This window comes from Ictidomys tridecemlineatus, chromosome 3 (genome assembly GCF_052094955.1).
Source record: "Ictidomys tridecemlineatus isolate mIctTri1 chromosome 3, mIctTri1.hap1, whole genome shotgun sequence".
Taxonomy (NCBI): Eukaryota; Metazoa; Chordata; class Mammalia; order Rodentia; family Sciuridae; genus Ictidomys; species Ictidomys tridecemlineatus.
The window spans coordinates 174,399,739-174,471,827 of record NC_135479.1 but is presented as its reverse complement, the minus strand read 5'-3'; the positions used below and the strand labels follow the sequence as shown (position 1 = coordinate 174,471,827).

General features: G+C 44.0%; 1 long non-coding RNA gene across 2 annotated transcripts; it reads left to right on the top strand.

The window, feature by feature from the left end:
• Window positions 1-29,913: 29,913 nt before the first annotated feature.
• LOC144376446 (uncharacterized) lies at window positions 29,914-54,271 on the top strand. 2 transcript variants are annotated; one of them, XR_013436942.1, is made up of 5 exons: window positions 29,914-30,032; window positions 35,481-35,557; window positions 38,841-39,024; window positions 40,058-42,706; window positions 52,253-54,271. It is a non-coding gene; the product is annotated as an uncharacterized LOC144376446 (long non-coding RNA). The 2 variants fall into 2 exon arrangements; XR_013436943.1 differs by lacking the exon at window positions 35,481-35,557.
• Window positions 54,272-72,089: the final 17,818 nt, after the last annotated feature.

Here is a 72,089-nt window from a genome sequence, read left to right as displayed (position 1 = left end):
GTCCTGACCAAGCTCCTACCAAGGAAGCTGAAATTCACACATTCTCTGGCTACATAACCAAGCTACATCTGTAAATACATTGTTGTAGGGACAAACACCTAAGATAAGGCACCAAAGATAGCAGGAAAAAGTTTTATTTGGCTGCAGCCAGGTTCAGAGGGTACAGCCTTTGCTGTAATTAATAAATCCCCTGAACCCCGAGTTTAGAGAGTTTCAGAGTTTTATACCCAGCATGTAAGGGGAGGGGCTCAGAAGTTCACAGTCTGCAGAAGTTCACATAAAAGCAGCTTTTTCTTTCACTGTTCTGGGCAAGTTAACCCTTCAAGGACAACACCTGAGAAGGGGAGAGCTTCTTCTCCCCTTTCTTTCTTCGTCTTGCCAGTTGTTACCATGAATCCCATTTGTAACTTGTTTTAAAAATGTAGACATCTCTGTGAAGCCCAGCTCAAGGCCAGAGGCCTTGTTTGCACATTTCTTCAAAGTACTATACTGGATACGTTTGTGGAAAAACTAGTAAGGAGGTATTTAGCACCTGGAGTGCAGGTATCTTCTCGGCAAGTGGCCAAGTAAACAGGGTGACATTAAAATAGGAAGTTTATCTAAAATGGACTCTTTTTCAGGGACTCTTTTACTGACAATCCTAATAAGAAGTTAAAGGTTTAGGAGAGTAATGTAATGTAATGTAATGGTGAAGAGGGCTTTTCTGTGGAGAAAGGGGGTGTCAATTCAATATAACTCCTGTCTTTTATTCTATAAATTGTAACCAGTTTCTTTAGGGCCTGGAGAGAAACAATCCAAGTTTGATCAACAGGCATAAAATTTGTATTTCCTTGCTTCCTTATTTCTTATGCATTGGGACAGCTGAGTCTTGCCTGCAGGGTTGCTGGCCAGGCGGGTTATCTAGCTGACTGTCAGTAACAGCACCAACACCTAAAATTAAAGCAGAATCTGGCTGGGCCCTGTTGTCTATAATCCTAGTTACTCTAGAGGCTGAGACAGTGGGATCAGGAACTTCAAGACTATTCTGGGCAACTTGGCAAGACCCTGGGTTGATATAAGAAAAGATGGGCTGGGTAGGTATAGCTCAGTGATGGAACATTTGCCTAGCATTCACAAGGCCCAGGTGGAATCCACAGTACTACTGAACAAAAACAAATAGAGAAAACAGAATCTGGCTCACTTAGGGCATCAGTTTGAATTGAATTCTTTTCTGTCTTGGAGAAGGGAAGGCAATTATCATAATTTGTAAGTGCAAATGCACTCCCTTTCCCAAAAGTCTTCAGCTGGTATGTCACCAGCCACCCCCATGCTTGGGTAGAACTCAGGGCATCGCCCATGCTAGGCAGGCACTCTACCACTGAATTACAACCCCAGCCCTAGTTTTCACCAGCATCATGGTCCACTGAACTGTCCTTGAGTCTTGGGGTCTCAGCAGCTCCTCATTGTTGAACTCCTTGTGAGTCTCCTGTTTGTTCTGTACCATCAAGATGCACCAGGCCCCATGTCCATAATCTGCCACAACTATTTATCCTCCTGACCTCTAGGACTATGAACATGTACATTACTCTCCTAAACTTTTCAACTTCTTATTTAATGGGTTTGACTTTCCCCCTGAGTACATGGATTTCTGAAGACATTGCAGGCAGTTCTGAAAGGGTGAATAAACAAGAAACTAATCTGAAATCTAACTAAGGAAACCCTGGAAAGGAAGTTTCCAGAGCTATTTCTACCTCTACCCTGCTGACTTTGGCATCCCCCCTCCCCTCCAAAAAAGTGCCTTTATATTCTCCAAAGAATTGACCTAAGAGAGGAGATGGCTCTGGATTACTAAGAATCTTTTCTACGTAGTTTTGGGATATCCTGAATGTACCCTCTTCCTCTTCCCCAACACAGATGCAGCTTGAGTAGAGGGCAGGGATTATCATGCTTAAGCAATCTCCGGAGTTTTGACTTCCAAAGAGCTTTGAGCTTTTTGGTTTGTAGACATGGGTTAGTGGAGCTCTTCCAGACCTTCTGGAAGGTACCTTAATGTAATGATTTCTTCAGGCAGTTTTAACTTTAACAGATGGAAAAGTGACTCCGTTTGGAGGTGCAATAACCAACTTATTTCAGGGAGTGGTGGAAAGGGGTAAGTAATTATTAGTGTGGAGAGGATCATTTTGACATGAAGGCAGATACTAGTCTGCCTCCTCCCTGCCAGATTCCCTGCCTTCCCTCCCCAGCCTTGTCCTCTGTCATGAACACCCTGCCCCAGCCCTGGCCTTTGGCTCTCCATTCCAAGACCTGGCTCCTCGCTTGAGACTCTGGTGGCCTTTTATGCTGTGTGCATCCCTGGGTTTGGACTGCAGGCCCCTTGGTGGGGCTACTTCCATGCTCCCCTTGACTTCACTGTACCACAGTACCCTAGTGCTGCCCACCTTCCTGATCCTGCCCTTCCCTGCTCTCCCCTGGCATGGGCACTCCTCTAAATCCCAGGCCTGGGGTCCTTGCTGTAGTTCTTGCCCCCACACCACCAATCCCTGCCGCAGTCTGGCTGGGCACAAATCACGAGCCACTGAAGCAAGAACAAACTTTATTTTTTAACTGCAGGAAAAAACCTCACACACGCTCCTGGGGAATCCTCCCGAAAAGCCACGGGGCTCCTGCAGGAACCCCCAGCCAGAAATAGCTCCCCGGAAAATCCCTCCTCCTGCACTTCGCCAACCAATTGGAACGCCAGGGGAATCCCCATGAGAACTCAAAATAGCGCAAGAAGTAGTAGCGGCAGAGGCGGATAATGCCTCGCCTGTCAATCAGTACTGTTGGCAAAATGCCCAGGAGCCCTACAGACTCGGCTGTGGCTCTCAGCAAATCCCCGTCCTCCAGCCTTTCTCTGTCTCTCTGTGCCATCCTTCAGCCTTCCTATAGTCCCTTTCCCTTCTGGGCCCCTTTCATGACCCATTTCCCAGGATGCTCACCCTGGACAGGGTACTGAACCTGGCCTCTTGGCCTTGCAGGCTCCCTTTGGGAAAATGTAGCCCTGCCCCTTGCCTGGGCCCTTTTACCTCCCTCAGCCTGGGCCCTGCTTCTGAACTCTGACACCAGACAGTGGACCTGGACCTTGAGCCTCCCTCCCCGTGTGCCACCCATCCCCAGCCCTGTGCATTTTCATGCACACCTGCCCTGACCCTGGCACTTGGCTCTTCATTCCTGGGCCTGGCTCCATGAGTGAAGCCCTATCTGCCTTTCTCAAGAACCTATCCCTGTCCCTTGATTTCAGACCCCTTTTTCCAGCCCCCTCCTGTGCCTACACTCTGTTCCCCTTGTGCTGTGGTATCCTGGCACTACCTGGAAGCTCCCCTCCCTCTGCTTCTCCATAGTTAGGGCTAATCCAATGGGTCCTGGATTACCACCACCCCCCCAAACGCCAGGCATCCGATCACAGTGCCCTCATTTTGTCCTTCTTTGGTCAGGGTCCTTCTCTGAGGATCTACTCACCTGGGGCAGAGACGTGGAATTGGCTGACCTCTGAGCCCTGAATGCTCCCTATGGGAAACACAGCCCTGCTCCTCATCTGGGCCCCCTTCATTGCCTGACCCTTGACTCCTAGCAGTGGACTTGGGACTTGTGCCAACCTTGCCCCTGAGCATTCCCTTCTATTTTCTCCTCTGACTTCTTGCCTTGCATGCTGCCCCTGCCCCAACCCAGTCCTCCCTAATCATGACCCTGCATGCTGCAGTCCTGGACCTGCTGCTAACCTGAGACCCTGACCTCATTTTTAGTGTGAGGTGGCATGGTGTTGCTTCCAGTTGGGTCTGACCTGGGGACCCCTTGCTTGTCCTTCCTAGTGTGTTCCCCTGTGTGCCCCTTGGGCCACCTGCTATCTCTGTGTCCTGGTGCAGCCCCTTCCTCCCGTTTTCCTTGCACTTTTTCCTGGAGCACATGGGTCTTCTTCTCCTTGGTTTCCTAATCCTTGTTCTGTTGGATGGATTCCTTGCTTGTGCTCCTTGCTTGCGTCCCGGCACTTGTCCTTCTCTGCACCCACTGAGACACCCCGCTGTGCCCTCCCATTGCCCTTTCCCTGGCTCCTGGCCTTTGCCAGACCCTTTTTCAAGGTCCCTGGCCCTAGATTCTCATCTGGGCCAGAGTGCCTTATGGGAAACAGAGCCCTGCCTCTCGCTTGGGCCCCTTGCTCTCCCAGGGCCCATGGTCCTGCACCCAGAACCCTGATACCTGGCAGGAGCCCTGGGCCTGGAGCCTGCCTCCTCCCTGCCAGATCCCCTGCCTTCCCTCCCCAGCCTTATCCACTTTCCTTAGCCCCATGCCCCAGCCCTGACCCTTGGCTCTCCATTCCCAGACTTGGCTCCTAGCTTGAGACTCTGGTGGCCCTCTTTGCTGTGCGTGTCCCTCGGTTTTGACTGCAGACTCCTTCCTGGTGCTGCTTCCCTGTTCCCCTTGGCTTCCCTGTACCACCGTACCCTAGTGCCACCCTGCCTTCCCAGCCCCGCCCTTCCCTGTTCTCCCCTGGCATGGGCTCTCTCCTAGGTCCAGGCCTGGGCTCCTTACTGGGGTCCTGTCCCCACCCAAAAAAAAAACCCATCCTCCAGCCCTTCATTCTGTGCCCTCCTTCTGCCCTCCTGTTATCTCTGTCCCTGCTGGGTCCCTTTTCCAGATCCCTTCCGCAGGATGCTCACTTGGGCCAGGAGACTGCACCTGGTCTCTTGGCCCTGCTGGCTCCCTTATAAAAAATGTAGCCCTTCCCCTTGCCTGGGCCCTTTGGCTTCCCTCAGCCCGGGACCCTGCTCCAGAACCCTGACACCAGGCAGTAGACCTGGGCCTTGAGCCTCCTTCCCCCTGAACCACCTACTCCCCTTTCTCCCCTCCCTCCCCTCTCCAGTCCTATGATTTTTTATGCACCCTTGCCCTGGCCCTGACAATTGGCTCTCCATTTCTGGGTCTGGCTCCTTGCCCTTCTCAAGGACCCAATCCCTGTCCCTTGATTTCAGACCCCTTTTTCTAGCCCCCTCCTATGCCTTCCCTCTGTTCCTCTTATGCTGTGGTATCTTGACACTGCCGGGACCCTTTCCTCCCCCTACTTCTCCCTAGCCAGAGCTCCTCAAATAGGTCCTGGTATCCCTTCACAGGGCCCTCCTTTGGTCCTAGTCTCTCTCTGGGGATCTAATCACCTGTGGCAGAGGAATGAAATTGGCTAGCCTCTGGGCCCTGAATTCTCCCTATGGGAGACACAGCCCTGCCTTTTGCCTGGGCCCCCTTTGTCACTCGAAGCTTAACACCTGGCAGTGGACTTTGGGGTCCTGCGCCAACCTTGCCCTGAGCATTCCCTCCCATTTTCTCCCCTGACCTCTCGCTTTGCATGCTGCCCCTACCCTAACCCAGCCCTCTCTAACTCTGACCTCACATGATATAGTCCTGGGCCTGGCCACTCACCTAAGCCCCTGACCAAATTCCTACTGACCCATGAGGTAAGGTGGCATAGCTCCTGGTCGAGTCTAACCTGGGGACAACTTGCTTGGCCTTCCTAGCATGCTCCCATTTGTGCACCTTGGGCAGCCCTCTGTCTCCTGGTATTGGTGCAGCCCCTTCTTCCCCTTCCCCTTGTGCATTCCCCTAGCACTTGGGTCTCCTTCTCCTTGGTTCCCTCAACCTTGGTCTGTCGGATGGGTCCCTTGCCTGGGCTCCTGGCTTGGGGCCTGGCTCTTGCCTTTCTCTGCACCCACTGTGACACCCAATGTGCCCTTTTCCTTGCCCCTGTCCCTTGCCAGACCTCCTTGGCTGGGTGCCTGGCCCATGATTCTCATCTGGGCAAGAGCCCCTTAAGGGAAACAGAGCCTTGCCCCTTGCCTGGACCCCTAGCTCTCCTTGGGCCCACGTTCCTACACTTAGAACCCTGACACCTGGCAGTGGCCCTGGGCCAGGAGCCTGCCTCCCCTCTGCCAGATCCCCTGCCTTCCCTCTCAAGACTTGTGCACTGTCCTGAGCCCCCTGCCCTATCCCTTGCCCATGGTTCTCCATTCCTGGACCTGGCTCCTCACTTGAGACTCTGGTGGCCCTTTTTGCTGTGTGTGTCCCTGGGTTTGGACTGCAGGCTCCAAACTGTTTGGACTTCCCCCTTGCTGAGGCAGCTTCTCTGCTCCCCTTGGTTTACCTGTACTACAGTAGTCTAGAGCTGGCCTGCCTTCCTAACCCTGCTATTCCCTGCTTTCCCCTGGTATGGGCCCTCCCCTAGGTCCCAGGCCTGGTCTCCTTGCTGGGGTCCTGACCCCCACCCCACCAACCCCATCTTTTGGCCCTTCATGCTGTGCCCTCCTTCAGCTCTCCTGTCATCCCTGTCCCTTCTGGGCCCCTTTTCCAGATCCCTTTCCCAGGATTCTCACCTAGGCCAGGGGACTGGACCTGGCCTCTTGGTGCTACAGGTTTCATTTGGGAAAATGTAACCTTGCCCCTTGCCTGGGCTCTTTGGCCTCCTTCAGCCAGGGCCTTGCTCCAGAACCCTGACACCAGGCAGTGAACCTGGGCCTTGAGCCACCCTCCCCCTGCACTACTGGCTTTCCTTTCTCCCCTCCCTCCCCTCTCCAGCCCTGTGCGTTTTCATGCACCCTTGCCCTGACCCTAAAACTTGGCTTACCATCCCTGGGCCTGGCTCCTTGCTTGAGGCCCTGTCCGCCCTTCTCAAGGACCTTAACTCTGTCCCTTGATTTCAGACCCCTTTTTCCGGCCTCTCCCAGGCCTCCCCTCTGTTCCCCTTGTGCTGTGGGATCCTGGCACTGCCTGGATCCTCCCTTCCCCTTACTTCTCCCTAGCTGGGGCTCCTCCAATGGGGTCCTCATCAGGCTCTCAGGCCTGTGTGCATCAGTGTCAACTGACTAAATGTCTGTTCGTTTGCTCCATCATTTATATTAAATTTGGGGGCTTCTGACCACCCTTTCAATCTCTATCAGCTGCCATCAGATTTCTCAGTGACATCATTTGCTCTGGGGTTAAAGCATCTGGTCTGGTTGTCCTCACCCTGATTTTCTTGCTTCTTGCTCTCATCATGGTGAGGGAAACATGGGAGAGATTTCACTCTGAGCTTGTCAGGGTATAGAGAAGTGACTAGTTTGTGCCTGAAGGCCATACTACAGGGCTCTGTAGGTTGGCATGCCTGGTGAGACTGCAGGTTTCAAACTGGAGTTTTAAAATGGAGTTGTTTAGGCTAAGGCCTAAGGCCTTCCTTACACCCACCACTGGACAGAGCCCACCAGGGCAGGATTCTGTAACTGCCTGGAAATGTCTGACCTACAGCTGATGTCTTGGATTCCCTAGTTGTCATCTCAGAAAGGCCCAAGACAAGAGATTTTATTTGGTCTTCTTTCCTAGTTAATGTAACTGGAGATCATTTAAAGAAAACTTATGGATGCTGGTTCTCTCCAGAGTTCAAGAAGGTCACATTCAGTTTTGAAGAAACACCAGCAAGTGGCCACTCAACTACACACTCTGTTAGCACCCTACCCTCATATTTTCAGAGATGCCCTTGGGTTCAGCCCACAGCTCTGACCTGGATAATTGTCTCCTTCTTGCCCCAGACCCACCTATACAGTTCCCCACCCTGAGTCACCCCCTCAAAATCAATAGACAAGCAGTGAATAAAAGAATGGGTTTAATCATCATGAAAAATTGAGTTTAGAAACTATGAGAATTCTCAGTCCAACTAAAAGAAGAGTTCCTTATAAAATTAATTACAAAAAGATTTTTTTTTCTTATTGAAGAGCCTTTAATTCATTCAGGAGAGAAAGAACAAAATAAGAATGATCAGCACAGCCAAAACTTCAAGACTCCTAGGCATGCAGGGCACAGTCCCAGTGCATGAGTCCACAGGGACAGTATGAGGGTCCCCACTGGAGTCCTTCAGTTTCCTTCCAGGGCATTGACTGATGGGCATTGTACTGCAAGGCATCCTTCAGGCTGGGGTTCCTTTCTATTCTGGGTACCTCTGGAATGTAGGGCTTGGTTTTCAGCAGCTTCGAGGGATGAGCTGGTCTCCAAGAGGCAGCCTGAATGTGTGTCTGTCCAGGAGCCCAGGCACTGGCACTTCCTGGGAGGTTCAGGGCCCATTGAGCCACACTGATGGTAGGGCTTGCCTCTTCTTGAGGTGATTGGAGCTCTTGAGCAGATTCAGCCATTGGCTCCTGGATGCTCAGGTCTAGACCTTGTTTTTGGCCCCTCTCAACTCTCTGCTCCTGTGTAACAACATATTCTGTTAATACACTACTCTCAGATCCCCTGCTCTGTGTAAGCCCAGTGAGGCAGTTGGCTTACAAGAAAATTCACATTTCCTCAGCTCTGGAGGCACTGGCAGGAGTGGTGGCTCAGAGCAGGAAAGTTATCCATTGCCCAGGCCCACTCCTCTTCTGGGTTCAGGCCTGGTGGCATGTTGGTCTCTGGACATGCCCTCCTGGGAGTCAGGGATCCTGAGATTGACAGACAGACTGCCATAGCTTCAGCTTCCCTACCAGGCCAAGGTGTGTACCTGGTCTAGGAAAAGGAGCAAATGATTCAGTCTGGTATGGACAGAACCTTTTTATAGTGGTCTGTCTTATACCTGACCTCAGAAGCCATATCCAATCATATGTGAGGAACATTCATTTGTATCACAAATTGAATGAAGAACCTGATAGGATTAAGGTGCAAATGGACTAATCCTGAAGGCATTGTTGAAATTCCTTGGTTTTGATTGAGTTAGATAATGAAAAGGTGGATGGGTGTGAGTGGCAAGATAGGCTGGCAGTTTCAAATCATTGTAAAAATTCTTTCCCTATTCCAGATAAACATAGACAAATTAGCTGGACATAGTGATGCACCCCTGTAATTCTAGTGTCCTGGGACCTGAGGGAGGAGGATCTTGAGTTCAAAGTCAGCCTCAGTAAGGATGAAATGCTAAGCAACTCAGTGAGACCATCTCTAATAAAATACCAATAATAATAATAATAATAATAATAATACAGCTGAGGATGTGGATCCATTCTCAAGTGCCCCTGAGTTTAATTCCTGGTATCCAAAACACAAACAAACCAACCACATAAAGTAATGACTGTGTCCAATTCTGCATCCCATTTTATTTTTTTCCGGTCATGCTGGTGATTGAATCTTAGGCTTTACCACTGAGCTTCTTCTTAGCCCTTTTTATTTTCTGTTTTGAGACAAGATCTGGCCATGTTGCCTAGTATGGCCTCAAACATGTGTTTTTCTTCCCTCAGTCTTTTCATTCACTGGGATTACCTGAATGGGTCACTGAACCCAGCTAATTCTCCCCATATGTGCAGGGATTGCCTGGTTTTAGAGACCAGATCAGTGGTGCTGGATCATAGTTTTAAGACCATAAGCTAATTCATCCTAGAACTGGATGGAGTAGCTAAGTTTTAAAACATTCATGGCTAAGTAGGGAAATGAGTAAGAGTAGCAGGTTGTGTTGAGAAAAGGAGAGTCCTATGGCTATTTTGAATTGTAATTTTTCTTTTCTTTTTTTTATTGTAGATGGACACAATTTCTTTATTTTATTTCTTTATTTTTATGTAGTGGTGAGTATCAAACCTAGTGCCTCACACATGCTAGTGAGTGCTCTACCACTGAGACCCAACCCCAGCCCCTAGAATTGTAAATTTTCTAATCTATGCCTAGATTTTCTGCATTAAAGTGTATCTAAATTTTCTATGATTTTCCTGTCTAAAGGGCAAATCAATGGAGTTAATATCACATTATCCATAGTTTTTTTTTTTTTCCAGAATCCTAACCTTTTCTAAGGTAAATAGGAGTATTTTATCCTAAGTTGTTCCCCTTTATCTACTTTCCTTTTTTTATGGCAATTCATTGCATTTCTATTTTATTTAAATGTGTATTTACCTAGCTCTGCTATAGCACAGGTGTAATCTGAGTGACTCTGGAACCTGCAGCAGGAGGTTTTAAAGTTCAAGGCCAGTCTCAGTAAATTAGAGACATCTTTCTTTTTCTTTTTCTTTTTGTTGTTGTTGTTTGTTTGTTTGTTTTTCTTTTTTGTGCATGTGTTTGTGTTCATGGGTGTGTGCATTTTCTTCTGGTTTAGGAAACAATTCTTTTTCAGTAAGAATCATCTTAATGGGGCAGGGGGAGTTCAAGTATGGGTTAATCTGGCCATGAGCTCGGTAGTTGTGGCAGTACATCTAGGTTCTTTACTCATTGGATACATTAAATGTCCAAAAAACTCATATCTAAATCCTCAAGTTCAGCATTACTCTTCCATATTTAAGGATGTCTGCCAAAATTGAGCACTTTTTTGGTCTATGGACCCTATGTTAGCCCTACTCTTTGGTCTAGACACACCAATCAACACCACCATTTTAACAGTGGAATGACACACATTTTTTGTTAGTTTCTTTTGGGTTTTTTGGTTACTAATGACTAAACCCAGGGGTAATTAATTAATTCTTAGTTAATCCCCTAGCCTTTTTAAATTTTATGTTTTAAGACAGGATCTCACTAAATTGCATAATCCCTCACAAAGTTGCTTAGGGTGGCCTTGAACTCTGGAATCTCCTTTCTCAGTCTCTAGAGCTGCTGGGATTACAGGCATGAACCACTATGCCAACCCACATTGGTGGGTTTCAGACACTTGGTGGCCCTTTGGATATGCATACCCTTGATGGCTTGGCAGTTTCTTTGTGTTTTAAAAGTGAACACAAAGATTTGAACCTCATTATTTGTAAGATTTTGTGGAGTTTTGTGTGTCAAGTCAATAGTGAACCATTTTCACAGATCACCATGGACAAGTTATAGGAAGAGGAGTGATTCATTCTATAGGTGATTATATTTTCACTTGATGTACAAAGTTTTAGGAGACATATCTAATTTTATTAAGAATGAATTTTTAACATTTGTTGTTTGTTTGTTTGTTGATTTATTTATTTATTTTTTTTTTTTATTTGTGGTAGCATTGGGAAGTGAACTCAGGGCTTCATGCATGCCAGGCAAGAACTCTACCACTAATCTGCAATCAAAGCTCTTCTTTACAAGTTACTAAGATCTTTTTATGTACATTTCATCTGCAGCTTTTATCTCTGACATAGTAGCCTCTGATGTGCCTCAGCACACCCTACCTCTCCATTGTCCTGCAGTGGACATTTGTATTGCTGCTGTCCCCTATCACCACACATAATTGTCCCTATGCACCTGTGGGAGAATTTATCTAGGGCAGGTGCCCATAAACATAACTGTTTCCTCAAAAGAGTATTACCTGAACTTTCCTGAGCATTGCCAGATTGTTTTTTAGGGTGAATGCAGCATTTACTTTCCAACAAGTGTTGTGCAGTACTGCATCCACACATGCAGCACTCCTCCATCTCTGTTCTCTCTTCTTTCTGTCTAATGTTAAGCAAGAAAATCAAATATCTCTTGCCTATTAGTAGGTAAAGAAAGAGACATGAGTAAGAGAAAAATCTTACATTTGTCTGAAAGGTATAATCCCTCAAATTAAACACTCAGTACTTGTAGGACTCAATGATCATGGCCCAGGTTTAAAGATCAACATGTTTCTGGGAAGCCTCTCTCCAGGACTACATGAATGTGACCAAGAGAATCTGTCAGGGCAAGTGACTTCATGGCTGCTTTGTAGCAGGGCACTCTCCTGAGGCTGAATTTGAGTTCTTCTTTGTCATGGGCATAGAGTTCCAGGGAGGCAGGTAGGAGGAACTAGGCATGTTTCTTAGTATCTGGGCTGTAGGCAACTGATGGAGTCAAGGGAAGGCCAAATATAGCAGCCCCTATGGCTTACGGAGCAGTTTCCTGTAGAAATGTAGGGGAGTAGCCATGGCCTAGAATCTTCTGAGCTCAGTGTCAAAAGCAACTGGGATCTCAGTGTCATCTCTGCAGAATCCATAGCCTGCTTCACACAGGAATAAATGGTCCATAATTTTGGCCTCTAGATCAGGAGAAACAGTGTTAGGGCTGAGAAAAGTGGCAAAGGATTGAGTGGCTGCTAAACATTCAGATGCTTATATATGGCTCTCTTGCACAGTCTTAATGTAGAGTTCATTTTTTGGGTAGTGATGGTACTCTTAGAGGCAAATTGCTTCAGAAGGCTGGGTCTGATGAACTTCAGTGGAAAAGCAATCGTCTTCACTTAACTATGCTGTATATCTAAGAAGAATAAATCAAAAAAGCAAAACAAAAAGAAAAGCAATCATCTTGAATGCCATTATAATAAATCAAAATGGTATCAGTTATTAATTAGATTAAGGTTAAAATATTTTACAAAGGGTTACTTATTATGAAATGCCAATTTCTCTGTTTCCTTTACATATGTGATATCCTATGTCACATAGCATTTCTTTAGGGCATGTACCTTCTTCTTCTACAAATGCTTAATTCACTATTCCAAATCAAAGCACAGGCTATGCTATAGTTGAGAATGAAATTTAGGACCTCTTGGGGAAGACTGTTTGAGAGAAGGTCCATCTTCAATTCTTCAGTCTTCATTGGAATTCTCAGCTTCCTGTTTTGTTTCTGTACAGATAAATTTCTACATTAAAAGGATTAAGGAGAAGAGAGAGGTGATGGGAGGGAAGGAAAGGGAGGGAGGGCAAGCTATAGACTTAAATACCAAATAACTAAATACGGGGTTCAGTTTCAAATTCTTATCTCAACTTATAATAGATTCAAGTGACATTTAAATTTTCTAAGTCACAGTAGTGGTGATTGATTAACCTGTGAATGAGAACAAAATTGTTGATTTCAAAAAATAGATTTTAGATATTAAGAAATCATATATGTTATTCAGGCACAGTTTTCTCATACACCTGTAATCCTAGCTACTAGAGAAGCTGAGGCAGAAAGAGTGAAAATTTGAGGCCTGGCTGAGTAACTGTCTCAGAATGATAAAAAAGGCTGGGGATGTATCTCTGTTCTAAAGTGATCCAGCTTCAATGCTCAGTACTGAAGAAGGTAAAAGGAAATGAAAATAAAGTGACAGTTCCTGAAACATAATACAACTAATAACTCTTTTAAAGTTATATTTATTCTTACATGATTGGTACTATTATGCTAAAAACATAACACCAATCAAGGACAAATGCATAAATAAGGCCATTTAAACATCTCCCTAATGTAAGGGGATTTTTCACATTTTTGTACCAGATCCACTTTATATTTATTTTCTTTTTGAGACAGGGTCTTACTAAATTTCTCAGGTTGTCCTAGAACTTCTACCACAATCTCGTGAGTAGATGGGATTACATGCATGACTCACTATTGCCTGGCTATCAGATTCACTTTAAAATTGTCAGAAGTACATATATTTAGCATCTTACAGGACCACAGTCTACTGTGTTTAATGATCCTTTTACTTTCAACGTCATAAGCTCTGCATTAGTACTAACTTAAGCATATATAGAGTGCTTACCTTTTGCCACACGTTGTGAAAATAGCTATAAGTATGGCATGTTCCCTCTCAAATGTGGAATTTAAAATAAAATACTTTAACATAGAATAGGGATTATTAGGGACTGGGAAGGGGTGAAGAGAAGATGGAAGAAGAGTGGATGGATGTGATAACATGAATCCCTTCCCAATATGTACAGTTTAATATGTGCCAATAAATAAATCAATTTTAAAAGCACTACATATGCAAAAATGAATAAAATTCATTTTTTTCTCTCCTGTAGGAGCAGGCACAGAATTCTGCAACTCTAAAGCTCCATCTGGAAAGAGAACAGGGTTGGGGGGAAATTCCAAAACTTGGAAAGCCTTGAAGAGACCAGAACCCAATCTAGTTTACTAGGGCTGCTGAGCAGAATTCTTAAAGGCACAGAAATGACTTCCACATAGATAGAATTGGAGATTCTGTCTAAGCACCTGTCTGGTCTTGGCAGCCCCATGCTGCTGCAGATGAGGTCCTTGTCCCAGTAGATTAGTAGATGCAAAAGAACAGAAAGAAAGAAGAACCTATTGGAGGCCATATGTGTCCCCTAGGGGCATTCCCACAGCCTTTTCCTGCTTTCTTGGTCTCTGAAACTCATTTCTGTTTCTGATCCACTGTCCTATGCTGTCATCCCCGCACAGGAGCCCTGCAGATTCACACCTTCCTCAGTTGGGTTGGAAAGGCACAGGGTGGAGTGGTGCCCCGATCTTGAGCCTGGAATATGCCTTGTTACAGGAACACTTTCCTTTCTGTGCCTTTCCTTTTCTAGACATTTAAGAAGTTTTGCAAATTAAATCAACCTTATTTGGTTTATGATAACAAAATGATATTTGTCTTCATTGGTTTTATGAATTGTGAGAGAATATTTCTCAATGAAATTTTATCCCTGCTTCAAATAAACAAAAAAATAAGTAGTCATTTCATGAATTTATTCAGTTAGTTGTTAAGTAGGAGAGCAAAACAGTGAATGGGAAAACATAAGCCCCTTTTTTGTCCATTTGCCTTTTGGTTAAGCCCTGACTTTTGCCTTCTCATTCTCAACTTATCTGTTACCAGCACTAGCTTCTGCCTTGGGCCCTGGCTTCAATCCTATCCCTATCTTTCAGAATACCTTAAGTGAGTTCATGCCACACCTGTCATTGCAAGTACATAATTTGTTAAGGAATATTGAGATTTCCCCATTTATGTTGTTTTTTTTTAATTTATTTATTTTTTTAGTTATCGGCAGACACAACATCTTTGTATGTGGTGCTGAGGATCGAACCCGGGTTGCACGCATGCCAGGTGAGCACGCTACCACTTGAGCCACATCCCCAGCCCCTTATGTTGTTTTATTTAGAGTGAAAAAACTAGAGGGCCATTATGAAAGGTAGAGGGTGGAACATGACAAAAGAGCCCCTCTCAAGAATGAAGAAATTTATTTCCATGCTGAGGATACAAGGTGGCTGCATCCCTGTTCTACATATGCCATGTCCTGTCACCTGCCATTTGCCACAGTGGAGCTCTGGACTGTTCTGATGCTGAATTCCCTTAACTGTCCACACCCCACCAAATAGAGAACAAGGACTTTGGGTTATTTCCCCCTTTCAGCAGAAAGTAGCTTGGAGATGTCATTGCCCACTTTCCATAGAAATGGAAGCAAGAAATTGACAGTGGGGAAATGTAACAGGGGTTCATTTAAAACTTTGACTATATCCCTTGGGGTTTTGAAATTTACACGTTTTTTTTTTCTTTTCCCAACCTTCTTCTCCCTGATCTTCTCCCTAATCTTTTCCCTAACCTTCTCCTTCCTAATCCCATTTTCTCTGAATCACCTCTGTAAAAGCCCCCTGTTCCTGCTGATGGGCAGGATCACAGCCTTTAGGAAAGGAGTCCCCTGTGTTTCTCCTTTGCTAGCAAGGCAATAAACCTTCTTTTCCTTTTAATCACAAAAAAGGAGGGGAATTAATTTTGATTCTCAATTGAATGCATTTGGATAAATGGACTCTACTCTTTTTCTCCCATTAGATGTGAAAAGACAAAGACTCTTGATGTCTCATTGTTGCTAATTAGTATTCTATTTTTATGAAAAGTTGTTTTAGAAAGTAGAGAAAAATATCTAAATATCTGAATATCAGTATTTGCTGAGAACATGATTCTATATCTAGAAGATCCAAAAAATTCTAACAACTTCTAGACAACTTCTAGAACTAATAAATGAATTCAGCAAAGTAGCAGGATATAAAATCAACACCCATAAATAAATCCATTCTTGGGGCTGGGGTTGTGGCTCAGTGGTAAAGCACTTGCCTTGCATGTGTGAGGCCCTGGGTTTGATCCTCAGTACCACATAAAAATAAATAAATAAAACAAAGGTATTGTGTCCAACTACAACTAAAAAAAAATAAAAAATATTAAATCCATTCTTATACATCAGCATTGAGTTCACTGAAGGAGAAACTAAAAAAAAAAAAAACTATGCCATTCACAGGAGCCTCAAAAAATAAAATAAAATACCTGGGAATCAATCTAACAAAAGAGGTTGAAGACCTCTACAATGAAAACTACAGAACATTAAAGAAAGAAATTAAAGAAAATCTCAGGAGATGGAAAGATCTCCCATGCTCCTGCATAGGCAGAATTAATATTGTCAAAATGGTCATAATACCAAAAAGTGTTATACAGCTTTAATGCAATTCCTATTAAAATCCCAATGACATTCTTCATAGAAATAGAAAAAGCAATCATAAAATTTATTTGGAAAAATAAGAGACACAGAATAGATAAAGCAATCCTTAGCAAGAAAAGTGAAGCAGGATACATCACAATACCAGACCTTAAACTATACTACAGAGCTATAATACTTAAAATGCCATGGAATTGACACCAAAATAAACTTGTAGATCAGTGGTACAGAATAGAAGACACAGAGACAAACCCACAAAAATACAGTTATTGCATACTAGACAAGGGTGCCAAAAACATTCACTGGAAAAAATGTAGCCTATTCAACAAATAGTGCTGGTAAAACTGGAAATTCATATGCAGCAAATTGAAATTAAACTTCTATCTCTCACCCTGCACAAAATCAACTCAAAGTGGATCAAAGACTTAGGCACTAGAATAGAGACCCTGCACCTAATAGAAGAAAAAAATAGATCCAAATCTTCACCACTTTAGCCTAGGATCTGACTTCCTTAATAAGACTCCTAAGTTCAAGAAGTAAAATCAAGAATCAATAAGTGGGATGGATTCAAATTAAAAACTTCTTCTCAGCAAAGAAACAATTAATAATGTGAGGAAAGAGCCTACAGATTGGGAAAAAATCTTTACCACATGCACCTCTGATAAAGCATTAACCTCTAGGATATATAAAGAACTCAAAAAACTTAACACCCCCCCCCCAAAAAAAAACCAGCAACAACAAATAACCCAATCAATAAATGGGCTAAGGAACTGAACAGACACTTCACAGGAGAAATATAATGGATCATCAAATTTATAAAAAAAATGTTCATCATTTCTAGCAATTAGAGAAATGCAAATCAAAACTACTCTAAGATTTCATCTCACTCCTGTCAGAATGGCAATCATTAACAATACAGGCAACAATAAATGTTGGTGGGGATGTGGGGAAAAAGATACACTTATACTTGCTGGTAGGATGGCAAATTGGTGCAACCACTATGGAAAGCAGTATAGAGATTCCTCAGAAAATTGGAAATGGAACCACCATTTGACCCAGCTCTCCCACTCCTTGGTTTATACCCAAAGGACTTAAAATCAGCATACTATAGTGATACAGCTACATCAATGTTTATAGCAGCTCAATTCACAATAGCTAGACTATGGAGCCAACATAGGTGTCCCTCAATAGGTGAATGGGTAAAGAAAATGTGGTATATATACTCAATAGACTATTACTCAGCTTTAAAGAAGAGTGAAATTATGGCATTTGCCAGTAATTGGTTGGAGTTGGAGAATATCATGCTAAATGAAATAAGCCAATCCCACAAAACAAAGATGAAATTTTTTCTCTAATATGTGGATGCTAGTTCAAAATAAGGTGGAGGGCACTAGGAAAGAATAGCATTACCTTAGATTAAGTAGAGGGAAGTGATGGGAGAAAAGGAGAGGGGATGTGGAGATAGAAAAGATAGTAGAATGAAACAGACATTATTCCTGTATGTGTATATAGGACTATATGACCAATATGATTCTGCAACATATACATTCAGAAAAATGAGAAATTATTTGTACCGTATGTATGATATATCAAAGTGCATAAATGCATTCTACTGTCATGTATAACTAATTAAAACAAAAAAATTTTAAATGCAATGGGAGTTATACTTAAAGGGTAAGAGTGCTGATATTAATTAGAGAAAATAGAGTAAGGGAATTATGGCAACAGATAGATTCATTGATTCTACTAAGTGTTAAGTGTTTTTAAAAAGCCATGGTTTAGGAGCTGAGGTTGTAGCTCAGTGGTAGAGCACTCATCTAGCATGTGCAAGGCCCTGGGTTTGATCCTGAGCACCACATAAAAATAAATAAATAAGTAAATAAATAAATACATAAAGATATTCTGTCCAGTTACAACTAAAAAAATAAAAATAAATAAAAACCCTGGCTTAACTTCTCTTTTAGATAATTAATACAGGCAACTATGATGGATGTTGTCTCATTAGGGAAATAATCATGCAGCACCTTTCCCAAAACTATCCCATGTTCAGACAGTTATGTTCACAGTAGGTTGTATGGAAACATAAGAATGTTTACACCAGTTTCATAGAACAATGATGTAACAATACATTAATGTAATATATTATATTTAATTTTTATTAAATTTAGGTTTTAAAACATATACCATTAAAATAACATAAGAATATTATACATTAAAATATAAATTTTATATTATTTATTATATATAAATATACAACAATATTGTTATAAGAAAATAAAGTCTTTATAATTTAACAATATCAAAATATGTTAACATAAAGTGCTATAAAATAATTTTATATTATATTATTATAAATGTGATAATAAGAATAATTAATACAGAATGATTTTTCCCTATCTTGAAAGGGACTGGCAGTCAATTTCTCCCTATTTTTAAAGACAGGGAAAGGAATGGGTTCTTAGTTCAATGAACTTCAGTCTATCATGAAGGAACAAAGACTAAGTTTGAAAAGAAAAAAAAGAACTTTAGGGAAGTCTAGGGGAAAAAAAAAAAGCAAAGTTGTTCCCTAAGACCAACAGGATACATGAAGATGAAGGAAAGAGAAAGAGGAATGTGTGAGTGGGCTGGGGGTATGGAAAAGTTTCTTAAGACTTTAGAGCTCCGTGGTGTGTATCTGTAATTTCAGCTACTCTGGAGACTAAAACAGAAGGATCACAAATTTAAGATCAGCCTTGGAAAATTAGCAAGATCTTATCTCATAAATTTTAAAAATTAATAATAATAAAAAGGGTTGGGTATATATCTCCATGGTGGAATGTCCATGGGTTCAACTACCTGTACCACCAAGAAGATAAAGAAAGAGAGGGTTAAGGAGAAGAAAAGGAGAAGTTGTAAGCCATGGTTCAAACCAGTAATCAATCCCAGTTATTCTGGAGGCTGAGAAAGGAGGGTGGCAAGTTGGAAAGCAGGCTCAGCAATTTAGTGAGTGAAGGGAAAGCAAGGAATGAGAAACAAGTAAGCGAGAAATGAAAGACGGAGACCAGGCAGAGATACACCTGACAGTTTGTTTGTCAGAGCTGAAAAATAAAGGCCATCTCTCTATAGGAGAGAGAGGCAAAACAGGCTTGGGTTCTGAAACTTTTACAGGGCAGACTCAGGAATCAGAGCCAGGGGGTCCTAATGTGGGCAGTTAAGGGTGGGGTTGGTATGAGGGAGTGGTGAACCTTTTCAGAAATGCCTTTGGGCAGGAAGAAAACTTTTTCCTTAAAATGGAGGCTGTCACATAAGATGGACATCCAGATGGTAAGCAAGGACCTTATAATAAGAGCCTAAGCAACTTAGCAAAACCCTGTCTCAAAATTAAATATAAAAAGGACTGGTGATGTAGCGATGTAGCTAAGGGGTAAAGCATTCCTGGCTTCAATACTCAGCACAACCACTATAAAGAGAGTGGGAGAACATCGCCCAGGATTATCTGGGTAGATGGATGTGGCCAATGGTGCTATTAATAATTACTCGGGGATGGATTGTCTTTAAATGCAAGCATATATTCAATCACACCAATCATCAAATATAAACAATTAATGCAAAAGTGTTGAGTGTGCTGGAGCACCCCAAATGGCATTCAATGAAAACTAATTAAAAATTATAAGCTAATGACACAATCCTAAGGGCAACCTTGAGCTCCAAATCAACTCCACTGCCAGGTTACTTCTCTCAGACAAAGAGTAGAGATGTCCTTGTCTGGTGGTTCTCTCCAGCCAACAACTGAATGTCAGGAAATGGTGGAGTTGATCTGGGGATGGGCAACCTGTTGGCATGTCTCTCTGATGTCCTCAGAACAACCTCCTTGATGTGGCAGGACAAGTGATTTAAATAAAGTTCCAAGTTGGTGGTGGACGTTGGTAATTGATTTCACCCATTGAAAGTCAAAGTCCACTGATTATGTCCATCGACATAATGTATATTTGCAACAGAATACGTTCTTTGTGCAAGTCCATGAAGCTGTGCTCTTTATCAATTGTAATCAGTCATTGTTAAGTGTGCCTATTGCTAATGCTCCTTACAGCTTCTTATCAATTGCAACCAGACATGACAAAGCATGCCTATGGCTACTGCTCCTTATGGTCAGCAACCTAATTAGTCCCAGCATGTCCCAACAATTCCATGGCAGATGCTTCTTAAAATGGAGAAAACACCTCTATCAGGATTATTGGTCTTGCACTCAGGAGCTTCTTGGAAACTGAGCCACCACCTGCAGTTGTATTGCTTTCATTCAAGAAAAAGTCTCCAATACCTGCACCAGGGGACAGTGATAACTGCCTTCCCTTGGGGTCCATGAGGATATCATTCCTCCATCATCTACCCTACTAGGGCTAGGAGGACTTGCAGCCAACACCATCTCCCACTTCAATACCTGCTGTGATAGGCAAAGGTGCAACTTATGCAGTCAAGGGGGAGAAATAAAGAATGTCCACGGGCTTCTGCCCTTTCAATGCTTTATTTACTCAAATCACTCAATATAATTTTACTCTATAGGTTCTTTTATTTATTTATTTTATTCATTTTAGTTGTTGAAGGACCTTCATTTTTTATTTATATCTGGTGCTGAGAATTGAACCCAGTGCCTCACATATTCAAGGTAAGTGTTCTACCACTGAGCCACAACCCCAGCCCCATCACTCTATAGGTTCTAAATCAAGAAAATGTCAATCCTTAATACTAGGCACTGCAATAGACATAATCAATCCACAGCAAACAATTCTAGATTAACCCTAAACACTGTAAACACTCTTAATCATGACAGGCTCATGACACACATTCCCTCTACATGCTAAGCTCAAGTGTTAGACCTAAAGCCTCAAGCCTTAGGCTCTAAGTTAAACAGATGCACACTCACTCAGGCTGAAGTGATCAGGTCAGGGACTAATGTAGGCTTCTCCTGTGGTGGTGCTGATGGCCAGTTTAGGAGAGGGTCATAGGAAGAAGTTGCATTTCTCACCAGGGTCAAGATATGGCTGGAGAGTTTGAAAATGGTGAGGAAGAAGCAGAGGATCAGGCAAATTGCACATTGGGATGTCAATCCTGGTCCTCATCAGGCTCTCTAGCATGAGGGAATCAGTGTCGGCTGGCTAAATGTCTGTTCATTTGCTCCATCATTTATACTAAATTTGGGGGCTTCTGACCACCCTTTTAATCCTTCTCAGCTACTACCAGATTTCTCAGTGATATCATTTGCCCTGAAATTAAATCATCTGATGGTTAAAGCATCAGGTGGTCCCAAACCTGATATTCTTGCCTCTCCCCATTTTGGGGCAAGGGCAACATGACACAGACCTCACTCTGAGTTTGTCAGGTTGGGGAGAAGTGAAGTGTTTATGTCAGGACTATGCCTGATTATCATATTAGAGGGATCCATAGTTGTGCCTGGTGGGGCTGCAGGTTTCAAAGTAGAGTTTTAAAATGGGGTTGCTAAGGCTAAGGCCTAAGGCCATCCTTAGAATACCCAGTGCACACAATACTACAGACACCATGAATCCCAAGTGGGGAAAATGACTGATGGGTCTGGACTGGGTCCCAGTGGAGCAGGAGTAAGGGCATATCCAACACCTCTAATTGGGAGAGAGTTGGTAAATTAACTTGACTTGGTTAAGCACCTAAGGTAAAGCACCTTGACTCTGTAGGAGATTTCTTGCATCCTGCAATATTTATTAAAACATCTCTTACAACAATTACAAATATTTTCAGGGCTGGTGTTGTGGTTCAGTGATAGAACGCTCACCTGGCATGTATGAGGCCCTGGGGCTGATCCTCAGCACCACATAAAGATAAATAAAGGCATTAAATGAAATAAATCAATAAAATATTTACAAATATAAGAGAGGAAATGAAAATTATTTAAAGCTGAGCTAGGGGTGTAGTTCATTGGTAGAGCACTTGCCTTGTTGTAGGGACAAACAAGACAAGGCACCTAAGATAGCAGGAAACAGTTTTATTTGGCTGCATCCAGGTTCAGAAAGCACAGCTTTTGCTATAATCAATTAATCCCCCTGAACCTCGAGTTCAGGTAGTTTCAGAGTTTTATACCCAGCATTTAAGGGAAGGGACTCAGAAGTCACAGTCTTCAAAAATTTACATAAAAGCAGCCTTTTCTTTCCCTGTTTGGGAAAGTTAACCCTTCAAGGACAACACCTGAGAAGGAGAAAGCTTCTTCTCCCCTTTCTTTCCTCCCCCTGCCAGTTGTTATCATGGAGTCCAGTTGGTAACTTATCTTAAAAATGTAGACATCTCTGTGAATCCCCAGCTCAAAGCCAGATCTTGTTTTCACATTTCTACAAACTACTATGCTGGATATGTTTGTGAAAAACTAGTAAGGGGGTGCCCAGCGCCTGGAGTGATGGTATCTTCTTGGCCAGTGGCCAACTAAAACAGAGCAATATGAAAATAGGAAGTTTATCTACATTGAACTCTTCTGCAGAGACTCTTTTGCTGACAGTCCTAAAATCAGCCATGGTGAAGATTTCTGGAGAGGCTGAATTAAGACTTTTCAATGGAGAAAGGGGTTGCCACTTCAGTTACTTTGTGCATTCTCTATGCTAGGCACTATTCTAATTCACCAAGAATTTGCATGCTAGACACTATTTTAAACTGGTACAGATATTAATTCATTTGATCCTCATAACTGGCCATTTGGATAGGCATTATTATTATCATGATCATCATCATCATCACCTCTCATAGATAAGGAAATTAAAGTCCAGAGATTAAGTAACTTCCTTGAGACAACACAGTCAGTAAGAGTAAGAGCCAGGAATTCAAATTCAAACAATCCACTTCCACCAACTCTTCTTTCCTCACACCCTTCCTGACACTGGGGATTGAATGAAGGAACACAGTACCATTGAGCTACACCCCCAGAGTTTTTAAACTTTGAAACAGAGACTCTCTAAATTGCCCAGTCTGGTCTCAAACTCAGCCTCCATAGTAGTTGGGACCATAGGAAAGCACCAACCTCTATGCCTGGCCACAGAGCATGCTCTTAACTAAATCAGGCTTCATCATCATCCTTGTCATCATCGTCGTCATCATCATCATCATCATCATCATCATCATCACCACCATCATCTTGAACCATAAACAGAGGGTGATAAACAGGCATTAATATGTACATATTAATTGATTATTAAAGTTTTGTTTACACAACAAATGTTTTCATAAAATGTGTACATCACTCATGTAAACTAAATTATATTTTAAGTAAAAATTTTGACTTGCAAATGAAAAAGTACATATGGAATCATTCTAGAAAGGTTAAAAAGATTTTTAGGTCAAAAACTATAAGAGGGGATAGGGTTATAGCTCAGTAGTAGAGCACTTGCCTAGCATGTGTGAGGAACTGGGTTCAATCCTCAGCACCACATTAAAAAAATAAATAAATAAAATAAAGATATTGTGTCCATCTACAACTAAAAACATTTTTTAAAAACTGTAAGAAAAATTAGGTCTCATTCTTTATCTTGTTTGTTTGTTCGAACTGAGGATTTAACCCAGGCATCTTTACCACTGAACTACATTTATTCTAAGACAGCAACATTAGGTTGCTTAAGGCTTTGCTAAGTTGCTGAGGCTGATCTCGATTTTGTAATCCTCCTGTCTCAGCTTCGCAAGTCACTGGGATTACAGGTATGCCACACTGGGCCCACCTACTTTCTCTTCATATACATTTGCTATAAAAATCGTTCAATTAATAATTCCTACTTGTGCCAGGCCCAGTGGCACATGCCTGCAATCCCAGTGACTTGAGAGGTTGAGACAGGAGGACACAAGTTTAACACCATCCCCCAGCAATTTAGCCAGAACCTGAACAACTTATCAAGACACTTTCTCAAAATTTAAAAATAAAAAAAGGGGGGGCTGAACAGGTTGGGGCTATAGCTCAGCAGTAGAGAGTTTGCCTCATACATGCAAGGCATTGGGTTCCATCCTCAGCACCACATAAAAATAAATAAAGATATTGTGTCCATCTACAACTAAAACATAAAAATTTTTAAAAAGGGGGGGCCTGGGAATGTGGTTCTGTGGTTAAGTGTCCCTGGGTTTAATCCTCAATACCAACTAATAAAAAAAAAAGAGTAAAAGAATTTCTACTTGCTCTCATGTAAATAGAATGACCAAGTACAAAGGACTTTATAAGCCATTCTGAAATAACAAAAAATATAGAAATATAAGCCATAATTATCTGTCATTTATACCTCAACAGAAGCAGAACAGTTTTCATTTGTATCCATTATAAATGGACACATAGATTCATACACATCCTTGGAAAAATATCTTAAAGCCTGGGGGTGGGGTTGTGGCTGAGTTGTAGAGTGCTTGTCTCACATGTGTGAAGCACTGGGTTCAATTCTCAGCACTGCATATAAATAAGTGAATAAAATAAAGGTCCATCAACACTAAAAAATATTTTTTAAAAATCTTTTTTTTTGAGAGACAGAGAGAGAGAGAGAGAGAATTTTAATATTTATTTTTTAGTTTTCGGTGGACACAATATCTTTCTTTGACATCTTTCTTTGTATGTGGTGCTGAGCATCGAACCCGGGCTGCACAGCATGCCAAGCGAGCGCGCTACCACTTGAGCCACATCCCCAGCCCCTAAAAAAATCTTAAATCCTATATAATAATATTCAGTCCGTGTTGATTGCCACTGGGGAAATGTGATTACTACTCTGACAGGGACTTAAGTTTTCTTGAATCTCTTTTTTTTAAAAAAAACTGAGATAAAATAATATTATAAAGAAATAGCATCAGACATAATTTGACCAGAGGGACAATAAAGAATTCAATTTCTGGGGCAGGGGTTGTGGCTCAGTGGTAGATGCTCACCTAGCATGTTTGAGGTGCTATGTTCGATCCTCAGCACCACATGCAAATAAACAAATAAAATAAAGGTATTGTGTCCAACTATGATTTATTTATTTATTTAAGAATTAAATTTGTGTGCATTATAGTGGTACCCACCTGTAATTTCAAAATAAAAAAGGACTGAAATGTATCTCAGTGATAGACTGCTTGGCCAGCAAGTGGGAGACACTGATTTTGATCCCCAGTATAACAAATTAAATTAAAAAATAGAGTTTATACCTTCAGAAGTTTCAGGCACAAATTTAGTAACTTATTTACATTATTGGACATCTAAGAAATCAAAATATTGTCCAAAGATTCTCATGTTCCACATTTTGTACCTGATAGTTTTTTTTTTAATTTTTATTTTTAGATGGACAAAATATCTTTATTTATTTATTTAATTTTATGTTGTGCTGAGGATTGAACCCAATGCCTCACAAGTGCTAGACAGCACTCTACTACTGAGCCACAAAATTAGTCCTGTACCTGGTACTCTTCAAGTGATAATGGAATTAAAGGCCTGTGCTCATCTGTGATGAGCAGCTTCCCACTCTGACTCCTAACCAGAGCTCCTGCCCTGGAGGAGCTCAGGCTGTGGTAAGAGGGGTTTGGGATATAATGTGACACAACTAGATAGCCAGGGTATTGTGTCCAACCCCCACTCAAAGCCATTTATCTAAAAAGTATGGCTCCATGTTAATATGAAAGGATATTAATATGAAATTAATTAATAATCCACATTTAATTTTATTGTGTAAATGGAAAGATTACTGGAATATTATTGTTATTTTAAATACTTATTTTATGTGTTTTTGTATATCACAACTTTATATGTTATGATATACAAAATGCAATAGTTCAAGCTACAAAATACAATATAATCCAATAATCTCTCTCTCCCTCTCTCTCTCTCTCTCTCAATCTTAAGAAATGGAAAAAATACTGGGAGAAAGTGGTATCCTTTGATTTGGTTCCTGTACCCCCTCTCACCTCAGGTTACCAGGCAATAAGATCCTGATAAGTGTCTCTTAGTTCTTGGAAATCCATGTCAGTGCTGTCTAGAATAGGCAGGGCTTTTTTTTTAATAAAAATTTATCTGACCCAGAATAAAGAAGACATTATTGAGGACTATTGTGATAGGTCAAAGCATTTAGACTTTTGCAGTATGGAAGAATTTTTTGTTTTTGTTTTTGACATTGAGCACAAGTGTAGTCAAGGAACAGGCTGGTGGTAATGGTGGATAGAAAATGAGTACAACACATCAAGAGTAGGGGGGATTCTTACTAGAATTACTGAGCAGGATACTTGCTGAAGGCAGGCTAGGGTGATGAGACATCAAGGGTGGGGAGAGTGAAGAATTTGATTAAATATTAAGAGTGATAAAAATCCAGGGTAGGGAGATTCTGTCTAAACTAGGCTATGGAAATTGAGGCTTAGTTGAGAAAAGTGCACATAGGAACATGGTTAAAGTTTATCAGAATGAGTCTATGTTAAATTCAAATGCATAGACAGCACTGAAAGAGATCCCCTTTGAAATTACCAGCAAGTTCTGACCAAGCTCCTGTCAAGAAAGCTGAAATTCACACATTCTCCGGCTACATAGCCAAGCTACATCTGTACATATATACCTCTTGTCTTTTATTTCTATAAATTGTGATCAATTTCTTTAGGGCCTGGAGAGAAACAATCCAAGTTTGATCAACAGGCATAAAATTTGTATTTCCTTGCTTCCTTATTTCTTATGCATTGGGACAACTGAGTTTTGCCTGCAGGGTTGCTGGCCAGGCGGGTTATCTGGCTGACTGTCAGTAACAGCATCAACACCTAAAATTAAAGCAGAATCTGGCTGGGCCCTATTGTCTATAATCCTAGTTACTCTAGAGGCTGAGACAGTGGGATCAGGAACTTCAAGGCCATCCTGGGCAACTTGGCAAGACCCTGGCTTGATATACGAAAAGATGGGCTGGGTAGGTGTAGCTCAGTGATAGAATACTTGCCTAGCATTCAAAAGACCCAGGTGGAATCCACAGAGCTTTGAGCTTTTTGGTTTGTAGACATGGGTTAGTGGAGCTCTTCCAGACTTTCTGGAGGGTACCTTAATGTAATGATTTCTTCAGGCAATTTTAACTTTAACAGATGGAAAAGTGACTCCCTTTGGTGGTGCAATAACCAACTCATTTCAGGGAGTGGTGGAAAGGGGTAAGTAATTATTAGTGTGGAGAGAATCATTTTGACATGAAGGCAGATACTAGTCTGCCTTCATTCATCTTCAGTGTTTAGAATTATTGTAATTCCAGCCACTCCAGAGACTGAGGCAGGAGGATTGCAAGCTCAAGGATGCAAACTATCCTTAGGCCTCAGGGTCTGAGCTGTCTCTCTAGTTAGAAAACCTCTGGGTGTTCTGGCTGCTCTGGGAACATCTCCTTGCTCCCTGGATTGTGACCTATGCTTCACCTCCTGTATGACTGGGTGGCGCCTTTGGAGATTTACTTTTTTTGCATAGTATACTATGCTAAACATTCTCTTTAGGTCCTCCAGGTCTTGTTGCTAAATTTAAATGCAGCCTGCTCTTTCTTTCCTTTGTCTTCTTTGTCTTGTGAAGGAGAATCAGAATTTATTGGTTGACCACTCAACCCCTCCCTACCTCTCCTGACTCTGATTGGTCTGTGGTTCTCAGAACTATCTTGCTCTGCCCACTGTCTGTGTAAGATATCTGCTTCTATTGCCCCTTGCTGTTTCTGGATTTTTCTGTGGATGACCCTCAACTGACCTTAGGACTGCAGCTTTAATCTCCTTCTTGTTTGCCCCTTATAGTTTTTATTTGCTTTTTGGTATTGGGGTTCAAATATGCCTCATAATCCTAGGAAAGCACTCTACCACTGAGCTATGCCCCTAGCACTTTAGTAGATCTTCTTAAGAAGATTTGCGCCTCTGTATCATTTAGAAAATGAAATAATTTTATTTTACTAAATTGTGAAAATAAAGGGTTTATTTTAAAATTCAAGTGATGTAGAAATATTTCATAAGGAAGTAGTCATGGAAATCATAATACAATGTGACTTCAGTATTAATATTTTCATAACTAATTTGAGAATATCACCCTATTTGTGTTTTACATGCACATATAATACGTAAATTTACCTGAATGAACTCATATTTTGTTCCCTGGTATTTAAAATTTTTTATTCTTATTTATTTATTTAATAGCACCAGGAACTGAACCCACGGCACTTAATCCTTGAGCCATATCACCAGCCCATTTTTTATTTTTTTATTAGAGACAGTGTTTTGCCAAGTTGCTAAGGGCCTTATAATTTGCTGAGACTGGCATTGAATTCTCAATCCTCCTGCCTCAGCTCCCCTAGTGGTTGACTTCCAAACATGAGCCTCTACTCTTGACCTGTGAGTGACCTTCTAAGAAGGGTTTTAAAGTCCAGTGTGGGGAGTGATGCTGAATGTAGCACAAACTCCTGGCTTTTCATTTCTTTGTGAACACAAGGGTGGTGGTACCTGCATCATGCACTTCTTCAGTAGAGTGGAGGGATTATAATTTAAAATTTTTAGCATCAGATTGAGTTTTTCGTGGGTGCAAAGAGATGAAAACTATTCTTACACTTCAGGGTCTGAGCTTTAGGTCTTATTAGAAAACCTGTTCTGGCTGTTCTGGGAACATCCTCTCTCCCCCTAGATTGTGACCTGTCCTTCAACTCCTGTATGACTGGGTGGCGCCTTTGGAAATCTACATTATTTGCATAGTATTCTATGCTAAGCATTCTCCTTAGGTCCTGGATATTTTGCCTTCAGAGGCTATGGCAGGAGGATTGAAAGCTCAAGGATGCAAACTATTCTTGCCTCAGGGACTGAGCTTCTGTCTAATTAGAAGACTTGTGGGTGTTCTGCCTGTTTTGGGAACATCTCCTCTCCCCCTGAATTGTGACCTGTGCTTCACCTCCTGTATGACTGGGTGGCACCTTTGGATGCCACCTGCTCTTTCTTGCAGAAGGGTCTTGCAAAGTTGCTTAGGGCCTCACTATGTTGCTGAGGCTAGCTTTGAATTTGCACTCCTCCAGCCTCAGCCTCCAGAGCCGATGGGATTACATGCGTGCACCATCGCACCTGGCTCTTTCCCTGCTACTGTATGTGACAGTTTATCTTAAGGTTTTGTCATGTCAGTAAATGGAAACACAAATAACTTAAAAACATTTGTGGAACATTTTCTTTCTTTCTTTTATTTATTTATTTTTTTGTTTTGATGACCACAGTACCTTTATTTTATTTATTCATTTCTATGTGGTGCTGAGGATGGAACCCCGTGCCCGATGCGTGCGACATGAGTGTTCTTCCACCAAGCCACAATCCCAGGCCTGGAGCATTTTTTTAATATTTATATTTTTAGGTGTAGATGGACACAACACAATGCCTTTATTTTTATGTGGTGCTGAGGATTGAACCCAGGTCCCGCCTGTGCTATGCGAGCGCTCTACCGCTGAGCTACAATCCCAGCTCCCCTGGAGCATTTTTGATATTTGCAAAAGTTGAGAGATTGTGCTTTTTCCACTTTTGCCCCTCTTCAATAGTTCTTCATGCATGGCCAGAAAAACCATTGCATTAAATGTTCTATTTTGTATCTCTCAAAGCTAAGTTTTCATAAATACTGAAGACTATCAACGGTAATTCATTATTATTGTCACACTGGTGGTGTTTGGATTTTCTTAGTTTTCTCAAAACATGAAAAGTTTGTTTGCCTCATGGTCTAAATAACTTCTCAAAGGTTGAGTGATATTTTGTTTGGATGCACTCTAATTTATTCCGCCCTATTGAGGGAGTGGTGATGCCAGAAATGTACCATTAGCAGTGCTGAAACTTATCTCTTAAGGGGAGGAGCCTTTAACCATGAGGGTGAAGTCCCCACCCCAGGATATGGATGCGCCCATACAAAGGAGTCCCAGATTGATTCTCCCTTTTGTAAGGAGCCTACAGGAAGGTGTCTAAGCAATTTGGAAGCAGTCTTCAATCTCCAACTTCTACCCCAGCAAAACGGTAAGAAATAAATGGTTGTTTGTAAGTCAGAGGTGCATTGGGGTTTTGTTTTAGAAGCCTGAATGAGCCAATGCACAGATATTTTCTTATAGTGATCTGCCGGTTTTTTGTTTAAACTATTTTTGCTAATGGGGATTGAGCCTAGGACTACTTTATCACTGAGCTACATCTCCAGCCCATTTTTTTAAAAAAATATATTTTTAGTAGTCAATGATCCTTATTTTGTTTGTTTATATGAGGTGTTGAGAATTGAACTTCTTGTCTCACACATGGTAGGCAAGAGCTCTACCACTGAGCCACAACTCCAGCCCCCTCAGCCCATTTTTATTATTTATTTTACTTTTTATTCTGAATCAACAGGGTCTCACTACCTTGCTTGAGATTGTCCTAAAATAGGTATCCCGAAGTTTCATGCTCCTGAGTACCTGGGATCATAGTCATGAGTCACTTTGCCTACTTTATTTGTCCTTATTTAAGAGAGTTTTTGGAATATATTTGTTGAATTGGCCCTAAGTCTTCAAAATGAGTTTGTGGAAGTGAAATCACTGGGTCAGTACCCAAGGTCCAGAAACAGGGTTGTCAGTCCTTACATCTCTGCCGGTTCAGTAGGTAGACTTCCTTTGCATTTTGTTCAGCCCCTGAGTGATAGAACATTCTGTCTTTCTATTTTATATTTCTTGGGGGGCCCCAGGGGTTGAACCCCAGGGAGATTAACCACTGAACCACTTTCCCAGCCAGTTTTTTATATTTTATTTAAAGACAGGATCTAGCTAAGTTGCTGAGGGCCTTGCTAAATGGCTGAGACTGGCTTTGAATTTGCACTCCTGTCTCAACCTCCTAAGCTCTACTGAGAATACCAGAGTATGTGCCACCTTGCCCAGCCTTTCCTTTCTTTGTTAATTGTTTTATGGTTTTCCCCCCCTCCCATACTAGGAATTACACCTAGATGTGTTCTACCATTGAGCTTTATCCTTGGCCTTTTTAAAATTTTTTCTTTAGAGGCAGGCTAGCTTGGAACTTTTCATCCTACTGCCTCACCTCTGGAGTAGAGTTATTTCATATTTGTTGTTGCTTTTTGTTTTCTTTTTATGGAAGGGGTCCAGGCTAGCATTAAAGTTCAGGGCTCAAGTTGTCCTCTTGTCTGAGCTTTCTGAGCAGCTGGGACTACAGGCTGGTACTTTCTGTGAGCAGGTTTAGGTGTTTGTATTTTGTTTTTCTTAAGATTTTCATCCAAATAAAGTTTGACTCCAGTTGGGTGAAGTTTTTCATCATTTCAGAAACATTTTGCAGTTTTACAACTGTAGAGCTTGCATGAGAGTTTATTCCTAGGTGTCATATATTTTTAACAATTGCTGTTTTCTATGCTGAGGGTATGGGGTGAATGTTAAGCATGTGGGGTGGTCCTGGGTTTAATGTCTAGAGTTCAGGTGTGGCACTACGCCAACCACCCCCACAACCCTCCAACCCCTCATTTATGAGAGAGAGAGAGAGAATCTTTCAATGTTTATTTTTTAGTTTTCAGGGAACACAACATCTTTGTTTGTATGTGGTGCTGAGGATCTAACCCGGGCTGCACGCATGCCAGGCGAGCTCGCTACCACTTGAGCCGCATCTCCAGCCCCTCTCATTTATTTCTAATGAGTTTTTTCCCATTGTGTTCTAACTGGTTATTCTTGTTTATAAATATATTTGTTTTCTAGCATTCTTGTGACCTAAACAATTTAATGAATGATAATATACGTTCTCTATTTTTGGTGGAACTGAGGATTAAATTCAGAGCTGAACTCAAGGGCTTGCTTTTTTTTGGGGGGGTGAGGATTTGGCGGTTGAACCCAGATATTTTTCTTTTCTTTTCTTTTCTTTTCTTTTCTTTTTTTTTTTTTTTAGTTGTAGTTGGATCCTCTGCTTTGTTTTTAAGTGGTTCCAAGGGTGGAACTCAGGGCCTTGCAAGTGCTAGGTAATCGCTCTACCACTGAGCCACCACCCATCCCCCCTTTTTACTTTTTAAGACAGTGTCTCCCTAAATTGCTGAAGCTGGTCTCAAACTGGGATCCCTCCTTCCTCAATTTGCCAAGTTGTTGGGATTAAAGGAGTGTACCTCTGTAACCAGCTGGACATTCATTCCTTTGTGTGTGTGCCTCCCAAAATGCACACGCATGTGCGTACTCTCGTGTGTGTGTGTGTGTGTGTGTGTGTGTGTGTGTGTGTGTGTGTGTGTGTTTGATACTGGGGATTCAACCCAGGGGAGGTTCACCATTAAGCTATAGCTATGTGGTTTTTTGTTTGTTTGTTTGTTTGGTTGGTTGGTCGGTTGTTTTTTTTAGGAGGGATTGAATCCAGGCCGCTTAAGCACTGAGCCACATCCCCAGCCCTTTTACAACATTTTATTTAGAGACAGGGTCTCACTGAGTTGCTTAGTGACTTACTAAGTTGCTGAGGCTGGCTTTGAACTCACAATCCTCCTGCCTTACCCTCTGAGCCACTGGGATTACAGGTGTGCACCACCTTGCCTGGATCAGCCATGACAATTTTCATTGCTTATTTTGGCAGAAGGTCTGAATTCCCAGGCTGCTTTCTAAATTTCATTCCTCCTGCCTTAGTGGCTTAGTTCCTTCTCAGTTGCTGAGAGGGGATTACACATGGTCATCACTGTGTCTGGCTCTCACGTTTTTTTTGTTTTTGTTTTTTTTTTTTTTAAAGAGAGAGTGAGAGAGAGAGAGAGAGAGAGAGAGAGAGAGAGAGAGAATTTTTAATGTTTATTTTTCAGTTCTCGGAGGACACAACATCTTTGTTGGTATGTGGTGCTGAGGATCGAACCCGGGTCCCACGCATACCAGGCGAGCGAGCTACCGCTTGAGCCACATCCCCAGCCCTCTCACGTTTTTTTAATGAAGACTTTTCCCTTAAAGTGTTTATGATAATCAATGGTAATCTTCTGTATAGGAAGTTGTATTGGTGGTTGGTGCTGGTAGTAATGTTTCCACAGGAGTGTTTCTATTGTACATATATCTTTTGTTTGTTTGTTTGTTTGGGGGCCTATCCTGTTGTTTGTGAACTGCTTTAAAGTTCTTTTATTATTATTATTATTATTTTCTGGAACTAGAAATTGGACCCACTGAGCTTTATCCCTGGCCTTTTTTTATTTTTCGTTTAGAGGTAGGCTAGCCTGGAACTTTTCATTGTACTCCCTTACCTCTGGAGAGGTTATTTCATATTTGTTGTTGTTGTTTGTTTTCTTTTGCTGGAAGGTCTTCTTATGTTGTACAGGCTAGTCTTAAAAGTTTTGGGTTCAAGTTGTCCTCCTGTCTCAGCTTTCTGAGCAGCTGGGACTATAGGCTGGTACCTTCTGCGTCCAGGTTTAGACACTTGTATTTTGTTTTTCTTGGGATTTTCATTCAAAAAGAGGTTTGACTTCAATAGGGTGAAGTTTTTTATCATTTGGGGAATGTTTTGCAGTATCATAACTGTAGAGCTTGCATGAGAGTTTATTCCTAGGTGTCATATATTTTTAATAATTGCTGTTCTCTGTGCTGAGGGTATAGGGTGAATATTGAACACGTGTGGAGGCCCTGGGTTTAATGTCTAGAGTTCACATACAGTGAGACACCAACTCTCCCCCCCCAACTCCTCACCCCCTCCTCTATTCCTAATGAGTTTCTTCTCATTGTGTTCTAACTGGTTATTCTTGTTTATAAAGATATTTATTTTGTTGCATTCTTATGACTTAATTTAACTAATCATAATATTACATGCTCTATGTTTGGCGGAACTGGGGATTAAACTCAGAGTTGCTCTCATAGGCCACCTTATTTCTTTCTGGTTGGGATTTAGGGGTTGAACCCAGAGATTCTCTGCCACTGTGCTAAATGCCAAGCCCTTTTTACTTTTTATTTTAAGATGGTGTCTCCCTCAGTTGCCAAGGCTGGCTTCAAACTTCCGTTCCTCCTTTCTTATTTTGCTGAGTTGCTGGGATTAAAGGAGTGTACCTCTTTAACCAGCTGGACATTCATTGTGTTGTGTTTTGTGTGCATTTGATACTGCTGATTGAACCCAGAGGAGTTTTATCACTGATCCACATCCTCATCCAGTTTTTTATTTTTATTTAGAGACAGGGTCTGTCTGAGTTGCTTAAGGCTTCACTAAATTTCTGATGCTGATTTTGAATTTGTGCTCTTCCTGCCTCAGCCTCCCAAGTTCTGCTGGGATTACACATGCTGTCACTATGCCAGCCTGCCCCGTACTTTGTGAATTGCTTTATGGTTGTTTTTTTGTTTTGTTTTGTTTTTTTTTTTTTTGCTGAAACTAGGGATTGGACCCAGGAGTGAACTACTACTCACTGAACTTCATCCCTGGCCCTTTTGATTTTTTATTTAGAAGCAGGCTAGCCTGCAACTTTTTATCCTTCTGCCTCACCTGCTGAGTAGAGTTATTTCATATTTGTTGTTGTTTGTTTTCATTCTTTCTTTCTTTTTCTGGAAGAGGGTCTTCCTATGTTGTCCAGGCTAGCTTTAAAGTTTGGGGCTCAAGTTGTCTTCCTGTCTCAGTTTTCTGAGCATCTCGGACTACAGGTTGGTACCTTCTGTGTCTAGGTTTAGGCTTTTGTCTTTTAATATTTTCTTTATAATTTTCATCCAAATAGAGGTTTGACTCTAGTTGGGTGAAGTTTTGCATCATTTAAAAAGGTATCAGGAAAGTTTTGCAGTTTGTTTTTTTTAGTTGTAGTTTGACACAATATCTTTAGTTATTTTTATGTGGTGCTGAAGATCAAACCTGGGGCTTCCCACGTGCTAGGCGACCCACAATCCCAGCCCGAAAGTTTTGCATTTTTATAACTGTAGAGATTGCATGAGAGTTTATTCCTAGGTGTCATATATTTTTAACAATTGCTGTTTTCTGTGCTGAGGGTAAAAGGTCAATGTTGAGCATGTGTGGAGGCCCTGGGTTTAATGTCTAGAGTTTACATGCAATGCCATGCCAAGCATCCCCCAACCCCTAACCCCCTCCCCTATTCCTAATGAGTGTTTCCCCATTGAGTTCTAAGTTGTTATTCTTGTTTATAAAGATATTTGTTTTGTAGTATTCTTATAACTTAAAGAATGTCTTTTAATGTTTTCTTTTAAATTATAGATGACACAGTACCTTTATTTTGTTTGTGTATTGTTTTATGTGATGCTGAGGATTGAACCCAGTGCCTCAAGCATGCTAGGAAAGTACATTACCACTGAGTTACAACCCCAGCCCACTTTAACAATTTAATGAATGATAATATATGTCTTCTATTTTTGGCAGAACTGGAGATTAAATTCAGAGCTTCACTCATGGGCCAATATTCTGTTTTTTGTTTTGTTTTGTTTTGTTTTTTTCTCCCCTGGTAGTCATTTCGGGGTTGAATCCAGATATTCTCTGTCACTGAGCTACATTCAAGTCCTTTTTGCTTTCTATTTTAAGACAGTGTCTCCCTCAGTTGCTGAGACTGGCTTAAAACTTTGGTTCCTCCTTCCTCAGTTTGCAGAGTTGCTAAAAAGGTGTGTACCTCATTAACAAGTTGGACATTCATTCGTGTGTGTGTGTGTGTGTGTGTGTGTGTGTGTGTGTGTGTGTGTGTTTGATACTGGGGATTAAATGCAGGGGAGTTTTACCACTGAGCTATAGCCTTTGAGTTTGTATTGTTTTGTACTGGGGATTGAACCCCCAGGCGCTTAAGCACTGAACCATATCCCCAGCCCTTTTTAAATATTTTTTTACAGACAGGGTCTCACTGGTTTGCTTGCTGACTCATTAAATTGGTGAAACTGGCTTTGAACTATCAATCCTCTCGCCCCAGCTTCAAAAGCCACTGAGACTATAGGTTTCCACTACCTCTCCTGGCTTGGCCAGGGCAGATTTTATTGCTTATTTTGGCACAAGGCCTAAATTGCCCAGGCTGTTGTTCACTAACTTTCTTTCTTCCCTCCTTATTCCCCCAGTGATTGAGAGGGAATTACATATGGTTACCACTGGGCAAGGCTTTCATGTTTTTTAAATATTTTTTATTGTCATTGGACCTTTATTTTATTTTTTTATTTATACGTGATGCTGAGAATCCAACCCAGTGCCTCACACCTACCAGGCAAGCTCACTACAACTGAGCCACAACCCCAGCCTTCTCATGTTTTTCAATTAAGGCTTTTCAAGTGTTTATGATAATCAGTGGTAACTTATCTATAATAAGATGTATTGGTGATCTTACTGGTAGTAATGTTTTCATAGGAGTATCACTATTGTATCTATATCTTTATTTCTTTGTTTTTGATACTGGGGATTGAACCCATAGGCACCTAACCACTGTATCACATCCCCAGCCAGTTTTTTTTTTTATATTTTATTTAGAGACAGGGCCTTGGTGAGTTACTTTCTATTTTAAGACAGTGTCTCACTAAGTTGCTGAGGCTAGGTTTGAACTTGCATATCTCCTGCCTTAGCTTTCCATGTTGCTGGGATTACAAGGCTCTGCTGGCTCTCTATTTTTTTAATGATTTTATAGCCTGCTATAGAACTTTGGTCTTTGTCTCTGTTTTAAGGGTTTAGTAAGCAACTGAAGCTTTTATTTAAGCAAGGTATTAAAGCATTCAATAGAGACAGTGGCAGTAGGATTTTTTTTGAGAGAGAGAGAGAGAGAATATTTTTTTTAATATTTATTTATTTAGTTAGTTAGTTAGTGGCGGACACAACATCTTTGTTGGTATGTGGTGCTGAGGATCGAACCCGGGCCGCACGCATGCCAGGCGAGCGCGCTACCACTTGAGCCACATCCCCAGCCCCAGAGAGAGAATTTTTTAATATTTATTTTTTAGTTTTTTTGTGAACACAACATCGTTATTTTATTTTTATGTGGTGCTGAGGATGGAACCCAGCACCCCACGCATGCCAGGTGAGTGTGCTTACCGCTTGAGCCACATCCCCAGACCAGAGTTTATTGAAAAAGAATGAAAATAGTTGTGTAGGTTTGCAATGCTCAGAGGAGAAAGAATAATGTGAAAATATCCTCATAGAATACACCATGTAGAGGAAGTACTTTAACCACATAATAGGGTTTCCAAAATTTTTAAAGCCCACTTGTTCAATTAATATGGAAACAGGCCTTGTGAAAAATAAAGTCTCATTGAAGCTGAGGTTTTTCTGTATAGAAACAGTTCTTGGAGAAAGTCAGATTGATCACCTTGATGGACAGTCACCATAACAGGTAAGGTCTCTTATTGCTAGTTGGTAGCAGGTGGTATTGGTGGCTAAGGCTTCTAAAATTTATTCACAGCTGATGAGGACTTGCCTTGTCACTGCTTGGCTCTAGGCTTTCAGAGAAGTGTCATGGGCTTTCCCATGAGAGAGTGTGGCTCTTCCTTAACCTAAACTCTCAAGCTGTCTGTCAAACTCTTAAGCTGGGATCTTTTCTGAAGCTCAGTAGTTTAGATCAGTAGCTGACACGTGGGGAGTCTGATGGGATATAGGAGGTCTGGTAACACACCATGTTCTAGCAAGGAGGAAACATGCTCCAAAAACATCAAACTTTAGAAGTATTTAGAATCATTTCATAGTTACATAACACACAGCCCAGCATCAAAACCAAGCCACCCTCTGCCCTGGTTCCAGGATCAACCCATGAACAGGTAGACATAGGTGCCATAATTCCAAGCCTTTGTACATTCTGGAGTCTGAAAAAGCTACTCATGAGCTATAAGGGAAAAGTGGGTAGAGAGAATGAGTTCTTAGATGAAGAACCCGACTAGCCTGGTGGACCATGCCTGTAATTCTAGTGACTTGAAAGGCTTAAGCAACAGGGTTGCAAGTTGGAAACCAGCCTCAGCAACTTACAAAATGCTGTTACAACTTACAAAATGGCCATGGGAGTTGCTCCATGATAGAGTGACCCTGAGTTCCATCCCCAGCATTGCCCTCACCACTCCCCTCCACCCAGAAAAAGCCTGTTTGCTCTTGCCAGCATGGCTGTGGGGTCCAGAAATAGACAGAGCATTCCCACTGGGTTCCCACTGGTCATAGCTACTCTTTTATAAGTTTCACCTCCTTCTCCACGCCTCTTCAAAAATCTTTTCCAACAACTGTATCTTACCCCCAAACATTATGATATTGATTAAAATTACATTCATTGTGACATCTTGTTCTCAAAATTAATTTTTTTTGACCCATGCAAAGCATGTGTTCACTCCAGTCACCACATGTGCCCCTTATTGAAGTGTGGGTCTGTATGTTTTTATGTTGTTTGTTCTTGAGGACTTGAATTTTTTTTGTATGTTGTGAAAGGGACTTTTGTGTGTGTGTGTGTGTGTGTGTGTGTGTGTGTGTGTGTGTGTGTGTGTGTGTGAGATGCTGGGGATTGAACCCAGGGTGGTTTGCAGGCATGGCAAGCACTCTATTAACTGAGCAATATCCCCAGCTCTGAAAGGTACTTTTATACAAGGTTATTGCTGATTCAATGACTTTTCTAATGATTTTCATGAGAATGAGGAATCATAAATTTTCATTTACTTCCTTTTTTTTCCTTTTGCTAAATTGGTGCAGGTATCATCAGGTAGTAGAAATGTTCTTCAGCACTCCTGTCTGGTCCCTGAGTGCTTTTGACTTTTAGCTCACCGCCATGAAGCTGGTTATAGAATTCAGTTGCACATGTGTTAAACTGTTATTCAGGTCAAGTGGGTGTTGACCTTATAAAATATGTTCCTGAGGCTGTGAGGTTAGATTCAGGTTCCTATTGTTTACATTTATGATCTTGTCTCTAGCTGGATATGTGGTGTCATTTATTTTTTTTTTTTTTAGGTACCAAGGATTTGAACCCAGTGATGCTTAACTGCTTAACTACAGAATCACCTACCCAACATTTTTAATATTTTACTTAGAGATGGGGGTCTCATTAAATTGCTTATGTCCTCTATAAGTTGCTGAGGGTAGCATTGAACTCATAATCCTCCTGCTTCAACATCCTGAGCTGCTGGAATTACAGGTAAGAGCCACCATACCCAGCCTGGGGCATTATTTTCAGGATTTTGTGTCACTATTAGGCTTTGTAAAACCTCTGCCATTGTTGTTGTTGCTGTTTGACAGATCCGTGAAACTCTATCATGGCATTTTTCTCTGTCCTTGAACTTCATTTAGGAAATGACTACCTGTGAGTCAAATTTGGCCTGCCACATGTTTTTCTAAGTAAGGTTTTATTGGAACAGTCATGACTGCTTTTTTGGCACAGGAGCACAGTTGAATAGTGGTGCAGACTGGATGATTCACGAGGCAGAATTATTTACTGGTTGGCTCTCCAAGGAGGCATTTTCTAGTCTGTGTATTCCTGTATCCTTCACCTTCTTTAGACAAGGCTTGTGGCCTGTGTTAGTCAGGTTTTTTGTCACTAACAACAAAGTACATGACAAGAACAACGTAAAGAACTAAAATTTTATTTTGGCTCATAGTTTTAGAGGTTCAATCCATGGTAGACTTTCTGCATTGCTCTGGGCCCAAAAATGAGGCAGAATGTCATGGTGGAAGGGCATGATGGAGGAGTGCTACCCCATTGATTTTGGCCAGGAGACAGGGAAAGGGGAAGAGACCACAGGGAAAGGTATCCAGTGACCCACTTCCTTCAATCATACCCCACCTGCTTATGATTCCCCCACACTGTGATTACTCTAATCAAAATAAGGTGAACCCATTTAGGTCACAGCTCTAAGTCTAATCATTTCACCTTGAATAATTGTGCATTCACAACTTTTCAGGACACTTCATGTCCAAATCATAACATGATTCTTTCTGCCTAGGCTTCAGGGCCCTTACTTTAGTAGTTTCCTTACCAAGAAAAATGCTGCCCTTACCTGGGTATATTCTCTGGTAGGGGAGAGATGGGCAATAGGAAATAAATTAGTAGATAGTGCAGTAAATTGCAAAGTGGTTGAGCAGAGGGTTGTGAGGAAGCAGCGGGATAGTACACTGGACACTGAGGTTCTTCCCAGGCCTGGCATCCATGAGCTCTTCCATTTGTTCTTCAGCTTTGACCCTTCGAGTGAAATTGGACTATTTTCACACCTCCTTCCTTCACCTCCCCAGCTAAAGCCAGTGCCCTTCTTGGTCTCTACAAACTGTGAGTACTCAGGGGAAGAACCCACTGGACAAAGTCCTAGGGTGAGTGCAGATGAAAATGCACACAGGGTATGTCGTTGGGGGTGAGGAGCTTCTGCAAGAGGGAATTGGAAGGGAAGTGGTATTAGGTGGCCTGGCCCACACAGATGTAACAAGGTAGACCCTCTTTCTTGTGTCAGATCCCTTGATGGGTTTCTTGGCTGTCTTGCTTTGGAGTTTGACCTTGACCTGTGGGCATTGACCACATGATATTGACATGAGAGTTATAAAAATTTTGGTCAATTGTGTTTTCAAAATCATAGAAATAATGGACCCACATCAGGATTGTAATGGAAATTCAGTAGAAGTTATTTGTAATGTCTGGCACATGGTTAAGTACCAACAACATTTGCCAAATGAAGTAAAATAGTTGTATTCCTAACTATATAGTTATAGTGCTTAGGAACTTTGGTTTTTATGCTTAATTGTTAGTAATAGTTGAGTTTTCTCTTCTATAAGATGGAATGGAACAATTAACTTTAATTTCCATTTACTGTTAACTCAAATGGTTGAATACAGGTTTTCTAAGAAAAATGAATATAAGATGTACTTAAGGAATACATTTGTTATTGGTTCATGTTAATGAATTTTGCCACTTGATGGACATTTCCTTACTGGGAAGCTCATTTATATTTTCAGTATAAAGATTTCACAGAAAAATAAGCCAAGTGCCTTTATCTTAAAATTAATAATAATTTCAGTTATGTATTTAAAGAATTAAAATACTTTTGTATTGGTACTTGTCATCAAGTTCGTATAGGTTAAAGCCTCCAGGATATTAATTGTGAGGATCAGAGACTCAGGCAAATAGTATATTTCTGGTGGTGTAACTAATAATTTTATTAAGTCAATATTTGTGGTTATGTGATTGAGGTTTTTATATATTTGCTAAATATTTTTTTAAGAATAAGTTCAGGACTGGTGTTGTGGCTCAGTGGCAGAGCACTTGCCTATCATGTGTGAGGCACTGGGTTCGATTCTCAGCACCACTTATCAATAAATACAATAAAGGTCCATTGACAATGAAAACTAAAATAAAAAAAAATAACCTCACATGAAAAAAAATATAAAGATACTATGTTAGCATTTCATGGCTGTGATCCAAATACCTGAACAAGAGCAACTTGGAGAAAAGAGTTTATTTTGGTTCATGGTTTCGGAGGACTCAGTCCATGTCAGTTAGCACCATTGATCTAGGACCCAAATGAGGCAGAATATCATGGCAGGAGAATATGGTCAGGGAAAGCTGCTCAGCTCTTGGCAGCAGGGAAGCAGGATAGAGGAGGAAGGGGACAAGGACAAATAATTGTTCTCAAGGGCAAACCCATAATGAACTACTTCCTCCATTCAGGCCCCATATGCCTATACTCTTCACCAACTCCCTGTGGTCTGTTCAAATTATTAAGCCAGCTATTAGATTAACCCACTGGTAAAGTCAGAAACTTCGTGAACTTTCACCTCTGAACATGGTGGCATTGCCTTAATCATGGGCTGCCCAGATTTAAAAAAAAAAAAAAAAGTAACAGATTCTATTATTGGTTCTATTTTAGGATAATTTAGTAGTTATAACTGAGTTTCATGATGTAATTTGTTTTATGACTTTGTATTGTCTAAATGTCTAGAGTATCAAGAGAGTCTCATAAAGGGCAGGGCATGAGGGAGGTTCTTAGGGGAAGGGTTATTGATCCTATGAAGTTAACACAGTATTGACATGTTCACCATAGAGCAGTACATATGTGAGATGAGAAAGAGCAAGTTCACTTGAATTTGTTCTGGTTTGGTGGCCCCATGTTGTTGGTGGAATTAGCAGACTAAGGCTCTAGGTTTTGTTTTGTTCTTGCCATTCTGGTGATTAAAACTATGGCCTGGTGCATGCTAGGCAAGGAATCACTGATTGAGACTCCTAGCTTTAGGCGGCAGGCTATAAAATTTTAGGCAGCTTTTCTTTTTGGAACAAAATAGACAATTTTAATTTTAAATCATCTAAGTAACAATAATTTATATAAAGGATTTTCCTGGAACAAAATGATGCTTGCTCACAGGCATACATTTATGGTATTGCTCTATGATGGAATGTTTTCTGACAAATGCATCCTGAGATAATTTTGTCCATATGCAAACATCAGAGTATGGACCTAATAAAGTAAGATGGCTACATCACTAGGTGATCTAGTCTGATGGGATCAACAACTTACAAACTGATCTTCATTGACTGAAATGTTATGTCATATATGACTGTAACTGGGACCACAAAGGTAAAACTTTTGTCAACAGCTCAGCATTTTTTATGGGTTTGTATCATTCTCACATGAATAAACTGAGGTTTGAGGAGAAAGATTGGCTTCTGGAAGTCTCCCATATCAGACTTCCAGGAAAAGCCAGTTTGACCCATTCCTAGCCAGTAAGCTCTCTGGGTACCTGATGTGTGAAAATCATGTGACTGAAATGAAGGGGAAGAAGCCCTTTCCAGAAGGAGGAGCTATATTGGTGGCCAAGCCGAGATGTTCCTGCTTCAGATGGTAAGTCTCCTTCCCTCATATAGTGGTGGGGTGGGGTGGGATGTGGATACAGGATTGACTAGGACTTTGGTTTTCCTGGGACTGGATTGTCATGGGACTGCTAGGTTTCTGTCACACTTGGGGCTGAACATTGAGACACAGCAGCAGAGCTGGAAACATCACAGGCAATCCAGACTTTCAGCTCTACCATTCAAGTGTGAGAAGTAGGATTATGAGGAAAGGCCACAGGTGCACAGTAGGTATGAGTGCAGGAAATAAGAACCAGCTGGATAGTGCAAGTGTGGGCATTGAAAATGGAGATGTGGCTGGAAGTGCAAGAGTTGTGGCCATTTAGGAAGAAGCTGCAGATAGATACTCCATAAGCCCCACCCCCCGTGCATCAGCCTCCCTTCCTTTTGTGTGTTACAGGCTCCTTACACTTGTTGCCTAGATTTTTTGCTTTGGACCCTTGCTACATTCCTCTGCCACATTCTCTGCACCAGTCCTGTGCCCTTATTCCATTGCCACGTTTACTTCCTGGTCTTAACAATTTGGCCTCACAAAATTACCAGGCCATTGTGTACAACTTTCACGGCCACAGATTCCCATCCTTACTCTAAATGACAAGACCCTTTCCTTAGGTACATTTCCCCAATGCTTGCATGGGCTAGTTATTCTATATACTTGTCCAAGATACAGTCCTGACCCTTGTAAGGGACTCTTATCTCTGTTGCCCAGTCAAGTGAATGTGACTGACAAAACAAGCCCCAATGTCCTGGGCTAGTGCCTGGGCCTCTAACTTGAGACCATTACCACATCCTCTTTCCCAGACCTGTGACCAGACCAGTCCCTACCTTTACCTTCATGTTCTTAACAAATGGTTATTTTGAAAAGGATTTCCCTGTGTTTCCAGAATTCCATGACCATGTGTCCATGTCACTTGCATTCTACCTTAGCTCACCAAGACCCACATCCATGAACCTTGCACTGGAACTTTATCTGGAACAACCCCACTCCTAATCCCTGCTCATGATTCTTGAATCATCCATTTTCCCGGAGTCACATCCTTCCCTTTCTACCAGGATATGGCAATGCCTTTATATAGGCTCCTGATTGAGTGCCATGACAAGAGGACAAACTGGAGTCTTCAAACACAACTTTAGTACCCAATGCTTAATGGTTAGACATTCCCTTGCCAAGGAACCTAATGTGCTACCCTGGCCAGAGCACTGAAACAATCCCAGATGGGAACTTATGGAGACACTGATTCTGTGGATCCACCAGACCCAATTGTGTCCTAAATACAAGTCCATTAACTGGGTTATTTACATGAGCAGTTTTCTTGCTCGGACCCATGGTGCCAGGATTCCCTTGGGCCTACACATCTAGCCTGAGACATTACATGGGCATCAGGATTGGGATCCTCCATTGAGCCACTTGCATGGAAACTTATAGGAGACATCCTATACCTGTTTTGTCCTCTACTCCCATGGCACATTACCTGGCCAGGCTCTGCCTTGGTTTTGTGGCTTCAGCACATGGCGGAATATTCCCATGTGTTTCCATTGCATAGGCTTCTTGCTTGGGCTACTTGCTTTCAAAATTTACACATTCATTCTATATCCCAGGACATTACATGGCACCCCAATGCTCTCCCAATTCCTTAGCCTACCCCAAGGACCTGACAAGAGAATTTCTGAGGCAGCTGTCTCAGCCTGCCAAGCTGGCATGCTGGAGGAACAATAGAATCTCCTTAAATGAGGACACTGTCTGGGAATATTTGCACTCCCCCTTGCATAGGCCCCTTGGCCTTGTTTTCAAAACCTCAGATGTGGGCCTCCTTGCTTGCTTTCCTCTCTTCTCCAGGACCCAGGAACCTCCCCTGAGATTCTGGTGGCCTTTGTTGCCAGCAAGCCCTGGGCTTGGGCTGCAGGCCCCTTGCCTGGGCCCTTTAGCCTCCCTCAGCTGTTGCCATGCTCTCCCACCCCAGAAAGCAAACAATGAAACTGGGCCTTGAGCCTGCCTCCCCCTGGACCACACTATCCACCTTGTGCTCTCACTCTCCCCTCTCTCTCCCCTCTCTCTCTCCTCTGTCTCCCCTCCCTCCCCCCTACTGCCAAAACTCACTGCCCTCTCTCTCCACTCTCTATCCAATCTATCCTCACTGTGCCCTCTCTCCAATCTCTCCAAACCCTCCTCAGGCATGATTAGGGCCCTGGAACATGAATCTCCAGGCCTGGATTGGCTCCTTGCTGGAGCCCCAGACCACTAATGACCAGATCCCTGGCACTGTCCCCTTCTCAGGATTTCAGAACCCTTGCTAAGACATCCTCTTGGGCCTCCCATCTGTTGCACTGTTGCTGAGGTATCCAAGGACTGACCACACACTCAGCTCCCCCTGAAACTCCATAGCCTGGGCTCCACTAATGGGACCCCTCTCACCCAGCTCGGTCCCTCGCCTGGGCCCCCTTGGCTGCAGGAACCCTGACACCTGGCAGTGGCCCTGGGCGCTGCACTGACCTTGGCCTGCATGATCCCCACCCCTCCCCTCCCCTCCCTCCCCTGCCCTCTCGCCTTACATGCTGCCCCTAAGCCCAGCCAGCCCTGCCCATCCTCTCCCTGGAGCTTTAAGCTCCTGGGCTAGGCCGCCCAGCACATGTTCTTCCTCATGTCCCACGGCTTGCCTTGGCGTTGGTGGCCTCACTCCAGGTCGTCCTTCGGACTGGGCTCCTTGTTGGGCCCCCTACCGCGCGCGCTCCCCGCGGTCCCCCTTGCGCCGCCCCCCCCACCCCACCCCACTCTCTCCTCCTCGTCCTCCTCTTGCTACCCCTTCCTCCCCTTCCCTCTTTCCCCTTGAGCTCTCTCCCTGCTGCTTGTCCTAGGTCACGTGGCTCCCTAGCCTGTACTCCTCCAATGGGTCCCGGGACCCCTCCCACCCAGCCACCCAGCTTCATGCTGGCCTCTGGCAGCCTTTCCACACGAAGGGCCCTCCTTTGCCCCTGCTTGGATCCAGGTCCCTATCTTGAGGATCTACTCCCCTGGATTGCAGAGGAGTGCCATCAGCTGGCCTCTGCACCCTGAAGGCTCCCTAGGGGAAAAACAGCCCCGCCCCTCGCCTGGGCCCCCTTGGCTGCAGGAACCCTGACACCTGGCAGTGGACCTGGGCACTGAGCTGACCTTCGCCTGCGCGATCCCCTCCCCTCCCTCCCCTGCCCTCTCGCCTTGCATGCTGCCCCTAAGCCCAGCCAGCCCTCCCTATCCTCTCCCTGGAGCTTTAAGCTCCTGGGCTGGGTTCCCCAGCGCGTGTTCCTGGTCGTGTCCCGTGGCGTGCCGTGGCGTCGGGTGGCGTCGCTCCAGGTCGTCGGGTCGGACGGGGGCCCCTTGCTAGGGCCCCCTACCACGCGCGGTTCAAGCGGTCCCCCTTGTGCCGCCACCCCCACCCCACCCCAGCCTTTCCACACTCAGGGCCCTCCTTTGGCCCTGCTTGGGTCCAGGTCCCTCTCTTGAGGATCTACTCCCCTGGATTGCAGAGGAGTGCCTTCAGCTGGCCTCTGTGCCCTGAAGGCTCCCTAGGGGAAACACAGCCCCGCCCCTCGCCTGGGCCCTCTTGGCTGCAGGAACCCTGACACCTGGCAGTGGACCTGGGCGCTGAGCTGACCTTGGCCTGCGCGATCCCCTCCCCTCCCTCCCCTGCCCTCTCGCCTTGCATGCTGCCCCTAAGCCCAGCCAGCCCTCCCTATCCTCTCCCTGGAGCTTTAAGCTCCTGGGCTGGGTCCCCCAGCGCGTGTTCGTGGTCGTGTCCCGTGGCGTGCCATGGCGTCGGGTGGCGTCGCTCCAGGTCGTCGGGTCGGACGGGGGCCCCTTGCTTGGGCCCCCTACCGCGCGCTTCCCGCGGTCCCCCTTGTGCCGCCACCCCCACCCCACCCCACCCTCTCCTCCTCCTCAGCAGCCCCTTTCTCCACTTCCCTCTTTCCCCTTGAGTTCTCTCCCTGCTGCTTGTCCTAGGTCGCATGGCTCCCTAGCCTGGGCTCCTCCAGTGGGTCCCGGGACCCCTCCCACCCAGCCACCCAGCTTCATGCTGGCCGCTGGCAGCCTTTCCACACGCAGGGCCCTCCTTTGGCCCTGCTTGGGTCCAGGTCCCTCTCTTGAGGATCTACTCCCCTGGATTGCAGAGGAGTGCCTTCAGCTGGCCTCTGTGCCCTGAAGGCTCCCTAGGGGAAACACAGCCCAGCCACTCGCCTGGGCCCCCTTGGCTGCAGGAACCCTGACACCTGGCAGTGGACCTGGGCGCTGAGCTGACCTTGGCCTGCGGGATCCCCTCCCCTCCCTCCCCTGCCCTTTAGCCTTGCATGCTGCCCCTAAGCCCAGCCAGCCCTCCCTATCCTCTCCCTGGAGCTTTAAGCTCCTGGGCTGGGTCCCCCAGCGCGTGTTCATGGTCGTGTCCCGTGGCGTGCCGTGGCGTCGGGTGGGGTCGCTCCAGGTCGTCGGGTCGGACGGGGGCCCTTTGCTTGGGCCCCCTACCGCGTGCTTCCCGCGGTCCCCCTTGTGCCGCCACCCCCACCCCACCCCACCCTCTCCTCCTCCTCAGGAGCCCCTTTCTCCACTTCCCTCTTTCCCCTTGAGTTCTCTCCCTGCTGCTTGTCCTAGGTTGCATGGCTCCCTAGCCTGGGCTCCTCCAGTGGGTCCCAGGACCCCTCCCACCCAGCCACCCAGCTTCATGCTGGCCGCTGGCAGCCTTTCCACACGCAGGGCCCTCCTTTGGCCCTGCTTGGGTCCAGGTCCCTCTCTTCAGGATCTACTCCCCTGGATTGCAGAGGAGTGCCTTCAGCTGGCCTCTGTACCCTGAAGGCTCCCTAGGGGAAACACAGCCCCGCCCCTCGCCTGGGCCCCCTTGGCTGCAGGAACCCTGACACCTGGCAGTGGACCTGGGCGCTGAGCTGACCTTGGCCTGCGCGATCCCCTCCCCTCCCTCCCCTGCCCTCTCGCCTTGCATGCTGCCCCTAAGCCCAGCCAGCCCTCCCTATCCTCTCCCTGGAGCTTAAAGCTCCTGGGCTGGGTCCCCCAGCGCGTGTTCGTGGTCGTGTCGCGTGGCGAGTCGTGGCGTCGGGTGGCGTCGCTCCAGGTCGTCGGGTCGGACGGGGGCCCCTTGCTTGGGCCCCCTACCGCGGGCGCTTCCCGCGGTCCCCCTTTTGCCGCCACCCCCACCCCACCCCACCCTCTCCTCCTCAGCCGCCCCTTCCTCCACTTCCCTCTTTCCCCTTGAGCTCTCTCCCTGCTGCTTGTCCTAGGTTTCGTGGCCCCCTAGCCTGGGCTCCTCCAGTGGGTCCCGGGACCCCTCCCACCCAGCCACCCAGCTTCATGCTGGCCGCTGGCAGCCTTTCCACACGCAGGGCCCTCCTTTGGCCCTGCTTGGGTCCAGGTCCCTCTCTTGAGGATCTACTCCCCTGGATTGCAGAGGAGTGCCTTCAGCTGGCCTCTGTGCCCTGAAGGCTCCCTAGGGGAAACACAGCCCCGCCCCTCGCCTGGGCCCCCTTGGCTGCAGGAACCCTGACACCTGGCAGTGGACCTGGGCGCTGAGTTGACCTTGGCCTGCGCGATCCCCTCCCCTCCCTCCCCTGCCCTCTCGCCTTGCATGCTGCCCCTAAGCCCAGCCAGCCCTCCCTATCCTCTCCCTGGAGCTTTAAGCTCCTGGGCTGGGTCCCCCAGCGCGTGTTCGTGGTCATGTCGCGTGGCGTGCCGTGGCGTCGGGTGGCGTCGCTCCAGGTCGTCGGGTCGGACGGGGGCCCCTTGCTTGGGCCCCCTACCGCGCGCGCTTCCCGAGGTCCCCCTTGCGCAGACCCCCCCACCCCACCACACTCTCTCCTCCTCCTCTGCCGCCCCTTCCTCCACTTCCCACTTTCCCCTTGAGCTCTCTCCCTGCTGCTTGTCCTAGGTCGCGTGGCTCCCTAGCCTGGGCTCCTCCAGTGGGTCCCGGGACCCCTCCCACCCAGCCACCCAGCTTCATGCTGGCCGCCTGCAGCCTTTCCACACGCAGGGCCCTCCTTTGGCCCTGCTTGGGTCCAGGTCCCTCTCTTGAGGATCTACTCCCCTGGATTGCAGAGGAGTGCCTTCAGCTGGCCTCTGTGCCCTGAAGGCTCCCTAGGGGAAACACAGCCCCGCCCCTCGCCTGGGCCCCCTTGGCTGCAGGAACCCTGACACCTGGCAGTGGACCTGGGCGCTGAGCTGACCTTGGCCTGCGCGATCCCCTCCCCTGCCCTCTTGCCTTGCATGCTGCCCCTAAGCCCAGCCAGCCCTCCCTATCCTCTCCCTGGAGCTTTAAGCTCCTGGGCTGGGTCCCCAAGCGAGTGATCGTGGTCGTGTTGCTTGGCGTGCCGTGGCGTCGGGTGGCTTCGCTCCAGGTCGTCGGGTCGGACGGGGGCCCCTTGCTTGTGTCCCCTACCGCGCGCGCTTCCCGCGGTCCCCCTTGCGCCGCCCCCCCCACCCCACCCCACTCTCTCCTCCTCTACTGCCCCTTCCTCCACTTCCCTCTTTCCCCTTGAGCTCTCTCCCTGCTGCTTGTCCTAGGTCGCGTGGCTCCCTAGCCTGGGCTCCTCCAGTGGTTCCCGGGACTCCTCCTACCCAGCCTACCAGCTTCATGCTGGCCGCTGGCAGCCTTTCCACAGGCAGGGCCCTCCTTTGGCCCTGCTTGGGTCCAGGTCCCTCTCTTGAGGATCTACTCCCCTGGATTGCAGAGGAGTAACTTCAGCTGGCCTCTGTGCCCTGAAGGCTCCCTAGGGGAAACACAGCCCCGCCCCTCGCCTGGGCCCCCTTGGCTGCAGGAACCCTGACACCTGGCAGTGGACCTGGGCGCTGAGCTGACCTTGGCCTGCGCGATCCCCTCCCCTGCCCTCTCGCCTTGCATGCTGCCCCTAAGCCCAGCCAGCCCTCCCTATCCTCTCCCTGGAGCTTTAAGCTCCTGGGCTGGGTCCCCCAGCGCGTGATCGTGGTCCTGTCGCGTGGCGTGCCGTGGCGTCAGGTGACATCGTTCCAGGTCGTTGGGTCGGACCGGGCCCCTTGCTTGTGTCCCCTACCGCGCGCCCTTCCCGCGGTCCCCCTTGCGCCGCCCCCCCACCCCACCCCACTCTCTCCTCCTCTGCCGCCCCTTCCTCCACTTCCCTCTTTCCCCTTGAGCTCTCTCCCTGCTGCTTGTCCTAGGTCCCCTGGCTCCCTAGCCTGGGCTCCTCCAGTGGTTCCCGGGACTCCTCCTACCCAGCCTACCAGCTTCATGCTGGCCGCTGGCAGCCTTTCCACAGGCAGGGCCCTCCTTTGGCCCTGCTTGGGTCCAGGTCCCTCTCTTGAGGATCTACTCCCCTGGATTGCAGAGGAGTAACTTCAGCTGGCCTCTGTGCCCTGAAGGCTCCCTAGGGGAAACACAGCCCCGCCCCTCGCCTGGGCCCCCTTGGCTGCAGGAACCCTGACACCTGGCAGTGGACCTGGGCGCTGAGCTGACCTTGGCCTGCGCGATCCCCTCCCCTCCCTCCCCTGCCCTCTCGCCTTGCATGCTGCCCCTAAGCCCAGCCAGCCCTCCCTATCCTCTCCCTGGAGCTTTAAGCTCCTGGGCTGGGTCCCCCAGCGCGTGTTCGTGGTCGTGTCGCGTGGCGTGCCGTGGCGTCGGGTGGCGTCGCTCCAGGTCGTCGGTTCGGACGGGGGCCCCTTGCTTGGGCCCCCTACCGCGCGCGCTTCCCGCGGTCCCCCTTGCGCCGCCCCCCCCACCCCACCCCACTCTCTCCTCCTCCTCTGCTGCCCCTTCCTCCACTTCCCTCTTTCCCCTTGAGCTCTCTCCCTGCTGCTTGTCCTAGGTCGCGTGGCTCCCTAGCCTCGGATCCTCCAGTGGGTCCCGGGACCCCTCCCACCCAGCCACCCAGCTTCATGCTGGCCGCTGGCAGCCTTTCCACACGCAGGGCCCTCCTTTGTCCCTGCTAGGGTCCAGGTCCCTCTGTTGAGGATCTACTCCCCTGGATTGCAGAGGAGTGCCTTCAGCTGGCCTCTGTGCCCTGAAGGCTCCCTAGGGGAAACACAGCCCCGCCCCTCGCCTGGGCCCCCTTGGCTGCAGGAACCCTGACACCTGGCAGTGGACCTGGGCGCTGAGCTGACCTTGGCCTGCGCGATCCCCTCCCCTGCCCTCTCGCCTTGCATGCTGCCCCTAAGCCCAGCCAGCCCTCCCATCCTCTCCCTGGTGCTTTAAGCTCCTGGACTGGGTCCCCCAGAGCGTGTTCGTGGTTGTGTCTTGTGGAGTGCCGTGGCGTTGGGTGGCGTCGCTCCAGGTCGTCGGGTCTGACGGGGGCCCCTTGCTTGGGCCCCCTACCGCGCGTGCTTCCCGTGGTCCCCCTTGCGCCGCCCCCCCCACCCCACTCTCTCCTCCTCCTCTGCCGCCCCTTCCTCCCCTTCCCTCTTTCCCCTTGAGCTCTCTCCCTGCTGCTTTTCCTAGGTAGTGTAGCTCCCTAGACTGGGCTTCTCCAATGGGTCCCGGGACCCCTCCCACCCAGCCACCCAGGTTAATGTTGGCGCTGGCCCCTTTTCCCCTCACAAGGCCCTCCTTTGTATCTGCTTGGGTGTCAGTCTGGTCCCTTTCTTGAGCGTCTACTTCTCTGGATTGCAGAGGCATGCAATTGGCTGGCCTCTGTGCCCTTAAGACTCCCTATTGGATACAGTGCCCTGCCCCTCATCTAGGCCCCCATGGCGTCCTGAAGCCTGATACCTTGCAGTGGACATGAGCTTTTAAGGGATCTTGGCCTTTTGCAATTCCCTTTGTTCCCTCCCCTGTTCTCTTGCCTTGTGTTGCCCCTTACCCAAGCCAGCCCTCCTTAACCCCAGAACGTTAAGCTCCAGGCCTGGGGCCTGCTCCTAGGTTTGGCCCCTTAGCATTCTGGTTGTGTTGTCTTGTAGGGTTGGGTGTGGTAGCTTTGTGTTGTGTTGGACATGGTGCCCCCTTGCTTTGGCCCCCTACTGGGCTCATCTTGGTGTCCCTGCTGGGCACCGCCCCTTCCTTCCCTTACCAATTAGTGTTGGCTTAGACAATGGGCTAGCTTTTGTGCAGAGGTGATATGATTACTGACCAAGAGTTTAAAGATTAGATGGAAGTTACATACTGCCTATAGCCTTCAGAATTCTGGTATAGTTTAAAGGATGTGCAGGACTTTATGTCTTAATTGGATAAGCTGTTTCAGAAACTTACTTATATGTGATGAACTTCTCCCTATTACATTCTTGGGGATTAAACCTACTCCCTCTAGAAGGACTGCATTCTCTCCTTATAGTCTAACATACTTGAGGCCCACCTCTTAATAGGGGATCTTTGGGAGACTTAAGAGAGATAGGAGAATTAACCCTTAGACAACAGCTTCAGGCCTTAGGGAAAACTTTACAGGTTCTCAACCATTGGGTTAGAGAAAGATTGCCACTAAGTTGACCCAGGCACACATTTCTTTAAGTATGAAGATTGAGTCTGGGTCAAACAATGGAATATTCAAACACCTAAACCTTTTTGTAAGGGCCCTTTCACTATTATTTTCTCTACCCCAACTACAGCAAAGTTTGCAGAAATAGGTCCCTGGATGTACTACATCAGACTGAAGCCTGCAGTTGCGGACTGGGAGTGCACTCTATATGCTGCTATGTCCTTGAAGCAGATCATCCCGAAGAAAAAGGAGCACCATAGAAGCTTGAGGATCAGAAGGACAACAGCCCTGCTCCAGTCACTCCAGAAGCTGACTGGTCTATGCATGGCCGAAGCTTGAGGAGACTACAGCCTTGTTTCAGCTGTACTGGAGAGACTTGCAGATCAATCCTCTGTGAAAGATAAACTTCCCACCGGACTAATGAACTGTTTCAACCTCTAAGATACTTCTTATAATATAATGTATCGCAACCCCTTTCTTTTAGATATATACCTAATTCTTTGTTTGGTTTTTGCTACTGGTGGGATAACAAATAAAAAATTTCATTTATCCTTTTTTTTCTTGCTTAGATAAATTTTCTAGGATTTGTTTGGTGTTACTAGTTTGGCTTTGTTAATTAATGCTGCTTAACCTATCCTAACTAAAATTTTAGTCTATTATTTAGTTTGGTTTCCTTTGATAACCTTAAGGAATTCTGTCCTACTCCTATTTCAACCATGGAGATCATGTGAACCATATGTCAGGACAATGCACTATAACTAAGAGGTGGTAAAACATATATTTAGGTCCTGTCCTGCCAGAGGAATGCTATAGATGGATGACTGTTTGGAAAGACAAAAGAGGTTCACTGGAAAGAAACTTGATTCAGGAGGTCACCAATCTTAGGGTGAAGATAACTGGCCAACCCAGAGGATTATTGTCACTTCTTGTTCCACTACCTGGGCACAAAATGGCGGTTGGAGTTATACAACCCCTATTTACATGTTAAGCAGAATTATTCACTAACAATCTGTACTAGAAACTATTATTAATCTGACTGCCAGAGCCTTTGACCTCCTAGCCACACAATAAACCAGATGCCAGTGGCTAACTATCCAAACCACCTGGCATTAGATTACCTAATGGCTGAGGAAAGATAAATATGTGGAGAGTTCAACAGCTCAGTTTCTTGCATCCAAATGGATGACAATAGACAAACAGTTCAGAATATAGCCAACAAGACATGAGAAGTAGTACATGTACTAGTTCATACCTAGAAGGGCATTAAAGTTTGGATCCCAAACATGCTTTTGAGAGATGGTTGTCAACCCTTGGTAGATTTAAAAGCTTAACTGGTATAGTGGGTATTCTGTTGTTAACCTGTTTATTGCTCTTATATTTAGCTACACTGTGCATAAAAACTACTGAGTCCACTACAGAAGCTGCTATTGAAAGGATGACAACAACTAAGGTTTTGGCACTGTATAAGGCTTTAAGCTAAGGTAATGGTAATGATGCTCTTAAATTTAAAGGATTAAATTATGGGGAGCATCATTAAAGGGGGAATTGATGTGGCACCCACTATCTCCACAGAAAAGTGTTAACTGGGCTTCTCCAGAAATCTTTACAAAATCTGATTTTAGTAGTGTCAGCAAAAGAGTCACTGCAAAAGAGTTAAATGTAGATAAACTTCCTATTTTCATATTGCTCTGTTTTAGTTGGCCACTGGCCAGAAAGATGCCATCACTCCAGGTGCTGGGCTCCCCCTTAATAGTTTTTCACAAACATATTCAGCATAGTAGTTTGCAGAAATGTGCAAACAAGATCTGGCCTTGAGCTGTGGATTCACAGAGATGTCTAAATTCTTAAGATAAGTTACTAACTGGGCTCCATGCTAACAACTGGCAGGGGGAGGAATGAAAGTGGAGAAGAAGCTCTCCCCTTCTCAGGTATTGTCCTTGAAGGGTTAACTTTCCCAAAACAGGGAAAGAGAAAGCTGTTTTTTACGGAATTTTTGCAGACTGTGAGCTTCTGATCCCCTCCCCTTACATGCTGTATATAAAACTCTGAAACTCCCTGAACTTGGGGTTCAGGAGATTAATTGATTACAGCAAAAGCTGTGCCCTCTGAACCTGGCTGCAGCCAAATAAAACTGTTTCTTGCTATCTTCTATGCCTTGCCTCATTTATCCCTACAAAAGTACTGTGATATCCTGGTATTGCCTGGACCCTCCCCTCCCCCTGCTTCTCCCTAGCCAGGGGTTGCTGCAGTATAGCTGGGCAAAATAACCGGGAGGTGACAAGTAACTTGAAAGTTGAAGCAGGAACTGGTTTATTGCAAAAGAACGCAGTGGGAACTGAGCAGGAACTCAAGGTACTTGGCACCCAAGGTACCAGGAGACACTTTATTTCGGGAAAGCTGAGGTATATATACCTAACTGATTACACACAGCTTGACTCAATTAGCATCATCTAGATACAGCAATCAGCCAATAAGGAATCCCCACTATCTAAATGGTTCGGCTGCGTTGCCTCACAAACCACTCCTCCTGGCAAACTGCCAGGCACCATCTTGAGTTGATTTGCGGTCCCCAATAAGGGGTTCTCAAATGAGTTCTGGCTCCCCACCAACTACCACCCCCCTAATTCTGACCTGAAGGTATCCTCTCATAGTGCCCTCCTTTGGTCCCGGCCTCTCTTTGAGGTTCTACTCACCTGGGGCAGAGGAGTGGAATTGGCTGGCCTCTGCACCCTGAAGGCTCCCTAGGGAAAACAGCCCTGCCCCTCTCATGGGCCTCCTTCTTCGCCCAAGCCCTGAGATCTGGCAGTGGACGTTGGCCTTGTGCTGACTTTGGCCTGAATGACCCCCTCCCTTCCTTCCTCTGCCCTCTAGCCTTGCATGCTGCCCCTACCCCCAACCCAGCCCTCCTAACTCTGACTCTTCATGCTCCAATCTCTGGGCCTGGCCACTCACCTGAGCCCCTGAACGCATTCCTGGTGTTGCCTGGCTTCGAATGGTGTCTGTTGGAGTCGGGTCTGCCCAGGGAGCCCTTTGCTTGAGCCCCCTAGATCACTCCCCTCCTCGCCATTTTGCTGACATCTGTCTGCTCATTGTAGCAGGGTTCCAGATGCAGTACCAACTCCCCTTTCTCTCCTTCCCCTAGCACTTTTCCCTGGAGCTCAGGCCTCCTGCTCTTTGGGTTCCTAATCCTCATTTTGTCGAGTGGGTCCCTTGCCTGGACTAGTACTTCAATCCTGGTTCTTGTCCCTCTCTGCACCCTTCAAACTCCCGAGCCATGACCTCCCATCGCTGTCCTCCTGGCACTTAAACCTTGGCAGGTCTGCTTGGCACTGCCCCTGGCAGTTGATTTTCATTTCAGCCAGGGTACCATATGGGAAACACAGCCCTACTCCTTCACCCGGGCACTTTGCTCTCCCTGGGCCCTTAGTCCTGCACCCAGAACCCTGACACCTGGCAGTGGCACTGGCACTTGAATCTGCCTCCCTCCTGCTGGATCCCTGATCCCAACCCTAACCCATCTTGGCCCTCCTTTCACCCTCTTCCTGGCCCCCCTTCTCTTTCCAGGTCCCATTTGCGTGGTTATTGGTTCTGGATTCTCATTGGGGAAAGGGTGCCTTATGGGAAATAGAGCCCTGCCTTAGCCCCTTGTTCTCTCTGGGTCCTTGGTACTGCACCCGGAACCCTGACACCTGGCAGCGACCTTGGTCCTGGATCCTGCTTCTCCCCTACCAGATCCCCAGATTCCCTCCATGGTTTTAGCCCTCGTTCCCTCCTGACCTGCGGGAGAGATGGGGAGAGAACGCCCCAATCAGGACAAGCAAAGAAAGGGCAGGGTCGACTGACCGCCTGCATCCAGCCCTCCCTCGCTGGAGGACAATCAGACGCATCAGTGAGACAAATCAAAGCAGAAGCTCCTTTATTGAGAAAACACACACAAAGCTAATATAACATATAGGAGCCAATCAGGATAAAGGTCAGCAGGGTGGGGAGAGTTCACATGTAGACTCATCCTACAAGCAGTAATGAGTTACACGAGCTGTCCACGAGGACAGAAGGGTTCTGAGCCTATCCTAGAGGTGGTCCGATTTTTCATCACAACCTTCGGTAATGCATTCTGGCTGATCGCCAGGCGCCATCCTAGCCATGTGTGGCCCCAAGACTGGGAAGTGGGTAGCAGCCAGCAAGTTAGGTTTCCTCTTATCTGACGCAACATGTCCCACATGTTACATCATGCCCTACATGCGTCCACTGCCCTGAGCCCCTTGCCCCAGCACCAGCCCTTGGTTCTCCATTCCTTGGCCTGTTTCCTCATTTGAGCCTCTGGTGATCCTTGTTGCCCAGGGCGTCCCTGGGCATTGACTGCTGGTCCCTTGCTTGGGCCGCTTCCCTGTTCCCCTTGATTTCACTGCACTGCAGACCACTAGTGCTGCCCCCCTGCCTGGCCCCAGCCTCTTCTGCTCTCTCATGGCATGGGCCCTCTTCTAGGTCCCTCGCCTGGGCTCTTTATTGGGGTCTTGGCCTTCACCCCACTAGCACCCATCCTCCGGCCCTTCCTGCTGTGCCCTCCTTTGGCCCTTCTATTGTCCCTGTCCCTTTCAGGCCCCCTTTCCTAATACCTTTCCCAGGATACTCACCCAAGCCAGGGGAGTGGACCTGGCCTCTTGGCCCTTCTGGCTCCCTCGGGGAAAATGTAGCCCTGTCCCTTGCCTGGGCTCTTAGGCCTCCCTCAGCCTGGGCCCTCCCCCCTTCACCCTGGATACCCTTCAGTGGATCTGGACCTTGAGCCTGCCTCTCCCTGAGCGACTCGCTCCCCTCTCTCCTCTCCCTGACTCCCTAGGTCTTCCAGGGCCATGGCACTTGGCTCTCCATTCCTGGACCTGGCTCCTTGCTTGAGCCCTGGCTGCCCTTCTCCAGGACTCTGTCCATGTCCCTGTCCCTTGATTCCAGGCCCCTCAGTTGTGCCACTTCTCTGCTTCCCCTCTCTTCTCCTTGTGCTGTGGTAACCTGGTACTGCTGGGACCCTCCGTTCCCTCTGATTCTCCCTGGACTCCTCCAATGGGACCTGGCTCCCCTTTCACCCAGCAACTTCTGCCCCCGCTTCCGCACATAGGGTTTCCCCACACAGTGCCATACTTTGGCCCTCTTTGGGTCCAGGTCCCTCTCTGAGGATCTACTCACCTGTGGCAGAGGCGTGGAATTTGCTGGCTTCTGCCCCCTGAAAGCTCCCTATGGGAAACACAGCCCTACCCCTAGCCTCCTTTGCTGCCTTAAAGCTGACACCTGGTAGTGGACCTGGGCCTTGAGCCTTCTTCCCCCTGTGTGACTTTCTCCCTTGTTTCCCCTTTCTCCTCTCCCCAGCCCTGCCTGGGGTCTGGCACTTCGCTCTCCATTCCTGGCTTTCTTTAGGGTGAGAACATTCCCTCTAAAGTGCCCTTCTATCATGTTGTTCTGCCTCATCTCAGACTTGAGACAATGGAGTCATCTGACCATGGACTGAGACCTCTGCAACCATGAGCACAAAATCAGCCCAAATAAACTTTCCTCACCCAAAATATTCTTATCAGGTATTTTGGGCACATTGGTGAAAAATTGACTGGCATAACTTTATATATGCTTTGAGAGTGCACTCTTCCAGGAATTTGAGATCTAAGAAAGGAGTAGAAATATTTTTGCTTTAGTGCTGGAGGACAGAAGGATATCAATAAAGAAAAAGAAGTAACTAATACTGCTGCAGTCTGGCTGGGCACAAACCATGAGCCACTGAAGCAGGAATAAACTTTATTTCTGAACTCTACCAGCACACTCCACACATGCTCCTGAACGCCATGCAGCTCCTCTAGGAACTAGCAGCTGGAAATCCCTCCTCCTGCATTCCCCAACCAATGGGAACTCTCCAGGAATCTTCGGGAATCCCCACTAGAACTCCAAAGTAGTGTGAGAACTGCAAAGTAGTGGCCAAGGCGGATAGTAATGCCTTGCCGGTCAATCAATATTATTGGCAAAATGTCAGGGGCCATTCCGACTCAGCTGTGGCTTTCAGCATCTCCCGCCTTTTGTTTAATTAAACAACAAGCAATGTGGCTTAGGGACAGTGCCTGTTAGGTTGTCCAATACAACATATGGTCCTTACCCGTCATCGGATGAAATGACCTCTAGGTGTCAGCCTCCTGTCTTAGTTTGGTACCACTGCAATTGGATCATACCCATCACTGAATACCGGTCCAGCATACAGCCATACTTGTGGATAGGCCTTTGCATCAGTGGGGAGGTGAGGTTCTTTGCCTCACCTCTGTTGGCCCCCAAATTTGGCCTTGGAGCCAGTGTGGGGGGGTGAGGTTCTTTGCCTCACCTCGGATGGCTCACAAATTTTAGACCATCACTAGCAGAAGGGAGGAGAATACAGAAATGCCACGACACTAAGCCAATTAATGACTCCTTTGAAAAATTGTACAATGGTGACACATCAGCCAAGATACTCCAGCATTACCACAATTTGCTGCACCAACAGATAGTTCACAATATATACAAGTGATACATAGTCCAGGCAAGTTCTGCAAGCAGTTCAAAGCAGAGGAATCTATCAATATGTCTATTTCCTCCCAAAGTAAATCGACTCCTTGATTAAGCATTACTTGTTGAGTTATTATTCATTGATGCATCAGTTTATACAGTTTGTCTGTTTCTCAGTAATATTTTACAAAATATCAAAATGGAGCTAAATTTTTGCTCCAGTGAAATAACTGAAAAAGAACAATCATGTAAAGTAATTTTATTGAATATATTGCAAACGATTCTGCTATGCTAAATGTACCAAAGCCTTTAGTATCTAACTCTGGGAAGAAAGTGGACTCAATAAGTTGTATAAGTATAGCATCTATTTGATAAGACTCAAAGCAAGTGAGGACTTTAATTTGCATCATAAACATTACACTCTGTAGTGTATAAGAGAATAGAGCATCTTGGTTTTAAATCAACACATGAGATGGTATTTCGTAGGTTTTAAAGTCCAGATATAAAAGTCTAATTCCTTGGACTGACATTTATGTTTATCTTTGCACTTGGTATTGGTCTCCTGGGTTGAATTTTCACCCTGAGCTCTTTTCATATAGTCACAGTTTGGCATTTTTATTTCATCTCAAAGGGCTCCCTCTCTCCCTCCCCTTCTCCCTTCCTTCATTCCTCTTTCTTTCTTTCTTTCTTTCTTTCTTTCTTTCTTTCTTTCTTTCTTTCTTTCTTTCTTTCTTTCTTCCTTCCTTCCTTCCTTCCTTCCTTCCTTCCTTCCTTCTTCTTTTCAGACACTGCACACAACTTTGATAGCTCCAGGATTACGATGGTGACTTCTATTGCCAATGCAGTTCCAGAGACTGACTTCTTCCTGGACTCAAGGTACTTTCTTCTTCCTGAATCTTTTCCTCTGCTACCTTTTCTTCTGGTACTCTAGAGCTCTGTTAAGTGATGTTATCCCTCCACCAAGGTTTCACCCAATTCTGACTGCTGATATGTTTTTCCTAAAACTACATGAGCGTTTCTCCTAGAGCAGCAAAGTAATGATGTTTGGGAGCAGTGTGAACCTGGAATCTGGAAAGGAGAGTTCAGATTCCACTGGGTATCCAGAGTTCTTGACTGTTATGGTGCTACGTGAAACCATAAAGAGATGTTATGAGGTCAAAGATTTGAAATCATAATTGAAGATTCAGCAAAACAACAGATTGGGATGAGTAATAGTGAAGAAAAAATGGATGTTAATGAGGCAAAGACAAAACAAAGTACATAAGAATGGACACTTAATGCTTTTGAACATAATAATTATTAATAATTAGATAGAATCAATGACATTCACCCAAAATTAATTAGAAAAATGCTGAAAATTACAGAACTCTTTTCAAATTCCCTCAGATAAATATATAATACTACTAAGCTTTTTTAGTAGGAAGCATAAGGCTAGCCTCACTAATGTTAGACACAAGAAAAGTAAAAGAAACACACATTTAAATGGCATATTAGAAAGTGTTAAGAATTTGTAGGTTAGTGGTGGAGCACTTGCCTAGCATGCATGAGTCCCTGGATTTGATTCCTGCATTATAAAAAAGAAGAAGGAATTGTCATTATAACCCATGTCATTAAAAAGTTGGCAAAAATACATTTCTCAATACTGGTTGTTTGAATGAGTTTGGTAGGATAGTTGAATATGCAACATAGCCATGTATACTATCAATTTTAAATATACTGTTTGACACAGGAATTCCACTTTAAAAAATTTATTCCATAGATTTATTTCCAGAAAACAAGAAACTAACTCTATGAACAGCAACAACAACAAAAATAGTGTTCTTTCATTGTATAAGATAAAAAAGATCCTCTTAGTTAGAAACAAGGCAATCTTTAGAAATCAAAACGGAATTGATTGTATAGAGGTTCTAAGACATATTAAATGTCCTTATGAATCCAAGAGTAAGAGAGTATTAGGGATTTCTACATCTATGTACATATTTATAGTATTAAAAACATGGCTTCCCATTAATATGGAATCATGCAGATTTTAAATCCCTAAACAAAAATAATGATGCTATCCAATTTTACAGAATTTGTGTAGGATCTTTAATCTTTCACTTTCATTTCTTTCTGTTTCTTCCTGGAAATTATTCTACTGAAATGAAATTTAATTAAGGGCTTTTTTAGCAAAATATTTGTAGAATCACAAAAACTACAAAAATATTGAGATTTCAGTCTGCAAAATGGGTGCAAATAATATCAAAAGTAATTCAATTAAGAAGCTTATTAAATTATGAAATAGATGCAAAAGATACTGAAGATTATTAAAAGACAAACTTTTAAACCATACAAAGATTAGTTAAGGTTAGTTAAAGATTAGTTAAGTAAAAGTGTCATAGTACAATTAAATGGAGTTCTAGTCAGGACATACCTTCTTTTCTTCCTGGTACATTCCCTAACTCACACTAAAGCACTTGGCCTCTCTCTGTGCTACTTGTCAAAAGCTAAGCCTTCCTCAAGCTGAGGAATTGGAACAGAACCTATAGCCCTCTGCCCCTTGCAGGGACCCACCCTGAATCTTGGCCCCAGGCACACTTGAAACTTTAGAGATTCATTCCTGAATTGAAAAGGCTATCAATACAGTAAATTAAAAATCCTTTCACTATGATTTTAAGACAAGATGTTAAGATTATATATCAGATGATATATTAGGAATGTGAGTTAATTGTTTTCTTCTAGTTTTACAAGAAATAAAAACAATTTTGTAGACCCCTAAAGTATTATAAGGCCTTAGGCACTTTGCCTAGTGGGTAGGTGAGTCCTGCCTAGTATTCTAGGGATTTGTGTTAGCAGCAGCTGGGGCTCTGTCTCTAGAGAGGCCAAATTATAAACCCACTTCAAAGCAGAATTCACTTGGTCCTGCATGGTTAAGATGAAACTTTGTGAAGGAGTCTATGCTTCTGTGTGTGTTCTCTGATTCCCAAGGATAAAAACTTCTCCTTGGATCTTTGTGACAAAAATTGTGACAGTAAAATCCACACTGGCTTCTTTCTCTCAAACAGAGATTTCTTCATGTATCATATTTCTTCATGTATCATTTTCAATTCAAGATCATGAGACTCTTGCTTGTATTTCAGAAAAACAATACCATAGAGAAAATAAGTGTGAACATTATCTCCAAGGAGATTCTTGCCCTAAAATTAAAAAAAGGGGGGGTGGGAGGCTGGGGTTGTGACTCAGTGATAGAGCACTCACCTAGCACATGTGAGGCTCTGGGTTAGATCCTCATCAGCACATAAAAATAAATAAATAAAAATAAAGGTATTGGGGCTGGGGATGTGGCTCAAGTGGTAACACGCTTGTCTGGCATGCGAGAGGTGCTGGGTTTGATCCTCAGCACCACATAAAATAAAATAAAGATGTTGTGTCCACTGAAAACTGAAAAATAAATATTAAAAAATTCTCTCTTCCCCCCTCTCCTCTCTCTCTTTATACAAATGAAAATAAAAATTTAAATTAAATTAAAAATTATTTCACTATGATTTTAAGACAAGATGTTAATATTATATATTAGATGTTATATTAGGTATGAGAGTTAATTGTTTTCTTTTAGTTTTATAAGAAATGAAAATAATTTTGTACGCCCCTAAAGAATTATAAGGCCTTAGGCACTTTGCCCCATGGGTGGGTATGTCAAACTACAACTAAAAAATAAATTTTAATTTTTTAAAAAAGCATAATTCCTTTCAACATAAGATTTTGAAATACAGTTAGTGATTGTGAAAGTTAGCCAGCTTTGTGTACTACCTCTATGCAATTGACCATTATCAATCCCTAAAATATCTATAATTCCAGCTACTCATTAGGTTGAGACAAGAGAATCACAAGTTCCAGTCTAGCCTCAGTAATTTAATGAGACCCCAAGCAACTTAGTGAGAGTCCCTTAAAAGATAAAAGGATGTAACTCAGTGTTAAGGACCCCAGGTTCATACCCAAGTACCAAGAAAAAAAACTTAGTTTAATGTCATTTTTTCTTTTCCTTTATATTATTTTATTTTGCCAGCATTATTTTTTATCATGTGCTATGCTATGTGTTTCTTTTCATGATTTTCAATACTGAAAGCATAATTTGTATAAAGACTTCTAGATAGTTCTAATTTTGTTTTATGCCAATTTAACCAAAAGAAAGTACACTATGACAATGCTAATTATTTGGCTAGGCAGTGTGTGTTTGTGTGTGTGTGTGTGTGTGTGTGTGTAAAACAATGAAAACTTTCTCAAAAATGAAAAGATGTCCTTTTGTACAACTACTTTTGTAAAATATAAAATTTCCCAATGTCTGGAAATGTTGGAAAGTGGCATATGTGGTCATGTCTCATTGTGTTTTTTTTTTTTTCTTCCCCTTGGTGGTGCTGGTGATTGATTCAAGGGCTTCACATATGGTCAACAAGGCTTCTTTCTCTCAGCTCCATCTCTAATTTTTTTTTGAGACAGGGACTTCCTTATTTACTGTGCCTGGTCTTGAACTTGTTTCCCTCCTCCCTCAAACTCTAAGTTCTTGGGACTATAGGACTGGGCCACTTTACCTAGCCTCCTGCCTTTATTTATTGTGGAGCCTAATACTCTCATTGTCCTCAAGTTTCAAAAAAAAATCAACAAGGAGAAGGAGAGAAAGAAAAGCTGATTTAGACTTTAAGTCTTTAGAAGTAAGGGTGATCACATGGAATGTTCTCTCCATATCTAACCACAAAAACACTCCACCTCCTCTTTGACCTCTACTCCCATTCCCTGTCATGGACAATTAACACTCAATTAAGCTGATGAGAAAAAAGACAAACAGGTCTGATCCCACTGTTCAGGAAGACTTAGCACCTAAGCCCCTCTAAATCCAAATCCCTTCATCTAAAACCTACTGGATTTCAGGAAACAGAAAAATTTAAAAGTACATGTCCATGTAATGAAGGCATTTACATCCCTTGAAGCTCAGCCTACTGTATAGTAATTTATCTTTTTATTTTTTGAGACAGGATATTGCTCTGTTGCTCAAGGTGGCTTCAAGCAGTGCTCCTGTCTGAGACTCCTGTGTAGCTTGGACTGCTGGTACTCATCATGGCACCCTGCTGATGATAGCTGGCTAAAGCAACCTGAGCAAACTGATGTTTGCCATGTGACTCCACTGTCATGATGGGCAAAAGGTGCAACTTATGCAATCCAGGGGGAGAAATAAATAATGTCCATGTGCTTCTGCCATTTTCAATGCTTTATTCACTCAAATCATTCAATACAATTTTACTCTATAGGTTCTTAATCAAGGAACTGACAATTTTTAATGTTAGCACTTCATAAACATAATCAACTCACAGCAAACAACTCTAGATTAATTCTAAGAACTAAAATCACACTTAATGATGATACGCTCATGATAGAAATTTCCTCTGCATGGTAAGCTTAAGTTTCAGATCAAAAGTCTCAAGCCTTGGGCTCTAAGTCCAGCAGATGAACATTTACTTTGACCACAGTGATCAGGTCAGAAACTAAGGCAGGCTTCTCCTGGGGTGGAACTGATGGCTGGCTGAGGAGGTGGTCATAGGGAAAAGTCCTTTTTTTCACTAGAGTGAAGAGGCTGCTGTAGAATTTGAAAGAGATGAGAACAAGTCAAAGGATCAGGCAGATGAGAAGAGTTGGGATGTCATTCTAGGTCCTCATCAGTCTCTCAGGCTTGTGTGCATGAGTGTCAGCTGGCTGAATGTCTGTTCATTTGCTCCATCATTTATACTAAATTTAGGGGCTTCTGATCACCCTTTCAATTCCTATCAGCTGCCACCAGATTTTTCGGTGACATCATTTGCTCTGGGGTTAAAGCATGTGGTTTATTTTTCCCTACCCTGATTTTTTTGCTTCTTGCTCTCATCAGAGTGAGTGCAATATAGGAGAGGCTCAACTCTGAACTTGACAGGGTAGGGAGAAGTGACTAATTTGTGTCTTAGAGCCATACTAGAGGGCTCTGTAGGTAGACATGCCTGGTGATAGTGCAGTTTTCAAGCTGGAGTTTTAAAATGGAGTTGCTTAGGCTAAGGCCTTAGGCCATCCTTACACCCACCATTGGACAGAGCCTACTAGGGCAGGATTCTGTAACTGCCTGGACATGCCAAGCTGATGTCTTGGATTCCTTGGCTGTCAACTCAGAAGGCCCAAGACTAGAGATTTCATTTGGTCTTCTTTCCTAAGTAATGTAACTGGAGACCATTTGAAGGACACTTATTGATACTGGTTCTCTCCAGAGTTCAAGAAGGTCACATTCAGTTTTGAAGAAACACCAGCAAGTGGCCACCCAACTACACACTCTGTTAAAACCCTACCCTCATATCTTCAGAGATGCCCTTGGGTTCAGCCCACAACTCTGACCTGGGTAATTGTCTCCTTCTTGCCCCAGACCCACCTATACAACTCCCCACCCTGACTCACTCCCTCAAAATCAATAGACAATGAGTGAATAAAGGAATGGGTTTAATTATCATGAAAAATTTAATCAGATTAGAAACTATTAGAATTCTCAGTCCATCTAAAAGAAGAGTTCCTTATCAAATTAATTACACAAAGATTTTTTTTCTTATTGAAGAACCTTTAATTCATTCAGGAGAGAAAGATCAGCACAGCCAAAGCTCCTAGGCATACAGGGCACAGTCCCAGTGCATGAGTCCACAAGGTCAGTATGAGGGTCCCCAATGGAGTTTCTTCAGGCTCCTTCCAGGGCATTGGCTGATGGGTATTGTACTGCAAGTTGTCCTCCAGGCTGGGATTCCTTTCTATTCTGGGTTCCTCTGGGATGTAAGCCTTGGTCTTCAGCAGCTTGGAGGGATGACCTGGGCTCCAAGAGGCAGCCTGAATGTGTGTCTGTCCAATAGTCTAGTCACTGGCACCTCCTGGGAGGTTCAGGGCCCATTGGGCTGCACTGATGGTAGGGCTTGCCTCTTCTTGAGGTGATTGGAGCTCCTGAGTGGATTCAGTCATTGGCTCCTGGATGCTCAGGTCTAGACCTCATTTTTGGCCCCTCTCAACTCTCTGCTCCTGTGTAACAACATATTCCATTAGTACACTACTCTCAGATCCCCAAAGACAGCTTCCTGTTCTGTGTAGGCCCAGTGAAATAGCTTACCAAAAAATTCACATCTCCACAGCTCTGGAGGCACTGGCAGGAGTGGTGGCTCAGAGCAGGAAAATTATCCATTGCCCAGGCCCACTCCTGTTCTGGGTTCAGGCCTGGTGGCATGTTGGTCTCTGGACATGCCCTCCTGGGAATCAGGGATCCTAAGGTTGACAGAGGGACCCCCATAGTTTCAGCTTCCCTACCAGGCCAAGGTGTGTTTCTGGAAAAGGAAAAAGAGCAAATGATTCAGTCTGGTATGGACAGAACCTTTTTATAGTGGTCTGTCTTGTAGCTGACCTCAGAAGACATATCCAATCACTTTCCTGGGACATTCATTTGCATCACAAATTGATTGAAGAACCTGGTAGGATTAAGGTGCCAATGGACTAATCCTGAAGGCATTGTTAAAATTGCTTGGTTTTGATTGAATTAGATAGTGAAAAGGTGGGTGGGTGTGGGTGGCAAGGCAGGCTCCAGTCCTTGGCAGTTTTAAATCAGTATCAAAATTCTCTCCCTATTTCAGATAAACATAGACAAATTAGGTAGGCATAGGGATGCACCCCTGTAATCTCAGTCTCTTGGGACACTGAGGGAGGAGGACCTTGAGTTCAAAGTCAGCCTCAGTAAGGGTGAAGTGCTAAGGAACTCAGTGAGACCCTGTTTCTAATAAAATACCAAAAAAAAAAAAGAAAGAAAGAAAGAAAAAAAGAAAGAAAGAATAGGGCTGGTGATTTGGACCCATTCTCAAGTGCCCTTGAATTCAATTCCTGGTATCCAAAACAAAAACAAACCAACCACATAAAGTAATGACTGTGTCCAATCCTGCATCCCATTTTATTTTTTCCGGTCATGCTGGTGATTGAATGTTAGGCTTTAAACCACTGAGCTTCTTCTTAGCCCCTTTTATTTTCTGTTTTGAGACAAGATCTGGCCATGTTGCCTAGTATGGCCTCAAACATGTGTTTTTCTTCCCTCAGTCTTTTTATTTGCTGGGATTTCCTGAATGGGTTATTGAACCCAGCTAATTCTCCCCATATGTGCAGGGATTGCCTGGTTTTAGAGACCAGACTCAGTGGTGCTGGATCATAGTCTTAAGACCATAAGCTAATTCATCCTGGAACTGGATGGAGAAGCTAAGTTTTAAAGCATTCATGCTAAGCAGGGAAATGAGTAAGGGGAGCAGGTTGTGTTGAGAAAAGGAGAGTCCTATGGCTATTTTGAATTGTAATTTTTCTTTTTTTAAAAAAAATTATAGATGGACACATTTTATTTATTTCTTTATTTTCATGTAGTGGTGAGGATCAAACCCAGTGCCTCACACATGCTAGTGAGTGCTCTACCACTGAGACCCAACCCCAGTCCCTAGAATTGTAAATTTTCTATTCTATGCCTAGATTTTCTGCATTAAAGTACATCTAAATTTCCTATGATTTTCCTGTCTAAAGTACAAATCAATAGAGTTAATCTCACATTATCCATAGTTTGCACCCCACCCCCAGAATCCTAACCTTTTCTAATGTAAATAGGAGTATTTTATCCTAAGTTGTTCCTCTTTATCTACTTTCCTTTGTTTTATAGCAATTCATCCCATTTCTATTTTATTTAAATGTATATTTAGCCAGCTCTGCTGCAGCAAAGATGTAATCTGAGTGACTCTGGAGCCTGCAGCAGGAGGATTTAAAGTTCAAGGCCAGTCTCAGCAATTTAGAGACATTTCCTTTTTTTTTTTTTTTTTTTTTTGTTTGTTTGTGTTTCTTTTTTGTGCATGTGTTTTTTTTCATGCATGTGTATGCATTTTCTTTTTCTGGTTTAGGAAACAATTCTTTTTCAGTAAGGATCATCTCAATGGGGCAGGGGAATTCATGTATGTGTTAATCTGGCCATGAGCTCTATAAATGTGGCAGTATATCTAGGTTCTTTACTCATTGGATACATTAAATGACCAAAAAACTTATATCTAAATCCTCAAGTTTAGCATTACTCTTCCACATTTAAAGATGTCTGCCAAAATTGAGTACTTTTTTTGGTCTATAGACCCTATGTCAGCTCTACTCTTTAGAGACACCAATCAACTCTACCATTTTAACAGTGGAAAGGCACACATTTTTTGTTTACTTTTGGGTTTTTGGTTACTGATGAGTGAACCCAGGGGTACTTAATTCTTAGTTAATCTCCTGGTCTTTTTAAATTTTCTGTTTTAAGACAGGGTCTCAGTAAGTAGCATAAACCCTCACAAAGTTGCTGAGGGTGGCCTTGAACTCTGGAATCTCCTGTCTCAGTCTCTATTGCTCCTGGGAATACAGAATGAACCACTATGCCAACCCACATTTTATATTTAAAGTGACATCTTTCAGACTCTTGGTGGCCCTTTGGATATGCATACCCTTGATGACTTGGCAGTTATTTTATGTTTTAATAGTGAACACAAAGATTTGAACCTCTTTATTTGTAAGATTTTGTGGAGTTTTGTGTATCAAGACAATAGTGAACCATTTTCACAGATCACCTTGGACAAGTTATAGGAAGAGGAATGATTCATTCTATAGGTGATTATATTTTCACTTGATGTACAAAGTTTCAGGAGACATATCTAATTTTATTAAGAATGAATTTTTAACATTTTTTATTTGTTTGTTTGTTTATTTATTTATTCATTTATTTATTTATGGTAGCATTGGGAAGTGAACCCAGGGCTTCATGCATGCCAGGCAAGAACTCTACCACTAATCTACAATCAAAGCCCTTCTTTACAAGTTACTAAGATCTTTTTATGTACATTTCACCTGCAGCTTTAAACTCTGACACAGTAGCCTCTGATGTGCCTTAGCACACTCTACCTCTCCAATTTCCTGCAGTGGACATTTGTATTGCTGCTGACCCCTATCACCACACATAATTGTCCCTATGCACCTGTGGGAGAATTTACCTAAGGCAGGTGCCCATAAACATAACTCTTTCCTCAAAAGAGTATTACCTAAACTTTTCTGAGCATTACTAGATTGTTTTATAGGGTGAATGCAGCATTTACTTTTCAACAATAGTCTTGTGCAGTACTGCATGCACATATTTCTCACAAACAATTGAAGTGACCCAGTATTCTGACATTTGCTGGGGCCTTTGTGGCTCTGAAGAGGTTTGCTTTGGGCTTGACGGCCTCCTGATCCAGTTTTTCCTAATTTCTTAAAGTCTCTTTTTATGAGCCTGTTGCTGTGTGTTTTTTAAACATTCTTTGATGTTCAGTCTTAAATCTATCTTTGCTTTTTGATCATATTATGAGTTATTCTCATCCCTAGTGCTTAAACTAAGTGTGTTCAGTTTCTGTTCCTAAAGGCAAAAGGAACACAACTGTGCCTTAGCATTCCTCTTGCTGCCTTTTAGCCTGTTGCAATCCCTTTTATTTTTAAGAACCACAAAAAAATGGACTTAGGTTTCATTCACAAAATATACATTTTTTCCATAAAAAAGCATTAAAATATTCTGTTTTCAGGATGTTCTTATCAAGTTAGTTTAACATTTTTATTTCAACAAAAATAATGCCTTCAAAATTTTATGAATTTTTACAGTTTTCCTTTCATATAAGCTTTTCAGTCAAGAAATAAATTCTCTAAACAGACATTTTTATATTTTCTATATATATTAACTGCATTAACACAGAGATCCAGAAACCAGAAGCAGAGTTTTGCTCTCTAAAACTTTCTATCCTAGGTGGGTATTAAACCATATCTGAGTTACATTAATCTAAATGGGGCTAGGGTCTGAGAGAGGCTGTTCTGGGCAGGGGCAGCTGTGTGAAGGCATTAGAAACTGGAGACTTCCAGGCCCTTCCTTAAGTAGATGCAGAACAAAAGTACTATCCAAGGAGACACACTTCCCACTTAAGGAACTCCTGCCACACATTCTTTTCTATACTTGGATAGATTTGTTTGAGGCCAACAGCTGCGGCTCTTTTGCATTGTTCACCTGGATACCTTCCATACCTCTGCCCACCAAAGCAAGAGGATCCCTTTCCTAAGCCTCTGATATCAAGTCTGTAGCACAGCTCAGAATCAGAGCTTTGTCCCACACCCCATGCAGAACTCCTCCATCTCTGTTCTCTCTTCATTCTGTCTACTGTTGAACAAGAGAATCAAATATTTATGAGGGCCTATAAAAGCAATATCTCTTGCCTATTAGTAAGTAAACAAAGAGACATGTGTAAGAGAGAAATCTTACATTTGTCTGAAAGGTAGAATAAACAGAATCCCTCAGATTGAATACTCAGTACTTGTAGGACTCAGTGATCATGGCCAAGGATTAAAGATCAGCATGTTTCTGGGAAGCCTCTTTCCAGGACTACATGGATGTGACCAAGTGAATCTGCCAGGACAGGTGACTTAATGGTTGCTTTGAAGCATGGCACTCTCCTGAGGCTGAATTTGAGTTCTTCTGTCCAATGGGCATAGGGTTCCAGGCAGGCAGGTAGGAGGAACTAGGCATGTTTCTTAGTATCTGTGCTGTTGGCAACTGACTGTGTCAAGGACAAGCCCAAGATAGGAGCCCCCATGGCCTAGAGAGCAGTTCCCAGTAGAAATGTAGGGGAGTAGCCATGGCCTAGCATCTTCTGAGCTCAGTATCAAAAACAACTGGGATCTCAGTGTCATCTCTGCAGAATTCAGAACCTGCTTCACACAGAAGTAAATGGTCCATGATTTTGGCCTCTAGATCAGGAGAAACAGTGTTAGGGCTCAGAGAAGTGGCAAAGGATTGAGTGGCTGCTAAGCATTTAGATGCTTATATATGGCTCTCTTGCAGAATCTTTTTTTTAAATTCTTTTTTTGTTGTTGTTGGACACAATACCTAATTTTTATTAATTTATTTTTACATGGTGCTGAGGATCAAACCCAGAGACTCACATATGCTAGGTGAGCACTGAGCCACAACCCCAGTCCTTCTTGCACAATCCTCCTGTATAGTTCATTATGTTGTGTGATAATGGTACTCTTGGAGGCAAATTGCTTCAGAAGGCTGGGTCTGATGAACTTCAGTGGAAAAACAATCATCTTCACTTGAGTATTCTGAATATCTAAGAAGAACAAATCAAAAAAGCAAAACAAAAAGAAAGGAAAGCAATCATCTTGAATGAAATTAATAAATCAAATGGTATCAGTTATTAGATTAAGGTTAAAATATTTTACAAAGTGTTACTTATTGTGAAATGCTAGTCTCTCTGTTTCTTTACTGATATCCTATGTCACATAGTATTTCTTCAGGGCGTGTATCTTCTTCTTCTACAAAGGCTTAATTCACTATTCCAAATCGAACCACAGGCTATGCTCTAGCTGAGAATGAAATTTAGGACCTCTTGAGGAGGAATGTTTGAGAGAAGATGAAGATCAATTCTTCAGTCTTCCCTGGAATTATCAACTGCCTATTTTGTTTCTTTAAAGATGAATTTCTACATGAAAATGACTAAGGGGAAGAGAGAGGTGATGGGAAGGAAGGAAAGGAAGAGAGGGCAAGCTATAGACTTAAATATCAAGTAACTAAATATGGCTCAGAATCAAATTCTTGTCTCAACTTATAATAGATTTAAGTGACATTTTAATTTTCTAAGCCACAGGTGGTGGTGATTGATTAACCTGTGAGGGAGAACAAAATTGTTAATTTCAAAAAGTAGATTTCAGATATTAAGAAATCATATAGGTCATTCAGGCACAGTTGTCTCATACACCTGTAATCCTAGCTACTAGAGTAGCTGAGGCAGAAAGAGTAAAATTTGAGGCTTGGCTGAGTAACTGGAGGAGATCCTGTCTCAGGATGATAAAAAAGGCTGGGGATGTATCTCTGTTCTAAAGTGATCCAGCTTCAATTCTCAGTACTAAAGAAGGTAAAAGGAAATGTAAAGAAAGTGACAGTTCCTGAGACATAATACAACTAACAACCCTTTTAAAGTTATATTTATTCTTATGTGTTGGTACTATTATGCTAAAAACATAAGCCCTTTAAACATCTCCCTAATGTAAGGAGATTTTTCACATTCTTGTACCAGATCCACTTGATATTTATTTTCTTTTTTAGATAGGGTCTTACTAAATTTCTCAGGTTGTCCTAGAACTTGAAATCCTTCCACCTCAGTCTCCTGAGCAGATGGGATTACATGCATGACTCACTGTTGCCTGGCTATCAGATTCACTTTGAAATTGTTAGAAGTACATATATTTAGCATCTTACAGGACCATAGTCTACTGTGTTTAATGATTCTTTTACTCTCAATGTCATAAACTCTGCATTAGTACTAACTTAAGCATATACAGAGTGCTTACCTTTTGCCACATATTATTAAAATAGC